A 72,089-nucleotide genomic window follows, 5' to 3' on the forward strand; every position below is an offset into this window, starting at 1 on the left:
ACTGTACAAAAAACATTAAATTCTGGAGAGTCCCTCTCATGTTGTACAGCTTCATGTTGTTGTTCCGTACCCCAGATTCTCACATTATGACGGTTCACCTATCCATTCAAATGAAGCGTTGCCTCGTTATCAAACTCTAAGCGTGGAAGAAAACTGTCATCCTCCATCTTGCCAAGAACGAAATTACAGAACTCGACACGTTGTTGTTTGTCACCTTCACGAAGAGCGGGCAGTAGCTGAATTTTGTATGGATTCAGGTGTAAACGTCGACGTATCACACGCCAGACGTAAATCGGGGGCATGTTGAGCTGTCAAGCTGCACGGCGAACGGATTTTTGCGGGCTCCTCCTGGAACTATGGCGGATGCGTTCGACGTCTGTGTGAGACACCCGGGGACGGCTCGGCGATTTGGCTTTACACAAACAACCTGTTTCTCGGAATTGTTCATGCCATCGTCTAATGCTCTGTGCTGTAGGGGATCCACATAATACCTGGTACGAAAGTCACGCTGAACAGGCTCTGAGCACTATGGGACTCAACTTCTGAGGTCATTAGTCCCCTAGAACTTAGAACTAGTTAAACCTAACTAACCTAAGGACATCACAAACATCCATGCCCGAGGCAGGATTCGAACCTGCGGTTCGAACCTTGCGGTTCCAGACTGCAGCGCCTTTAACCGCACGGCCACTTCGGCCGGCACACGCTGAACAGTTATTACTGACCCACACTGCGCAAAACGTAGAACACAAAACGCTCTCTGTTCTCCCGACACCATTTCTACTAGTACTGAAGTGGGCGCTCACTGCTGCTACCTAGCGGGAACCACGGAAAACTCGAGAGTTTGCTCTTTCTAACAGTACGTTGTTCACGCACATATCTCAAATAACGTAATAGTTATGGTTTTTTTTTATATAGGACGATTCTTTTTGATACATCCTGTATACAGAATTTCGGAGCCTATATAAATATTTTTTTTCCTTTTGTTATTTCGATTTATTCATTATGTTTAGTAACGATTGTCAACACATTTCAATATTACAAGGACATAAACGTTTCATTGCATCTTTGCTATAAGAGAGCTTGTTAACTATCGAAACTGCCCCCCCCCCCCCCGAGTCCTTTTGTATTCCCCTCCTCTGCCTTCCCCACTCCCTGTCGCGTCTGCTCAGCACCCCCCCCCCCCACCCCTCTTATGGGTCCTCATCCTCCTTCGGCTCCTTTCACCCCTCCCCCCCTTCGCTTTTCCTCTCCTTCCACCCCCTTTTTTCTTTTTCCCATCATCTGTGCAGTTTCCCCCCACCTGATCTCGGCTGTGGTGTGTCACATTTGCCAACTTTTTAGTGCAGTGTTCCAGTGGATGTTTAGTGTTGTTTGTCTTTCTAGTGTTGCGAACAGAAACCAGCCTGTCGCCGTGTTTTTTAATTGTCTGTCTATTATTTTACCTGTCTGCTTCTTATGTATTTTATTAGCATAATCATCCCTTTGTTCTATGATCTAAGTTCCACGATTTTTTCGCCATGTTACTATTTCAGTCTCCGATTTTATCGCCTGTTTTTATTATTTATTATCTTCATCTTTTTTAAAACAAAGTCTGTAGGCTGAAGAGCGGCATACTAAGCTGCTGCCAGCCCGCCCCCTTCGCGGGGGAATCGAAATTCAATAAAGGAAAAAAAAATCGAGACTGGAGAATTGAGCTTTAGGGGCGGTGACGAAGAAGAGTCGCATACTGTTGACATGACAGCATGTCTGGTTGGTTGGTTTTTCGTGCGTTAAGACACGACTAAGGATTTAAATTAATATGTGTACCTTATGACCGTGAAGTGCAGAAATACAGTGATTAACACTGAGTGAACGTCGAACTGTGCGCTGCGCTTCTATTCGTGGATGAACTGAGACAGTTTTAGTGTGTGCAATGAACGCAAATCGGTGGGTTGCTGTTGAAACAATACGTGTGCCCGTTAACAGATTTGAAAATTTCGAAGCCTGTGCTTCAATGTGAATAAACATTGAACTGTGTCGTATCTCTCATAGAAATTAAATTATTTCGCTTGTGTCATGGAGTGCGATATTGTATAGACGGGTACAAGCTGGAACTGCAGTGCCAGGACGTCAAGCTCACTAAGACACTTATCATTACCTGCAACACATATATAAGGCATGTGGAGACATTACTGGCATCACGTATCATCGGCACCATACACTCTAAGAATCCTGCGACGATGTGAGGCGCAACCAAAACAAAGATTTTTTGAAAAAGATTGCTAAACAGAATCAGGCTCAATTATACAAAAGTAGTGTGTTGATTTCTCTTTAAAATAAAACGCTGTTCGAGTTGTAATTTGTCGATCTAAAACATCGTCACTGCAACAGTACAAACATAAAGTTTCCTCCACATCCTTCCCTACAAGTTTTCTGTTACTTCGAAAATAATAGCTCCACGTGCTCCTACGCGTTCAGTGCATTTGCCATGTTTCGCAGCGTCTAATTTCTCACCTAATAAAAAAAAAAAAACAACTCCCTGTAGTGAGCAAATTTGCAAACCGCCATTATATGGCGTGTGCGCCAACTTACCTTAAATGTACTCTCTTCTGATTGATCGAAAACGGCAACCCGCGCTATATTCAAATTTGACAGCTGGTGTACATTACATGTAATTTGGGACTGGTTTATTTATAAGGGGCAACCAAATGAAAACGGGTCACATGTTGACAAGGTTGTTTCGACCGCGCTGCAGAAGTTTCGCTGGGAACCGCTTACAAGTCCCCCGTAGAGTCCAGATCTCTCACCGTGGGAATTACGTATTTTCTGGGACTTGTAGAAAGATGTTTGTGGTCGTCGGTTTGGTTCAGACGAGGAAGTACACGCCTGGGTACAATCATGGTTCATAGGCAACCGTAAATATTTTTCCATGAAGGCAATGGCCGTCTTGTGTCACAATGGGGATAATTGTATTAACAGTTATGGCGATTACTTTTGAATTAATAAACAGTTTACTTACTTTTTTCAATCTGCCTTGTTTTCATTTGACTGCCCCTCATACAATATTACGCTAGTTGCATGGGTCGGGCGCATCAGTGTTTTTTGAGTAATTCAGTACTTATCTGGGTGCAAGCAGGTCTTCCGGCCCAGACTGTATACCAGTTGGGTTCCTTTCAGAGTATGTTGATGCAATAGCTCCATATTTAAAAACAGTATACAACCGCTCGCTAGACGAAAGGTCCGTACACAAAGACTGGTAAGGTGCACAGGTCATACCAACAATGAAGAGGGGTAGTAGCAGTTATCCACAAAATTACAAGCCCATATCATTAACGTCGGTATCCAGCAGGATTTTGGAACGTATATTGTTTTCGAACATTACGTATTACCTCGAAGAGATCGGTCTATTGACACACCGTCAACACGGATTAGAAAAGATCGTTCTTGTGAATCACCGCTAGCTCTTTACTAACACGAAGTGCTGAGCTCTATTGACAAGGGATTTCAGATAGATTCCGTATTTCTATATTTCCAGAAGGCTTTTGACACTGTACCACACAAGTGGCTTGTACTGAAATTGCATGCTTGTGGAATATCATCTCAGTTATGTGGCTGGATTCGTGATTTCCCGTCAGTCACAGTTCGTACTAACTGACGAGAAGTCAGCGAGTAAAATACGAGTAGAAGTGATTGTTGGCGTTCCCTAAGGTAATGTTATACGCCCTCTGCTGTTCCTTATCTATAAAAACGATTTAAGAGACAACCTGAGCAGCCAGATGATGCTGTCGTTTATCACCTAGTACTGTTATCACAACACTAAAACAAATTGAAAAACGATTTAGAAAAGATATCTGTACGGTGCGAAAATTGGCAATTGACCCTAAATAATGAAAAGCGTGAGGTCATTCACGTGAGTGATGAAAGGAATCCGTTAAGCTTCCGTTACACGATAAATCAATCAAATCTAAAGGCTGTAAATTAAACTAAATGCCTAGGCACTGCAATTACGCACAAGTTAAACTGGAAAGAACACGCAGAAAATTTTGTGGGAACGCAAACCAAAGACTGCGTTTTATTGGCAGAACACTTAAAAGAAGCAACAGATCTACTAAAGAGACTGTATACACTACGCTTATTTGTCCTCTGCTGGAGTACTGCTGGGCGGTGTGGTATCCTTACCAGATAGGATTAACGGCGTACACCGAGAAATTTCAAGCAAGGGCAGGAAGTTTTGTACTATAGCGAAATAGGGGAGACAGTGTCACGGACATGGTACAGGATTTGGGGTGGATATCATTAAAACAAAAGCGTTTTCTGTTGCGGCGGAATCTTCTCATGAAATTTCAATCACCAACTTTCTCCTCCGAATGCGAAAATATTTTGCTGACTCCGACCCACATATGGAGAAAGGGCCATCACAATAAAATAAGGGAAATGAGAGCTCCCACGGAAATATATAGGTTTTCGTTTTTTCTGCGCGCTATTCGAGAGGGGAATAATAGAGAATTATTGCGAAGGTGGTTCGATGAAGCCTCTGCCACGCACTTAAGTGTGATTTGCGGAGTGTCCATGTGCATGTAGACGTAGATGCATACTCACCAGTCGACATATTGGCACTGTATTCTTGTTACAAGTACATTTAGTGCCAGAGGCTGATGTTTGTTTATTTTTTATTTATTTATTTATTTATTTATTTATTTTTGATCCTGGTTTGAGTAACGGTAAAGGACGGATATATGGGGACAGCTTTATCAGTTCTGAGTTGTACTTTTTGAGTTTCCACTTTACAGTCCCGTCACGAACAGTCGACTTGAGCAGTTTTAGAAGTGTTGAAATGTCCCTGAGTAATTTGTTACTCAGGTGACATCCAGTAACTAGTCCACGTTCGAAGTCACTCTGTCCTGACCGATTAATCCCGCAGTTACTGTCTCTGCACTGACAATACTCCCGCCTCCTTTTACATTGGCGAGTCCGTCTCTTGTGATCTCTAGTGGTCAATGCCGGAGTACAAAGAGTTGTCCGGATGCTTTTGATTAGATAGTGTAGGAGGAACAACCTCATCTTCAACGCCTCGGAGGCCGGATTATTTACACCATCAGCACCCTCTCTCGAGCGAGCGGTACTGGAGAGGACGATGGTGGAAGCTGAGAGCTGACCCGACAGCCTTCACAAGACCAAACGAGCCAATTTTGAAGGTTTATTCCAGTTCTCAGACAGCCAACTCCAAACAGCTAGGAGTTACGTGCGCCAGTCACGCACCTGTACCTTTCATAATTTGGGTTTTGAAACGGAATGAAAATGAGTCTTTACATAAACCGCCTTTGTCTACGCGTCAACCGTACGTCCCTGCCTGGTTTCTCACTTGGGTCTTTCAGATCTGTTGTCAGTCAGTGCTGACAACCCCTCAGCAAATATAGTGTCTCCCTCACTGGCGAGATATGCTCGTCCGACGCGCACCTCCGCATTCCGGCGTTATAACCCGGCGAGGCCGGGATTTCCGTGTCGACTACAGGCCAGCGGAACCGCGAGCGGTCGGCGAAGGACCGCGCAGATAGCAATCAGCTGCCGGTCTTGCTAGACTCCCTATTTGCATTCGTTTGCATAAACGCTAGTGGAGCGAGCGGACAGCGAAAACTCCGCCGCCTTAGCTGGAACAGGTGTATCGCCACTTCCGTTGCGGACTTCCCAATTCTGATCTCACTCGAGCGGCTCTCAGTCATTACGTTTGGTCCACCTGCTCCGGTTTGTATGGCTGTTACACTAAACTGACACGTGTGTGTAGACTGACGGCTAACGACAAAAGAACAACCACGCGTCCCTCAAATTTTGCATGTAACAATAAGATGGCATTCCAGAATATTTTATGTGTTAAAATGATTGTTTCGGATTGACTGTTTTAGTAGATTATCTGTATTGTTAATTGTATCCATCCACAAATTTATCTTGAATAAATAAATGGCACACATCGCTCACACTTTGCTCGTCTGACCAGTGGGAACCAATTATTAACACAAGGTAGTTTTGTATATGGACACAATTAATAATACATATAATCTGCCAAAAAATCCAATCCGAAACGATCATTTTAACACATAAAAATTACTGTTCAGATAGATAGAGAGTAGATAGATATTCAGCGATCACAGGCCCTGCAGACTACGCGCTGCTTCAACAAACTGCCTCCATTCCTTCCTGTTTTGGGCCCGTCCCCCAGGTGTCTTCAATTCCCAGAGCTGCTAGGTCCTTGCCAGGTCGTCCATCCAACGCTGCGTTGGTCGTCCAATGGGGCGTTCTATGTTTGGTTTCTCCAGTAGTGCCATCTTCGACTGTCTTCCATCTGGCATACGGGCTACATGGCCCACCCATTGTATTCTTTTGCTCTTTATCTTCTGTAGGATAGTTGGTTGTCGCATCAGAAGGTAGATTTCCTCGTTTTTCCTCCTCCTCAACCGAGCGAGGTGGCGCAGTGGTAGCACACTGGACTCGCATTCGGGAGGACGACGATTCAATCCCGCGTCCGGCCATCCTGATTTAGGTTTTCCGTGATTTCCCTAAATCGCTCCAGGCAAATGCTGGGATGGTTCCTTTCAAAGAGCACGGCCGACTTCCTTCCCCATCCTTCCCTAATCCGATGATATCGATGACCTCGCTGTTTGGCCTCTTCCCCCAAAAACAACCCAACCCGACCCTCCTCCTCCTCAATTCTCTGTTATCTAAAACTGGTACCCATATCTTCCTCATTACTCTTCTTTCAAATATTTATAGTTTTTCCCTTTCTCGCTTAGTCATCGTCCATGTTTCTGAACCGTACATTACCGCTGGGCATATCACTGTGTTGTAGATTTTCATCTTAGTGTTCACTGAGATCGATTTAGAGCCGAGCGTCTCTCTGAGGGAATGCATGCATTTCATTCCCACTGCTATTCTTTCCTTGATGTCCATTTTTATGTTGCTGTCCGTGGTAAACCAAGATCCCAAGTATTTGAACTGGTGTACTCTCTTGAACCTCTTGCCATCTATGTCAAGAAATTCTTCCTGCTCTTGTCTTCTTCCTAATTGCATGAGCCCTACCTTCTGTGCATAACTGTCCATTTTCTGGTACATTTCTTTCAACTCGTGCTTTGATTCACTTAGTAGTATTATGTCATCTGCATATGCGAGACAACTGAAGTTACCGTCCATCTCTACTCCAGCCCACTCCTGTTGCCTACATTCTTTTATTACTTTCTCTAAGATGACATTGAACGGAACACATGAGAGCATCCCCTTGTCTGAGGCCTGTCTCAATCTCGAATGTTTCTGATGTGGCTCCTCGGAAACCTACTGCTGCCTTTGACCCTTCCATACAAGCTTGCACCGTTCTCACTAGTTTCTCAGGGATTCTGAAGTCATGCATTGCATTGTATAGGTTATTCCTGTGGATGCTGTCATATGCACGTTGAAAATCGACGAACAGGCTGTAGATATCTTTATCATATTCCCAGTGTTTTTCAAACAACTGTCTTAAGGTGCAAATGTGATCTATTGTCGATTGGTTTGGTCGAAAGCCAGCTGTTCAGATGCTTATGTAAAACAATCACAGTAATGACGAGGGTATGCTTAACCTCAATGCCTCCAATTTTTTAAATTCTGTTCTCAATATCGATTGACGTATTACATACCACGCGTTTAACTCCGTCAACCTTCCCCCTTCGCTGATACAAGTTCTAATCCTCTGCCGCTAGAAGGCTCCGAATTGCAGCGTGTAACATGGCGGCGGGTAAGGTAGCTACATCGGCACGTGAGAAACACCGTGCTGTAATTGAAATCCTGACCACAAAAAACGTGCCTCCAACTGAAATCCATAGGAGCATGAAAGCTGTGTGCAGTGATGATTGTATCGACATCAGTAATGTGCGACGTTGAGTTGTTCGTGATCGTAAAGAAGGAAACGATGAAGCTAACCTTAACGTGTGTGACACAGCTCGGAGTGGAAGACCGCGTACGGTACCCGACGAGACTCGTTGGTCTCAAGTTGCTGAACTATCAGAGAAAATCGTCGCACAACACAGACACAGCTCTCAGGTAAGTGTGGCATATCACGAGGGCAGGTTCAGGCCATCACTGCAGAACTGTGGTACAGAAAACTGTGTGCACGATGGGTGCCTACAATGCTCACTCATGATATGAAACAGAGGAGACTGGACATCTGTCAACAATTTCTTTTGGGTTTTGAGCGGACGTGTAATGGGTTTCCTAGCAACATTGTGACAGGACATGACATCTGGGTTCACCATTTTGACCCCGAACATAAGAGACCATCAATGGAGTTCTGCCAAGAAGTTCAAGACCTTGGCAACAGCAGACCATACCAACAGTGTTCTGGGATGTTCAACGAGTCGTGCCTTTGGAATTCATGCCTAATGGCACCATCACACACTCTGCAAGGTGCTGCGAGACCCTCGGCAAACTGAAAGAACGAATTCCAGAAGGTGCACCCTCTCTCCTTCACCATGACAATGCACAGACCACACACGAGCGCTGCGACATTGGCAACAACGCGACATCTTGGATTCACTGTGACCGGTCATCCTCCATGCAGTCTCGACTCGGCCCCAACCGATTTTCATCTGCTTCCAAAACTTAAAGAACACATTCGAGGACTTCACTTTGATAGTGACGATGCGGTGCAAGCAGAGGTGAGGTTGTAGCTCCGCCAACAAACTCAAACACTACAGTGACGGCCGAGATCAGTCGCCAGCGACACAAAAACAAGCTTAGCAAATTTGTGCCGAATATTCACGCACTCTTCAGTTTTTTTCCTGTTACTCGTACTAAGCAAAAATAATTTCCTAGCTTTCTTAAACACCTAAAGTCATTATTACTACACTGAAGAGCCAAAGAAAATGGTACACGTACCTAATATCGTGTAGGGCCCCCGCGAGTACGCACTGCCGCAACAAGACGTGGCATAGACTAGACTAATGGCTGAAGTAGCGCTGGAGGGACTGACACCAAGAATCCTGCGTAGCTGTCCATAAATCCGTAAGAGTACGAGGGGGTGAGATCTCTTCTGAACAGCACGTTGCAAGGCAACCCAGATATGCTCAATAATGTTCACGTCTGGGGAGTTTAGTGGCCATCGGAGGCGTTTAAGGTCATAAGAGTGTTCCGGGAGCCACTCTGTAGCAATTCTGGACGTGTGGAGGGTCGCATTGTCTTGCTGGAACTGTCCGTCGGAATGCACAATCGACACGAATGGATGCAGGTGATTATACAGGATGCTTACGTACGTGTCACCTGTCAAAGTCGTGTCTACACGTATCAGGGGTCCCACATCAATCCAACTGCACACGCCCCACGCCACTACAGAGCCTCAACCAGCTCGAATGGCCCCTGTTGACTTGTAGGGTCCACGGATTCATGAGGTAGTCTCCATACCCGCGCACATCCATCCGCTCGATACAATTTGAAACGAGACTTGTCAGACCAGGCAACATGTTTCGAGTCATCAACAGTCCAATGTCGGTGTTGACGGACCCAGGCGAGGCGTAAAGCTTTGTGTCGTGCAGTCATCAAGGGTACACGAGTGAGCCTTCGGCTCTGAAAGCCCATATCGATTGCTCGTATTTCGTTAAATAGTTCGCACGCTGACACTTACTGATGGCCCAGCATTGAAATCTGCAGCAATTTGCGGAAGGGTTGCACGTCTGTCACGTTGAACGTTTCTGTTCAGTCGTCGTTGGTCTCTTTCATGGAGTATCTTTTTCCAGTCGCAGCGATGTCGGAGATTTGATGTTTTGCCGGATTCCTGATATTCACGGTACACACGTGAAATGGTCGTAAGGGAAATTCTTCACTTCATCGCTACCTCGAAGATGCTGTGTCCCATCCCTCGTTCGCCGACTGTAACACCACTTAAATCTTGATAGCCTGCCTTTGTAGCAGCAGCAACCGATCTGACAACTGCGCGAAACACTTGTTGTCCTGTACAGGGGTTGCCTACCATAGCGCCGTATTCTGTCTGTTTACATATCTTTGTATTTGAATACGCATGCCTATACCAGATTCTTTGGCGCTTCAGAGTTAACAGCCATACGGTCGCTGATGCGTTTCTCTGTGTTACCTGATTCGGAAAGTTCGGATCTGTTACTAGGAGATCTAAGACCTTGTTCTCACAAGTTATTGCTCTCTCTGCTCGAAGCAGTTTTCGGACGACGCGTTCAAAACAATCTAACTTGAATTCCTGTCTCTGGCTCATTTCTGAGAACGTCATATGCATTGGTTTCTCGCTCCTGTACCCTCTACACATTGACGACGGATTGGGCATACATCAATGCCTTTAAATATCCCCATACCCACAAATCACAGGGAATCATGTGTGGTGAACGCGAAGGCCCTGGTACCGGACCTCCTCGACCACTCCAGCGCCCATGAAACGTTGTAGTGAAGTATTGTCACACGATCCGTAGAAAATGGGGTGGTGGCCTGTCGGGCATAAACCACAGTCGTCGTCGTTCTGCAAGAGTGCCGCTGTAATACATTGCGAAAATATCGGTGATACACAGTGTCTTTTAATGTGTTTGGCAAGAATATGGCCTTATAAGTTTTTCACCGATAATTGCTGGCCATGCACTCGTACGGAAGCTAACCTGAAGCCTCACCTCCACGATTGTTCGGGTGCCGACAGGTGCGATTGTGATAGCTTACTATGCTATCTCTAGTGAATCCTGCCTCATCTGCAAATAAAATGCAGGCTATGAACCGCAGATCATCAATGTCCCATGCCTCAACAGGTACTGTTTTCCAGGCGTAGCATTACAGCAAGCTTTCTTCTACTTTGGACCAATACTACGTCCTGTAGAAATATATGACACTTTCTTTTATTTTTCCTTTTTTTTAATGCCTATACGTCCTTTTTATCCTTACAACTCCAGCTTTAAAGGTAGCCACGGCACCCGAAGTCAGAGGGTTGATAACAATTGACATTTGGAAAGATCTTTCATCCTAGGCCATAGGTTAATGAGTCATTTATATTCAAGAAAAATAGTTGTTATTAGTTATGTTCCTGGAGTGCAGTAGCAGGACAAAATTAAGTAAAAGTTATTTACTAAAGTATTCCAGTACTAATTATTATTGAATGTTCCAGATTCCTACAACCACGCCACTCGTGCTAGCCTCTATCATCCCACTGCAAATCCCAGGGGTACCGATCGAAAAGCATCCTGCATTTGTTTCAGGTCATGACATGCTGCCATCGACCTTCACATCACCCGAAACTGAAAACTGTGGTCTTACACTGTTTGTTTCAGTAGTGTACAACCGAGCGAGGAAACTGATTAGCACACTGAACTCGGATTCGGGAGGATGTCGGTTCAAACCCGCGTCCGCCATCCTGATTTGCGATTTTCCTATGTCGCTTCACGCAGATCCCGGGATTGTTCCTTTGAAAGGGCACAGCCGATTTCCTTCCCTAATCTGACCTTGTGCTCTGTCTCTAATAACCTCGCTGTCGACGGAACGTTAGGCACTAATCTGCTCCTTCTCAGAAGTGTGTGGTTTACATTCTTTTTGTACTCTGTGGCCGGTTCATAACGCTCCTAGCAGAGGGTTAAAGCATCGTCTGAAGTTGTAGTTTCTTTTTCTGTAGAAGCGGTCCAATGTTTGTATTATTTGAGGCAACAATGAAGAACAGCTTCACATCCTGTTATACGGATAAATCACGTAGACGTTGTGTTTGCCGCCCAGATTTTACTGCGGTATTACTTTAGAAAACAGAGAGGTGCAAAATGCAAGATTGAGAAAGTGGAAGGTCGAGCCTGGAAGATGAGCCGAACTGTGGCCGCCCGCCTATCAACGAAGAACGGGGAACCACTACCCGGCTGGAGGGCCCGATACTTTGAGACAGTCGGGTTTCTGTTGAGTCAGCAGCGGAGAGGGAGTGCATTAGTCTCGGGTCACTGACAGCAGACTTTCACCAGCCTCTGGATACGTCAAACATGGATGGAGGGTAGACGTGACTTATGATCTCGAGACGAAGCAGTAGCCTGAACAGTGGAAAAAGTTAGCATCGCCATTGCCAAAAAATGCGAAGGTACGGAGGTCTGTTATAGAGTAAGGCCAGGTTGAGAGAGTTTTGAAAAGAAGGAAGCGCAGGATCTAAAGTTCCGTCGACGACACGGTCATTAGAGACGGAGCACGTTTTTGGAGACGGATGGGAAGGAAATCTACAGTGTCCTAAGCATCATTCCCGTGTCTGCATTAAGGTATTTGGGGAAACCACAGGAAACCGAAAACTGGATGGGAACTGAAATCCAGTGACGTCGAGTAAGTTTCCTGATCGAGTTATCGTAACAGGGGAGCCTTCAGTTTGCCAACTGTACATTCGGGAGGATGACGGTTCAATCCCGCATCCGGCCATTCTGATTTAGGTTTTCCGTGATTTCCCTAAATCGCTCCAGGCAAATGCCGGGATGATTCCTTTGAAAGGGCACAGCGACTACCTTCCCCGTCCTTTCCTAATCCGACGAGACCGATGACCTAGCTGTCTGGTCGCCTTCCCCAAACCACCCAACCCACCACCCAATTGTACAGTGGGAGAGTCATGTCATTAAACTAGTACCAGAGTCGGAAACTCGCGTTAGATTGTTTTAAGTGTGTTGTCCGAAAATTACTTCGAACGGACAGAGTAACAGCTTGTGAGAGGAAGGTCTTCGACATCTTATTAAAAGATCTGAACTTTTTGAATCAGTTAACACAGACAAAGGCATCAGTGATCGTATGGCTGTTATCGTATCGGTGATTACAAGTGTTGCTGTTAAGAAAGGTAGGAAAATATTTGTGCTTAGCACGAGTAACAGGAAAGAAATGAAAGAGTGCCTGAAGATTCGGTACAAATGTCGTAAGTTAATTTTTGCCTCACTTTCGGCGTCGTGTATTCAATGCCTTCCACATTACGTCCTTTGGTGTTGCTTCTACTAGTCTTGGAGGTTGAGGTTAAAGCTGTGTCGTTTTTCGAGATACTGGCGTGTCTTTTCCATAGAAAAGTTACGAAGTTAAATACAAAATGCCCAAAAGAAAGTCAGTGTTTAATGCTCCCCTTGTGGGGAAATACAAATCATTCAAAACAGGAAGATACGAACACGAGACAGAGTATCTGATTTCCCTTCCGGAACAGACATATCATTTGCTAATAAAGTTAAGTCGTATGAGTATTGTAGGGTTTAAAACTGGATCATATTTATCTAAAAGAGTATTTAGAATTATAGAGTTTAATATCGCCACGTTATTTTCAGGCGTATTGTATCGAGAAGTAGTTCTAAACGCAAGTCGTATCAGATAGGTGTATGCAAATTTTCCAGACTTACAAACTTTTTTGTTCTAAATCAAACCAAAGAGAAGGATTTAGTGTGTACAGTTAAAAGCACTCCGGATTTTCATGCAGTTTGTCACCATCATAGCTTTAAGTCAATGGGCTGCACAAGTAAATTACACACAGTTCCGTACAAAGATTCTGCCATTGCTAAGCAAGTTTTGTGTGCTCGCACCAAAGCTGAAGCTACTGTTACATATGTTTCATCACCACTTTCAAACGACGTTACTGCAGGTGGTGCCGAGTGATATTTCTTGTTTTCGTGTCGCAACAGATGGAAGCAACGATGGTCCTATGAAAGTGTTCCCTATTCTAATACAATACTTTGATACCAAACCAGGTGAGATCAATACTGATTGAAATGAAATGCATACCTAATGAGGAGTCCGACACAATAGTCACATGCATAAAGCACGCATTAGAACTATTGGTATAGAAAAGAAAGTTGTATCTTCTGCTGGTGATAACGCTATCACTAGTTTTGGTGGAATTGGAAGAGCTGCAGGTGTATTCAAAAATAGTTGTTAAATTCCAACATAGTTTTGAGTCTGTGTTGAAGAGTTGTAATGATAAAAACATCCAGTCTGATAATATCGTACAGAGGAATTGAAAGAATGTTTGTGGTTTTGCGGAGGCTATTTTTTGGAAATTTGTGGTATGTTCTATGGGACCAAACTACTGAGGTCATAGGTTACTAAGCTTACACACAACTTAATCTGACTTAAACTAACTTATGCTAAGGACAACACACACACCCATGCCCGAGGGAGGAATCGAACCTCCGACGGAGGGAACCGCGCGAACTATGACAAGGCGCCTCAGAGGTTAGATACCGGCAGTTGTTGTACCATACAACTAGGCAGTTATCTCTATTTTCTTTTACTGAGAGGTTGATTCACATGCTCTTAAAAATAAAGTAAAAGGGAAGGAGGTCACTCACAGGAGTGCGACAGCTTTGGCAAGGAGCTGACAGTTGTGTATAGTTCTGCTATTGAATATCTACAGAAGTGGTTGGCTCAACATCAATAATTCGAATGATACAAGTGGACGCAGCTCTTAAAGAATTCCTGTTTGGGTAGATGGTGAAAGAGTACCAGATACATCAACGAACAGACAAATGTAAGCGTTAATGATACATCAAAGTAGGATCAGTTTTGTAATTTTATAAACTTTTTCAAAAACTATCAAAGGAAACAAAATCAGCCTGCAGCTGAAGTGTGGTGTGCACATTTCAACCAGTCATCTAGTGTTGTTTGCTATTCTGCTAGAAATTGCAGAATTCTTTTTTTCTCTCTACCTAGTCATAATGCTAACACGGAACGTGTCGTTTCTCTTGTAGACGCACGTTGTACCAAAGACAGGAACAGATTTAAAATAGAAAACATAAATGGTGTTGTATGTGCCCAGTGCAATTTCAAACATTTGAACTGCCTGAGCTTAAGGCACAGCCAAAGCTAAATAAGTGGATCAAAGTCACCTTCTCAGTCGTAGAGAAATGGAAAATGACGGAAAATTAGAGCGAAGTGCTAGATTTGGTCTTTCGAAATTGTCTCAATGCGGATAGTCCTATTACGATTCCTCCTTTCAATCATCACACGGACCCCGAAATTTCAGATGTTAAGATAAGTGTCCGTGGTATGGAAAACAACCCAAAGTAGTTTAACAATGGAAAAGGCACCTCAACCCGATGTGATCCGTGTGATGTTGTTAGGAGATTATGCGAAGTAACTTGCTCCCATTCGAAAACTGAGTGTCGTCGGTCACTACAGCATCGAAAGATATCTAGCGAGTGGAAAAAAGTGCATGTGATTCCCATTTCCAAGAAGTTTTGTTGCTGAGACGCACATAATTATAGGCCTATACCGTGACGCCAGTCTGCTGTACAACTATGGAACATATTTTACGTCCACGCATTATTTTTATAAAAAAGAACATGGATTTCGTAAACAGAGACCTCCAGAAACTAAGTTTGCTCTGTCCGCCCGTGCAATACAATGCGCCGCAGACAAGGGCGAGCGGTTTTGACACTGCCTTCCTTGACGTTCGGAAGGCTTTCAGTACAGTTCCGCACTGTTGCTTACTAATTAAAATACGATCTTACCGAGAATCTAACAAGATTTGTGACTGGATTCAGGCTTTCCTAGCATACATAACTCAACAGGTCGTTGTTAAAGGGACGAAATCGACAGATATGAGGATCACTCCAGAAGTAATTGATTTTTTTTAAACATCCAATTTATTTTTCCTGCCTTTGGTATTTTTACAGCATTTTGACGCATTTTTGAGAGACAAAATATCATTCTTAGGGTCCGTATTTGAGTCGATAAGAACGAAACCGTTGTACGCTGAAGCGCCAAAGAAACTGGTATAGGCAATGCGTATTCAAATACAGAGATATGTAAAGAGACGTAATTTGGCGCTGCGGTCGACAACGCCTATACATAAGACAACAACTGTCTGGTGCAGTTGTTAGATCGGTTACTGCTGCTACAATGGCAGATTATAAAGGTTTAAGTGAGTTTGAACGTGTGTTATAGTCGGCGCACGAGCGATGGGACACAGCATCTCCAAGGTAGCGATGAACTGTGGAATTTCCCGTAGGACCATTTCACGAGTCTACCGCGAATATCAGAAAACCGGTAAAACAATAAATCTCCGACATCGCTGAGGCAAAAAAAAAAAAAGGATCCTGCAAGAACGAGGCCAACGACGACTGAAGAGAGTCGTTCAACAACACAGAAGTGCAACCCATCTGCAAATTGCTGCAGATTTCAGAGTTGGGGCATCAGCAAGTGTCAGTGTGCGATCCATTCAACGAAACATCATCGATATGGACTTTCGGAAGCGAAGGCTCACTCGTGTACCATTGATGACTGCACGACACAAAGATTTACACCTCGACTGGGCCCGTCAACACCGACATTGGACTGTTGATGACTGGAAACTTGTTGCCTTGTCGGACGACTCTCGTTTCAAATTGTATCGAGCGAATGGACGCGTACGGGTACGGAGACAACCTCATAAATCCGTGGACTCCATATGTCAGCAGGGGACTGTTCAAGCTGGTACAGGCTCTGTAGTTGGGTTGTGTTGTTTGGGGAAGGAGACCAGACAGCGAGGTCATCGGTCTCATCGGATTAGGGAAGGACGGGGAAGGTAGTCGGCTGTGCCCTTTCAAAGGAACCATCCCGGAATTTGCCTGAAGCGATTTAGGGAAATCACGGAAAACCTATATCAGGATGGCCGGACGCGGGATTGAACCGTCGTCCTCCCGAATGCGAGTCCAGTGTGCTAGCCACTGCACCACCTCGTTCGGTAGGCTCTGTAGTGGTGTGGGACGTGTGCAGTTGGATTGATATGGGACCCCTCATACGTCTAGACATAACTCTGGCAAGTAACACATACGTAAGCATCCTGTCTGATCACCTGCACGCATTCATGTCTATTGTGCATTCCGACGGACTTGGGCAATTTCAGCAGAACAGTGCGACACCCCACACTTCCAGAATTGCTACAGAGTGGTTCCAGCAACACTCTTCTGACTTTAAACACTTCCGCTGGTCTCCAAACTCCCCAGACATGAACATTACTGACAATATCCAGGATGTCTTGCAACGTGCTGTTTTTAAGAGGTCTCTACCCTCTCATACTCTGACGGATTTATGGACAGTCCTGTAGATTCATGGTGCCAATTCCCTCCAGCTCTACTTCAGACATTAATCAAGTCCATGCCACGTCGTGTTGCGGGACTTCTGCGTGCTCGCGGCGGCCCTACACGATATTAGGCAGGTGTACCAGTTTCTTTGGCTCTTCAGTGTAGGATTACTTCGTTGTCTGGCTGTCTGTCTGTCGTTTTTCTCTGGAACGGTTAGAGGTTTAAAGTTTAAATTTGTGTCACATACAAAAGTCTACGGTCTCTTGGTGGAAAAATTTAAGCTTCTAATACAATGCAATTAAAAGAGACGACTATTTTTCACTCTCGCAAACTCGCAAGAAGCAAAGTTTGACAATACAAGTAACGGAAAAAAATCAGAAATTTGTGAAATTGCTATTATATCACATAAAATGTCTTTCTGTAATTACGAGCTTGCATTGCATTCGTAATCTGTCAAAAATCTGAAGAATAGCAATGGGACTTGATCTGGTTGTCATTAAGCAGGTAGAGCGATTCACGAGGAAGCTTTGTTTATATAGTTTGCAAATGTTTCATGCCATCTGACTGAGGTACGATGAAGTGAAGTCTTCTGACGTTATCTAGCGATAACAAGCGCAAGGCCGCCCAACTTCCGCGCCACGTCGGCTCGCTCTCCTTACAAACATTCCCTGACAGGCTATGCTTACGACACGTACAGCATCTGTAATGTTTCGAGGCAAAGCAATACTCGTAAATGATGCACGATTGCAATTCCATAGTTTGGAATGTGGTTCCAGTATCCCATAAAATGTCCGTTGAAGCGTTCCACAGAACAATTCGACATTTGCATAACAACATTAGGCATATAGCCGGCTGTATCGTTTTCACCCCTAGCGACTTCCGTCAAATCTTATCAGTAATCACAAAAGGGACGAGATCTGACGAAGTCAAAGCATTTACAATTGCCAGTTAGCAAAGCAAATTAATATAACTACAAAATTAATAAAAGAAATAAAAAGTTACAATGACAAATGAGAAATCACGCAAAAAATTTAAACTTAGAACTCATAATTAGTACATTCTCGCAAAGCTTGAAATTCGCAGACAGATATCGTGTCAGTATCGGTACCGAGAAAAGGGAAAAAAATCGTCGAGATTGTCGATTCTCGGGATGAATGAACTCTGTATATACAAGGGTAATTATTACCGCGATTTAGTTATATTTTTGTTTATTTTGGTACTACTCTCATTTTAAGTTGACGACGCATGCTTTGTTTATTTGTTGTTATATCTTTGCAATTTTCAACCTGCTAGGTTAGTTTCGTTATCGCTGTCGTGCTGTTCATCATGGCTGCTCCGCTGTCTATTTGCACCAAAGAAGAGCAACGTTCAGTTATACGTTTTTTGTGGTCTGAAGGCGTACCAGGGGCCGAAATTCATCGAAGACTTTCGGTACAGTACGGGAACAGTGTTTTGCCACAACGGAGTGTCTACGAATGGATTGAAAAATTCCGAAATGGTCGCACAAGTCTTACGCACGATGAAGGAGCCGGACGACCGTTTACCGCCACAAATGAAGAAACCATTGAGCGTTCACGTGAAATGATTCTCTTAGACAGACGATTAACTATTGACGAAGTGGCACATCGTCTGCAAATTAGTCACGGTTCTGCCTACGAAATCATCCACAACAGACTTGGGTTTCATAAAGTTTGCTCAAGATGGGTCCCAAAACAACTCACCCAGTTGCATAAACAAACGCGCTTGGACGTCTGAAAAAAATATTTTGGATCGCTGTGGTAACGAAGGGAACAACTTCACAGACAGAACCATTACTGGTGACGAAACATGGAACCACCATTACGAGCCGGATAGTAAAAGGCAGAGAATGGAATGAAAACATCCAAGTTTACCGTGCAAGAAAAAGTTCAAGACCCAACCGTCGGCAGCAAACTGATGCTTACGGTTTTTTTGGGACGCACAGGGTCCAGTACTGGAACATTATGAGGAAAGGGGCACAACAATAAACACTGTACGTTACAGTGAGATGCTCACTGCCAGGCTGAAACCTGCAGTTCGAAGCAAACGCCGAGGATTGTCGTCAAAAGGTGTGTTGTTGCATGACAGTGCCCGTCCGCATACTGCTGCCCACACTGCTGAAACGCTACAGAAACTCAAATTTGAAGTACTGGATCATTCTCCATATAGTCCCGATCTTGCCCCTTCTGACTATCACTTGTTTGGTCCACTCAAACTGGCATTAAGGAGCCGTCGACTTGCCTCGGACGAAGCAGTGAAAGAAGCGGTGCGTTCCTGGCCCGCAGCTCAACCGCGAACCTCCTTTTATGAGGACATCAGGAAGCTTGTACAACGATGAACCAAGTGCGCTAAAATGCAAGGAGACTTTTTCGAAAAATAACGTTCTTGTAAGTTTCCTACTTGATTACAATAAAATTTTATAACTCCTTCGCGAATAACAATTGATTTACCCTCGTACATAATTAAGTTTGTACGGAATTGTTTGTGCCCGACTCTTATTCCCACTTGCCCGGTTTTTTTCCATTTAATATTCGTCTCTTTCAACTGCCTTGCGCAACTGGAACTAAGGCCTGTGTACTTACACAGTACAATTCAGTACCGGCACGTTTGAGCCACTGTTTATCAGCCTTCACAAGGGAGTCATCATTTTCAAATTTCATTCCGCTGAGATTTTCCTTCAGTTTACCGCAAAGATGGTAACCACACGGTGCTAGACGAGGGGTGTAGGATGGGTGTTTCAATGTTGTCCACTCAAGTTTCGTGGTCTCAGGGGTTTCCACACTGACATGTGGTCGGGGGTTACCATGCAAATGCAAAAAAACTTCGTGTTCTTCTCGATGTTGTCAAACGCGACACATTCGAGCATGAATGTTTCCAAGAGTTGTCACACAAACAGATCAGAACTGATAGTGGTTCCGTGTGGCGTGATGTTGACAAGCAACACTGCTTCTTAGTAAAAAAATACAGTAGCCATCACTTTTCTGCTGAGGGCACAGTTTTGAATTTGTTCTTCTTTGGCGAGTTCGCATGATGCCATTCCATCAAGTGCCCTTTCGTCTCCGGTTGTATGTATGAAACCATGTTTAATGTCCCGTCTCAATTCTTGCAAGGAAGTCATCTCCGGAATTGTTGTACTGTTCCAGAAGTTCGCTACACACTGTCTTCCGTGTTTCTTTGTGGGCATTCTTCAACTTTCTCGCAAACCCACCTGGCGCAATCTTTTTTCAACTTCAACTGTCTCAATATTCTGCGCACACTCGCTTCTCCTAAACCACAGTTCGCTCACTTTTATGTTTCTCAGCCAAAATCAGATCGTGAATAGACTGCGCCTTGTCAGGAATCTGTGCAGCGCTCGGTCGGCCGCTGCGCAGGAGTGCCCGAATGTTGGCGTGCCCACTTTCACCAGATAATTTGCTTGCCCAACGGCTAACTGTAGCGTGATCAACAGTGTCATCCCCATACACATTCTTCAGTCTGTTGTGAATGTCCGTCATTGTCTCGCAACACAGGAACTCTTACAGCATGTTGCATCAGACTCTCATCAAGTGCAGCAACCGTCTTGAGGGAGTGCTTAAACAGCGCGGTTGAATTAAATTTGAATGTATGCGGGAAAAAAGTTTCTGTGACCTCCGTGAATTGCAAACGTGTAAAATGAAAGTTAGATTTCTGAAAAAAAAGTTGAGGGTTACTTTTGGAGTGACCCTTGTACAAAGGTAATTACAGGAGTTCACCAGGGACGTGTTTTGAAGGCCATTACTGTTTATAATATACAGTCGACTCTCGGTAATGTGACCGCGTTAATTTGAAATTCTCAATAATTTGAATTTTTGCCCGGTTCCTTGAAAAATACTTGATAAATTTAAAAAAGTCAATGTGTTTTCGTTCCCCCCCTCCCGGTAATTTGAAGTTGTAGTGGTGAGGAAATCTTGCTAAAAAATTATAATTTGAAGTCAGAACTCCCGCACTCTCTATAATTTGAATTCCCCTAATTCTGCGATTCCCAAAACAGGCTCAGAACACCTGTCATTTGTTTCTCCGATCTATATCCCTCTGAGTCTGCAGTCTGCATTCATACTGTGTTGTAGTCAGTCCATCTTTCTCGAAACTGTAAAACGCCACTGAGTGCTAGAAAGAAGAACTAATGCAACGCCGGCCTCTGTGGTCGAGCGGTTCTAGGCGCTTCAGTCCGGAACCGCGCAACTGCTACGGTCGCGGGTTCGAATTCTCCATCGGGCATGGATGTGTGTCATGCCCTTAGGTTAATTACGTTTAAGTAGTTCTAAGTCTAGGGGACTGATGACCTCAGACCTCAGATGTTAATTCCCACAGTGTTCAGAGCCATTTGAACCATTTGAACTAATGCAAAAAAGCTTGTTATTGAAGCCTTCGACAGTGTATTTTCAAAAAAGGACGTTCAAAAACAGTTCGCTATTTTACCATCTACATTGTCGATGATTTAAAAAAGTAAAAAACGTGTCATCTTTAGTATCTCAGTCACAGGAAGAAAAGGTGAATTTCCCTGTCTTGTGGAGTGCTTCCTCAAGTGGATAGATCATTCCAGAGGAAAAACGTCCCCGTAGTTGGTTTCATTTTGAAGGAATAAGCCAAGTCTTTTGGTCAGTCTCTCGGGTATAAAAGATTTGCGGAAAGTGAGGGGAAGCTCTGAAATTTACAAAAAAAAAAAAAAAAAAAAAGGTCACGCCATCACGTTAAAAAAGTCCATGAAAAGTACCAGCGTGGACAGTTCCCTTTGTATTGAATAGATTGATGACCTAAAGCTACGATCCACACGACATATTCAACACAGACGAAACACAGAAAATTTTACAAAAAAATTAACGTTTCCCACCCAAACATTCAAAGACGGAAAATGCCATGGAGAAAAATAAGAGACATAGAATAATTGACCTTCTAGCCTGTAACATGGACGGATCCCAAAAGTTCAAATCACTCATGGCAGGGAAATATGCGAAATCACGCTGATTCAGGGGAATAAAATGGCTTCCCACAACTTATCACTCACTAGATGGCAACAGAACTAGTGGCTGACCTAGGTTAATCGTGATAGGAATAGGGATAAACGTAAAATTTTACTATTTTTGGACAACTGCAGTGTACAAATCAACCCACCACCATTAAATCAAGCAAAATTTATCTCCCCCCCCCCTTCCTAACACAACATGAAGATTGCAACCGTTGGACCACGGCGTAGTACAAAATTTTAAAACTGTCTCCCGCAGAGAAATTGTTTCACTTGGGTTTAAAAGCATAGAAATGGTGAGAAAGCGAACATAATAGGTTTGACAGCTATAATCATGGTCGACAAGGCATGTAAAACAGTCAGCTCTACCACTCTGTTTCAGAAAGTACGGGTTTGTAATGCAAGGAGAAAACGATAAACAGCCACCAGAATCGGGAGAACTAACAAATTCAATCCCGCCAGACTCTGGATGGGAACTTCTACACAGCTTTGAGGATTAGTTCACGCTGACGACATCGGTGTCCATGGTGTTCTAATCGATACTCAACTGTTGGCCTGTCACGATAAGGACGAGCAAGATTACGAAGAACAACCGCCAACTCCAGTAACATTAAGCAAGGCGAGGTCATCTATACACACCCTACGCTCGTACACCGCGCACAACGGAAACGAGTGATGATAATTTCTTGTCGTCTCTCATCACCAAAGAAAATTCGGCGGTCAATGCTAGATGGAAGCTGCTCTCTCAAAAGAGAAACACCGACTATTTTTGAAAATGACGTGTAACATTTTCATTGGTATGTTTTTCAGGCGCTTTATGTATGTACCATTGTAATTATGTCTTATTTTGTACATTATCAAAATAAAGATGGATGTACATAGGAATGTACTACAATTTAGTTTCATTTAAATTCTTGTTTATTTGAATTTTTTTCCTCGGTCCGTATCCGTTACTTAAACGCCTGTTATCATGCTCTCTCGGTAATCTTGAACTTTTTCTTTGGTTCCTCGAGTTTCAAATTATCGAGAGTGGACGGCATGTACATAAATAATGTAGTGGATAACTTCTGGAGTTCCAAGTGAGACGATGTATCCGTTAATAGTAAAATAGTAACGCGTTAAAGGCTGTAGCGAAAAGCAAGAAGACATGCGGCGGATCGAGGATTCGAGCAGGGATTGGCCGCTGGTTTTCAACGTAAATAAACGTAACGTAATGTACAGAGCTACGTTATTGTTCGATTACGCTCTTGGCAATACATCACTGGAAATAGCAACAGCCGTAAAATACTGCTGCGTAACGTTCGGGGCGACCTAACGTCGAATGACCACCTAAAACTAAGTGTAGACTGAGAGTCAGTGTAACAGTCTTAACAAAACTAACTCTTACATGGAAGAAGTGTGTTACAAAATATTTCTTCGACTGATTCACGAGCACGCCACATTAGCCAGGGTCCCGTACGAGGTTGGATTAGCAGAAGATACAGAGACGATCTAACGAAGAGCGACACGTTTCATCACGGACACGTTTATTAAGCGCGAGACCGTTGCCAAGACGCTGAATAAACTCCAGTAACAGCCGCTACAAAAGAGATTCTGTGAATCACGAAGATGTTTTCTGTTAGAAGTCCGCTGTTGGAGTTGCAAGAAGAGTCTGACAACGTATTACTTTTTGCCTTACACGTCTCGCGATATTAATACCGAGAGAAAATCAGAGAAAATACAGGGTGTTCAAAAAGTCTCTCCGCAGTGCTGTATCATTGTTAGGCGCGCGTGCCGTATGCCGCAGTGAATATACCGAAATGAAACTCAGTGAAATACAAGTTATTAATTTATTGAATATTCACTTTTATTTATACAAATTTTCACATTAAATGTTGCAAGTATCCCCCCCCCCCCCCTGTTGATGAATACACAATTCAATTCCTCTAATCATGTTTCCAAACGCAAGCTGTAACATTTCTTCCGTAACAGAAGCAGTGAAAGTGGACATTGCAGTTTTCAAATCATTGATGGATTTTGGACGGTTTTTACGGACAGTTACTTTCACTGCAGCCCAGAAGAAAAAGTCAGGTGGTGTTAGGTCAGGTGATCGTGGAGGCCAAAGTCCCTGTGAAATTATGCGATCACCAAATACATCAGCAAGCAGTGACATTGAAACGCGAGCTGTATGCGCGGTTGCACCATCTTGTTGAAAATAACCGTTCAGTATTTCACTTAACACAAGTTCTCATATTAATGGGTCCAGAATATCACTGCAGTATCGTTGTGCGTTTATTGTTTCGTTGAAAAATATGGGACCCACAATCCGACGTCTAGAAACTGCAATCCAAACTCGTATTTTCACAGAATGAAGTGGTCCCTCATGAATACACAATGGATTTTCAGTACTCCAGGTACGAGAATTTTGCGAGTTCATGTACTCGGATAAATGAAACCCCGCCTCATCAGTGAAAAACGTTTCGTTAAGAAAATCCCTTACATTTTGTTGAACGAATTTTTGAACCATTGACAATAACGCAGTCTCTTGCCATGATCAGTATTTTTCAGTTGTTCAAATGGTTCAAATGGCTCTGAGCACTATGGGACTTAACATCTTAGGTCATCAGTCCCCTAGAACTTAGAACTAGTTAAACCTAACCAACCTAAGGACATCACACACATCCATGCCCGAGGCAGGATTCGAACCTGCGACCGTAGCAGTCGCGCGGTTCCGGACTGCGCGCCTAGAACCGCGAGACCACCGCGGCCGGCTTTTCAGTTGTTGCACGACTGTCACTTTGTATGGGAAATGTTCTAATTTTTTCCTTACAGCTGTGTGGGCCGTTCCGACACTAACCTCGATTTCCTGGGCGAGTTTTCTTTCTGACTTGTTCGGACTCGTGGACATTTTATCTGAAATATCGAGTAGTTTATCCTCAGATAAAACGCTGGGACGACTACTTCTTGGTGCATCTGTCACTGAACCCGTACTTCGAAATTTTTTAATCAAATCTCGCACAATATCGCGATGTGGGAGTGTTGACTCCGGGAAAACTGAATTAAATGTTTGACGAACTGAAACTGTGTATTTACCGCCAGTTCGACTGAAAACACACGTTCTTCAATGGTTAGCATTTTAACAGTGACAAAATCGAAACAAACGAACAAAGGAACTAATCTTAAACGTTCACGTCAACATTTAACGACACACACTAACGATACTACTGACGCTGGCTGAGATAAACGAAACGGTGGAACGTTGGGAGAGTCCAATTGAAGGGAAGTAACCCAGCCAGGCGAACAATCATGCGGCACGCGCGGCTAACAATCATACGGCACTGCGGAGAGACTTTATGAACACCCCGTAGATCCCGTACTGAGGCTTATGGACAACCGTTGTTCCGACGTGCTGTTCACGAATGGAACTGGGAAGAGGGGAAATGGTAGTGGAACCAAAGCACCCTCCACCGTACACCGTAAAATGGCCTTCAGAGATGTACACTATCCGACAACGAACCTTTAGAGACCACAAGCGTCTGAAGCGTTCATCAAACATCCGTGAAGGTCGCCAGTGCTTGGCAGCAGAGTCCATAATTACACGGCACGGAGCAGCACACATTACTCACCTGAAACAAAACCGATCTCATAAACGCACGCCCTGTTTCAAACGACCACCGAGGGAGAACACTTTCCATATAGGAGTGCACTTCAAATGGTAAGTTACACATTATTATGGCAGGCCAAGTAACTCTTACTGAATGCTGCACTACACTTAAAAGTGACACAGGTAGGTGACACTCTTTTTCATCATCGTCACAAAATACCCTGTGTAATGTAAACCACTGTCGAGGCGCTTCACCAATCGTTCGGTTCGTCGACGATACAAATCCGCTTCTGGGTCGCGCAGCCATTCTAGAACCGCCTTGTGAACGTCCTCATGGCTGGAAAACTGGCGACTGCTGTGTATCAGTTCCTCGACTGCCTGCACATTGGCGTCTGTGGTCCATGTCGAGGGCATTCCTTCCCATTTAGCATCACCCACGCCCGTACGGCCTTGGTCAGGTTGTTGGCATCAGTTTACTGCGGCTGGACGCGGCGCTACATTTACCGCCAGAATTTCACGGTGTATGTGTGTTCAGTTTAGAGCCTTTGCTCACAAGAATCGTATTGTCGTGCATACGTTAGACTGCGTTTGCAGTTGCTGCGACATTTCATTCCCACACTGATTACTGATTACTGTGCCGCAGCAGAACTGTGTCTGGAGGAAGTGGAGAACATGTAATGTCGTTAACAATGCGTCACACTTGTTTGCGCTAAGGTCCTGCCGTAGGACGACATATATAGCTCAGTTTCTGAAATCTCCTCGTACGTCAACAGACAACTCGACGAGGCATGGACTCAACATGTCGTGAGAAGTCCTCTGCAGAAATACAACAAATTGCCGTTAAACAACAAATAAATAAATACGAGTGGTAGCAGAAAAATACAAATAGTTGTTTCACACTGTCATGGATCTTAAACTCTGCCACCATAGCTACAATTAATTAAACAAAGATTTGTCACATGTAAATTAGTAACGCTGAAAGTCTCAGTAGCTGGTGCAAAATTCGTCACATGGTTGATGCATATATTTGGATCTGCTTGTACTTCCGGAACAATAAATAAGGGACACGGTTGAGATTTTTTTTATTTATTATAATTCAACCTCTCGATCCTGCCCGGACAGTTTGAGTCGACGGGCCGACAGAAGGTGAAATGCACTAACGGAAGAGTATCGTATTGACTTAGCAGGTCAATTCAAGGGGCCTCTTAGTAATATATGATACGATGAAAAAGTTGGGAAAACACAACTGACTGCGAGTTGTAACACAGCGGAGGTAAGGATTCATAAATTTGTCACTGAGAAAATGTTTCCTCGCTGAATAACAGTGTTATAATAAACTGGTTGCAAATTAAACGTTAAAAGATTGACACAGTATTGTAGTGTGGTAGAATGTTGTGTGGGATAGAGATAGGTATATCACTCCAGGCGAATAGCAAAGGGCCTTAGGTTCGGATGCCGCAACAGTGCCGCTATCAATTATTCGTCTGCGGCTGTAATAAAGAAGTCTTACAGAATCGGAAGAAAAGAATAATTTTCAGGAATTACTTACATTAGCCAGGAGACTTGAGAGCAGCTATCGTTGCATCCAGACCAGTGTTACTAGAGACTCCGATTTTCAGGGGCGTAATCACCTAACACCAAATGTCCCGTCTTTTTGGGCACTGTTTATAATTCAAAATGTAATGCGCATTTGCCCAGTGGAGTTATACGTATAAATGTAATTAAGCTTGGGCTTAGATTTGCGGAGCTTTCGTTTATCGTCCAGGTTCTCTAGGCGGATATGCTCGAATTGTTCCACAGTCTTGTGTGCAGTTGAGCGCCACTCTGATCGGTGCAATGCAAGCTCCTGCCAACGTTTGCTCGGAATGCCACAGACTGTGAGGTGGCGTTTGATGGTGTCTTTATATTGCAGGTGTTGGCCACCTTGCCGCTGCTCTCCACACGAGAGCTCTGACCACCGCTTTGGGAAGTCTACTGTCGTCCATGCGTATGATATGGCCAATCCATCTCAGTTGGTGTTTCATTAAGGGAGCTTAAATGCCCGGCAGTTTCACGCAACGCAAAATCTCCGTGTTTGGAACACGGTCTTCCCATTTCATGCGGAGAATTGATCTCAGACAGTGAAGATGAAAGGTGTCTAGCCTCCCAATGTCAGATTTATAACAGCACCAGTTTTCCGAGGCGTAAAGTTGGTAATATTATTGCTTTGTAGACCGCTATTTTAGTGTGTAGTTGAGATCATGTGATTTCCATACTCGGTGACTCAGTTTGCCGAAAATTGAGGCTACATTGGCTATACGAGCTGCAATTTCTGTTGTCAGGCTGTTGTCGCTTCTAATTTGGCTATCTAGATATTTAAAGTGTGACGCGTTTTCCAAATGTTTATTGTCCAGCTTAATACTGCAGTCGTCTGTATTCGAACCCCTACGTGGTTGTTGAAGGACTTGCGTCTTGGTGATGCTTATGACTAAACCAAATCTTCTGCAGGAGTCATTTAGCAGGTTCATGTAAGTTTGGTGAGATACAGGAGAATTAGCCATAATACATACGTCATCTGCGTAAAGAATTTCTAAGATAGATATTTTATTTATGCGTGCCAGTTTTTTGATCTTGAGTGCATCCACGTCGTTTTATATTTATCGGGCATCTGAAAATATGTATTTGTCAAACAGAGTTCTAGTTCAGCAAATAAAGTTAAAAAGATCAAGACCAAGAAAATCCATATCTAATGTCCGAATCCTAGGTTTTTGTCCTGCAGATTTTTAAACCGCCAATCTCTAAGTTCCGATTTTCTCCAAACTGTGTCAGCCATGACTTATCGAGAGACAGCAGACACGTTTGGCTTTTAGGTCATCCATCTCTTTAAAAAAACGAAGGACGGCAGCATCTTGTGTCAAAAGGCACGTACTATGCTAAACATTTGATCGCACTCCAAGTCAACGGGTGTTAAATATTTTCTATGCATGACTGAGAAACCTAACAGATCTTTTACTAAAGTTTCTGAAGAACGAATTAAATACAGGGTTATTACAAATGATTGAAGCGATTTCACAGCTCTACAATAACTTTATTATTTGAGATATTTTCACAATGCTTTGCACACACATACAAAAACTCAAAAAGTTTTTTTAGGCATTCACAAATGTTCGATATGTGCCCCTTTAGTGATTCGGCAGACATCAAGTCGATAATCAAGTTCCTCCCACACTCGGCGCAGCATGTCCCCATCAATGAGTTCGAAAGCATCGTTGATGCGAGCTCGCAGTTCTGGCACGTTTCTTGGTAGAGGAGGTTTAAACACTGAATCTTTCACATAACCCCACAGAAAGAAATCGCATGGGGTTAAGTCGGGAGAGCGTGGAGGCCATGACATGAATTGCTGATCATGATCTCCACCACGACCGATCCATCGGTTTTCCAATCTCCTGTTTAAGAAATGCCGAACATCATGATGGAAGTGCAGTGGAGCACCATCCTGTTGAAAGATGAAGTCGGCGCTGTCGGTCTCCAGTTGTGGCATGAGCCAATTTTCCAGCATGTCCAGATACACGTGTCCTGTAACGTTTTTTTCGCAGAAGAAAAAGGGACCATAAACTTTAAACCGTGAGATTGCACAAAACACGTTAACTTTTGGTGAATTGCGAATTTGCTGCACGAATGCGTGAGGATTCTCTACCGCCGAGATTCGCACATTGTGTCTGTTCACTTCACCATTAAGAAAAAATGTTGCTTCATCACTGAAAACAAGTTTCGCACTGAACGCATCCTCTTCCATGAGCTGTTGCAACCGCGCCGAAAATTCAAAGCGTTTGACTTTGTAGCAATTGTAAACGGCAAGGCTTCTGCTTTAGCCTTTTCCGTAAGATTTTCCAAACCGTCGGCTGTGGTACGTTTAGCTCCCTGCTTACTTTATTCGTCGACTTCCGCGGGCTACGCGTGAAACTTGCCCGCACGCGTTCAACCGTTTCTTCGCTCATTGCAGGCCGACCCGTTGATTTCCCCTTACAGAGGCATCCAGAAGCTTTAAACTGCGCATACCATCGCCGAATGGAGTTAGCAGTTGGTGGATCTTTGTTGAACTTCGTCCTGAAGTGTCGTTGCACTGTTATGAGTGACTGATGTGAGTGCATTTCAAGCACGACATACGCTTTCTCGGCTCCTGTCGCCATTTTGTCTCACCGCGCTCTCGAGCACTCTGGCGGCAGAAACCTGAAGTGCGGCTTCAGCCGAACAAAACTTTATGAGTTTTTCTACGTATCTGTAGTGTGTCGTGACCATATGTCAATGAATGGAGCTACAGTGAATTTATGAAATCGCTTCAATCATTTGTAATAGCCCTGTACAATCTACGGTGAACAACAACAACTGTAGTACGATTTCTGCAGTAATATGCAGCAATACACAGCTTTTCCGACTGTGAAACACACAGTTCACTAGCTATCTTCTACGACAAACTTTTTAACGTTTGTGATCACATCTTTTCATTTCAAATACACAGATACATTTTTTTTTACTCAGTATAATAGTATAATTCCGGGACAAATGTTGCCCACTGCAGTGGTTTCCATGACGAGACGCCCGCTTTTTAAAACGAAATTCCGTAAGGACCAAAAGCTAAATTATTTTTAAAAATTCAACCTCCCTTTCGTTCTTTCGTTTTCCTCCAGTATCAATACTTACCCAAAAGTCTCCATTGAGATCATAAGCGATTGAGACAACGCGTTGGGAAGTATAACTTACGAAACGAATGTAAGCACAACGCTATTTGAAATTCACACACAGTCAGCCATGACAATTATCACTACCAGCCATAATGCGTTGCGGCGCGTCCTCTGGTGCGTCGGATAAGTTATCGCCCGCTTGTTTCCTCAAAGTTTCGCTCATCATTTCTTCTCTCTTCGCCTTCATGACTTGTCGATTTCCTTAGAAAAATTATGATCCGCGCAAATAATGAAAAATGTTCACTTACAGATTAAATATGTATGCAGTCCTTGTAGGTAATAAATTTTATTAGCAACTATTTACTGATCTGGAAAACTTACGGAAAAATAAAGTTCTCAGTAATTGGAGGAATGTTTTCAGATAGAGAATTCCGAGCCATTTCTTGGTTTCGGCGAAAACACCAGACTGAAAATATATTTCGATAAAACGCAATAATTTGATGAAAGATTGCTGGGTAGAATCTGTTATTAAGAATACTTTTTCCATTTGTAATTCACCGTCGAAGTACGGGCTACAGTCGAGCGATCAACAAATCTCTCTGTGATACAGTCAGTTTGCGCACAGAGACAGTTTGTAATTCATATTCATCCTGACAGCTTATGCGGCGCTTCTTAAAAGTGAGAGCCCTGTTAAGCGGTATTCCCGAATATGGTTCAAATGGCTCTGAGCACTATGGGACTTAACATCTAAGGTCATTAGTCTCCTAGAACTTAGAGCTACTTAAACCTAACTAACCTAAGGACATCACACACATCCATGCCCGAGGCAGGATTCGAACCTGCGACCGTAGTAGTCGCGCGGTTCCGGACTGAAGCGCTTAGAACCGCTCAGCCATTTCCCGAATATTTCGGAGTGTCGCAGGTCTGCGTTTGACAGGCTGCCCCACTACAGACTGTTTACGAGGGTTCGAGCATATGGAACAGGTTTCCATGTATTTTTACTTATTTATTCTCATATAAGAAATACACATATTATACACAGTTATATAATCTTGGCCAAACCTTGGCCACTTCCAAGGCGTTTTCTGTTCCTTGATGAATTCATCTTCTGTGCACGATGCTGAACATAGTTGGCATTGAAGCACGTGATGAATAGTCGGGTCTTCTCCACAGTCACAGTGAATAACGGCTTTATCATTGTAGTCTCACTTTACCAAATTAATCTTTGATCTGCCAACTCCAGATCTCAGTCTATTCAGAGACATCAAAGCGGTCAATTTCTCATCATACTCGTAGTTGCAATCTACCTCAGCAGTGGTTGTAAGTGCCGTCGATATTCTAAGGAAACTCCTCCGTGACATCAGTCGATGCTGGTGCGGTTCATGCCTCTACAGAGTATGGGTTCTCTCCTGCTCCACTGTCTTTCTTGCTTCATTCGCAGCTATTTCTCTTCGAAGAGGAAGTGGTGCTACTTCTACGAGGCGGTAGAGCCATTCTACTGGAGTGGATTTCAAGCAACCTGTTATAACTCAGCAGGTACCGTTTAGATCTACGTCCACCTGTTTGGCATGTGTTGAATTATACCAAACAGGACTTGCTTACTCTGCTGCAGAAGAGTATACAGCCACTGCAGAGATTCCCCGAGTTTCAGATTGACTACCCAACTGTGATCCGGGCAGTCTTCGTAGACGATTGTCCCTGGCGGAAAATTTTGAGTTGCAGTTCATGCAGCCCAGGTACGTGAGTGACTGGAAGACATCTCGAGTAACAGAAACCAGTACGTTGCCCTCGACGGCAAGTCTTCATCAGAGACAAAGGTATCGTTAGCAGCGCCCCAGGAAAGTGAGACAGAATTGCCCTTGTTCTCTATGGTTCAAATGACTCTAAGCACTATGGGACTTAACACCTGAGGTCATCAGTCCCCTAGACTTAGAACTACTTAAACCTAACTAACCTAAGGACATCAACACATCCATGCTCGAGGCACGATTCGAACCTGCGACCGTAGCAGCTGCGCGGTTCCGGACTGAAGCGCCTAGAACCGCTCGGCCACAGCGGCCGGCCTAGTTCTCTATATACGTACGTAATGTGACGGTTAGGGTGAACAGTAATCTGTAACTGTTTGTTCATAACGCTGCAGTATACGGGACGGTATCGTCGTTGAGTGTGTGTAGGAGGAGTGAGGCTCCAGCTCTCGGCTGATACACAAACAAATTAGGTGTTTATTTTTTCCTGTCTTTTCCCCGTAGTACAATTATTAAATTTCGTGCGTGTTTTTCTGTTGAAGAGGTTTAAAAAATGGTTCAAATGGCTCTGAGCACTATGGGACTTAACATCAATGGTCATCAGTCCCCTAGAACTTAGAACTACTTAAACCTAACTAACCTAAGGACAGCACACAACACCCAGTCATCACGAGGCAGAGAAAATCCCTGACCCCGCCGGGAATCGAACCCGGGAACCCGGGCGTGGGAGGAAAGATTTAATCTCGCGTTTCTGTAAGTGCAAATTCATTCAGTCTGCAGCGCAGTACTTGCTTATTTGTTTTGTTTTGAAAATAAGCTTCCGTCCCTTTAGTAAGACAATCAGTGAGGCTCCGGGTCTCTGTTGACACACATCTACAGAACCGCAGGTTAAGTGTTTATCTGTTCCTGTGTTCTCATTATAGTATATTTCTAAAATTTTGTGCGTGTTTCAGTTTAAGACGTTTGAGCTTCCACTTTGTAAGGGTAAATTCGGGCAGTCTCTAGCGCAGTCTCCATTTCTTCTGATCAAGCAGGTATATAATTCACTGAGGCATCAGCGTCCACTGGTGAGACATCAGGAGGTTAGCGTGTTGCATATTTAGGATTCTGTACGCCTTTATAGTTTGGTTCTTCAGTTAGTCTTGTTAGAATGGCTGGGATGTGTGCATGTTGTGTGCGGATCCAGGAGGAGTTGACCGCAGTTCGCGAACAGCTGAATGCGCTTTTGGCTGCGGTCAGTCACCCCCAGGCTGCTGCCTCGGGCTGCAGCGGTGGCGGGTTAACTGGTGCGTCTTTTGGGATACCTCATGTGTCACTTGTTTCGCCCGCAGGTTCTGCTGCAGAGGCACGCGCTGGATCCGCCATCACAGCAGGGTGAGTGGCGAGTCGCTCTAAGTGGTCATTGTGGAGACTGGTCGCTCGGCCTCGCCCATTCACACTATGAGTGGACTGGTGGCCGCTTCTTCAGCAGGGTCCGAGCAGGCACACGTTAGACTACTTATCGGGAGCTCCAATGTTAGGCACGCTATGGAGGCCCTTACGTTGACACCGTTCAACATTAGAAAAAAAAATTGTTGAAATGGCTCTGAGCACTATGGGACTGAACTACTGTGGTCATCAGTCCCCTAGAACTTAGAACTACTTAAACCTAACTAACCTAAGGCCATCACACACATCCATGCCCGAGGCAGGATTCGAACCTGCGACCGTAGCGGTCGCGCGGTTCCAGACTGTAGCGCCTAGAACCGCTCGGCCACTCCGGCCGGCCAACATTAGAAAGTTAGCCAATGTGCACCAGGTATGTCTGCTGGGGGCTCTCATCCAAGGTGTGGAGGCGACCTCGCCTGCGGCTATCAAGTGTGCAGGTAGAGGTAAATGACTTGGGTCACATGACGTAAACAATGTAGGTCAGACTCATGGTCATTGACCTAAGTTACAAATGTAAACAGAGTGCGCTTGAGGACACATAACTGTATGGTAGTACTGTATCACAATCGGTTTACACTTCTCAGAACGTCGTGATCAAACGATATTAAGTGTGGGTTACATGTCGCCTGCCCACAGAACAGTTTACCACTTGCAAATCTAATCCACTTCTAATGTCATCTGTTTATGACTCTCTGAGAACTCGAGACGTGTTTTGATACCGTGTTTTGCGACCTGAAATTGCAAATACACAATAAAAAATTACAGTGACCTCTGGTGGATCATCGTTGAAGCTCTTCGGGGCTCGGCCAAGCGGTTCTAGGCGCTACAGTCCGGAACCGCGCGACCGCTACGGTCGCGGGTTCGAATCCTGCCTCGGGCATGGATGTATGTGATGTCCTTAGGTTAGTTAGGTTTAAGTAGTTCTAAGTTCTAGGGGACTGATGACGTCAGCAGTTGAGTCCCATAGTGCTCAGAGCCATTTGCATCTTCGGGGCTCCATGTGTTTGGACTATCTTAGTTGCCTTCATCTGTAAATATTCTTCCGAATTTAAGACATAATTGGATAAAGCAGCCTTGATACTACCCACTGCATCTGGCGTTCAAATTGTTCGAATCAAGTGTAGAAGAATGCACGCGGTTATTTGCTGGCTTACTCGCCGGGTGAAGAAAAGAGCGATGAAGTCTAGTCGTTCTTCAGCCGCGCTCAGGGACGTTGGTTGTGCCATGCATTCCTAACGGTAGCGCCACAGAATGTGTGGATCGCCGCCAAATACCGGGCGTTCCGGGCGCAGTGCCCTCAGCTTTGAGAGTGGAGCGGTCGTCTTGTTGTTGTTTTTGTTGATGTTGTTGTTGTTGGCCCGCGGCGCGGCGGAGCCCCGGCGGCAGGTGACGGACGGGCGGCAGTGAGTCACGGCGCGCCGGCCGGGATACCCCAGGCGGAAGCTGTGTGCCGCGCATGCGCCCGGGCGAGCTCGCGCTCCACGCCGCCCAAGGCTGAGCCGGGCGCGTCTGCGCTGACGTCGACGCCGCTCGTCACATCCTGTGCAGTGGCCAACTGCTCGCTGTTTTAGCAGCCCGCCCACTGCATCAGCGGTCTCCTGCCCTCCCGGTTGTTTTGCTGCTTTTCGACCACGACTGTACCATTTTTTTTTGTCTTTGTTCCTTGTCGCACGTATTTTCCCATGCCGTCACGATCACGAAATTTTATCCGCAAGCATTCATCATTTCGTATTACTTTTCTCTGACGTCCTGTATATGACAAGTGGAATGAATAACTATTACGTCCCAGTAAAGTTTTCTTAAGCCTGAGTGGTTGCAAACCACTGCATCTCGGCTTCCGCGTCGCCCACATTACTCCTTAGTCTTTTGCAGATACTTAACGTGCCTTTTCCTTCTGAAACCAAATAGACTCCACAATGTATTGCGGAATTGGCCACTAGGTGTCACGAGAGGCGGACACACGAATATGAAACGGGATGGTGAGTACTGTGTGGTACCTCACGCTATGCCCTGTGGCAATCCGATGGAAGGGTTTGGGTTTGGTGAATGCCTGCAGAACGTTACCTGGAATCATATGTGGTGCCAACAGTGAACTACAGAGGAGCTGGTGCTACGGCATGCTGTGTTTTTTTCTGGTTCACTTATTGTGCTTAACAAAACGTTAAATGCAAAAGGACATAAACACGTTTTGCAGCACTGTGTACTGCATATAGTTGAGGAACAGTTCGCAGCCGATGACCGTTCTTATCAGGGTGGCAAGGCACTCTGTCATAAAGCAACATCTGCGAGGCAGTGATCTGTGTATCGTAACATTCCTAAAATGGACTGGCCTGCACAGAATCCCGACCTGAACTCAATGGAACACCGTTCGGATGAGTCACAGCGTCCACTTCGTTCCAGACACCTGCGTACATCTCTGATTCAGGTTCTTGAGAAAGAATTGGCTGACATTCCTCCACATACATTCAGACACCTCACCGAAAGTGTCCCCAGAGGAGATAAAGTCGTCATAATAGCGAAGAGTGGACACATCCCATATTAATGTCCACTAATAGGTGTCCACATACTTTTGATCAGTGCACATAATGAAAACTAGAAGATTTCACCATCAGGCAGAAGGGACCACGCGCTGCCCAACCACCATTGTCTTATCCTCTGTCTACGGCGTCAGCAGGGAAAAAGGAGCAAGGGACAAGGGACTCTCACACCGCAATCCAGGCTGTCGCCTTTTCCAAGTCGGGGCATCTATTTCTCTTTCAAACAGCTCCTTAATTGAAACTTCCTGGCAAATTAAAACTGTGTGCCGGACCGAGACTCGAACTCGGGACCTTTGCCTTTCGCGGGCAAGTGATCTACCACCTGAGCTACGCAATCACGACTCACGCCCCGTCCTCGCAGCTTTACTTCTGCCAGTACCTCCTCTCCTGCCTTCCAAACTTTACAGAGGCTCTCGCAGGAGATATTGTTTCCTTTACGTTTCTCTAAGATCTGTCGTAATGTGAAAGTATGGTCTATGTATGATCTTCACAATAAATATCTATTATTCCAAACTCCAACAGCGCACGGAAGAACTCATGTATCTTTCCGTGTGAGCTCTGATTTCCCGTATTTTATTATGAGGATCATTTCGCCCTATCTACTTTGGCGTCAACAAAATATTTTCGCATTCGGAGAAGAAGGTTGGTGATATAAATTTCGTAAGATGCAGCTTCAACGAAAAACGGCTTTGTTTTAATGATGTCCACTCCAAATCCTATGTGTCAGTGACTCTCTCTCTCCCCTGTTTCTCGATAGTACAAAACGTCCTGCCCTTCTTTAAGCTTTCTCGATGTACTCCGTTAACCCTATCTGGCAAGGATCCCAACCTGCGCAGCAATACTCCAAAAGAGGACGGACAAGCGTGGTGTAGGCAGTTTCTTTAGTAGATCTGTTGCACCTTGTAAGTGTTCTGCCAATAAAATGCTTCGGTAGGCGGAGCTTGCTATCTGCGCCACCGCTGCCCTTACACATTCGGTCAGGACGTTGTGAACAAACTATACGCTTCCAGCGAAGAACGCTGTACTGTGGGCTATCCGGTACAGCATCAGGAAGCATGGCCTGCCAGTTTCGCCAATACTAGTGGTCACACGAAACAATGTGTCGTGGATGATTTAAATTTCGTAAGATACCGCCGCAACGAAAAACGGCTTTGTTTCAATGATGTCCAACCCAAATCTGGCAGTTCAGTGACACTCTTTCCGCTATTTCTTGATAATACAAAACGTCCTGTCCTTCTTTCAACTTTCTCGATATACTACGTTAATTCTCTCTGTATTCCAAAAGAGGACGGACAAGCGTGGCGTAGGCAGTCTCTTTAGTAGATCTGTTGTATCTCCTCAGTGTTCTACCGATAAATAGCTTCAGTGGGCGGAGCTTCTTTCTGCGCCCCCCGTACGCCTTGCACACCAGGTCAGGACGTCGTGAACAAAGTACATTGCTGGCCATTAAAATTATTACACCAAGAAGAAATGCAGATGATAAACGGGTATTCATTCGACAAATATATTATACTAGAACTGACAAGTGATTACATTTTCACGCAATTTGGGTGCATAGATCCTGAGAAATCAGTGCCCAGAACTACAACCTCTGGCCGTAATAACGGCCTTGATACGCCTGGGCATTGAGTCAAACAGAGCTTGGATGGAGCGTACAGATACAGCTGCCCATGCAGCTTCAACACGATACCACAGTTCAGCAAGAGCCGTGACTGGCGTATTGTGACGAGCCAGTTGCTCGGCCACCATTGACCAGACGTTTTCAATTGGTGAGAGATCTGGAGAGTTTTCTGGCCAAGGCAGCAGTCGAACATTTTCTGTACCCAGAAATGCCCGTACAGGTCCTGCAACATGCGGTCGTGCATTACCCTACTGAAATGTAGGGTTTCGCAGGGATCGAATGAAGGGTAGAGCCACGGGTCGTAACAAATCCGAAATGTAACGTCCACGGTTTAAAGTGCCGTCAATGCGAACAAGAGGTGACCGAGACGTGTAACCAATGGCACCCCATACCATCACGTCGGGTGATACGCCAGTATGGCGATGACGAATACACGCTTCCAATATGCGTTCACCGCGATGTCGCCAAACACGGATGCGACCATCATGATGCTGTAAACAGAACCTGGATTCATCCGAAAAAATGACGTTTAGCCATTCGTGCACCCAGGTTCGTCGTTGAGTACACCATCGCAATCGCTCCTGTCTGTGATGCAGCGTCAGGGGTAACCGCAGCCACGGTCTCCGAGCTGACAGTTCATGCTGCTGCAAACGTCGTCGAACTGTTCGTGCAGATGGTTGTTGTCTTGCAGACGTCCCCATCTGTTGACTCAGGGATCGACACGTGGCTGCACGATCCGTTACAGCCATGCGGATAAGATGCCCGTCATCTCGACTGCTAGTGGTACGAGGAAGTTGGGATCCAGCACGGCGTTCCGTATTACCCTCCTGAACCCACCTATTCCATATTCTGGTAACAGTCATTGGATCTGGACCAACGCGAGCAGCAATGTCGCGATACGATAAACCGCAATCGCGATAGGCTACAATCCGACCTTTATCAAAGTCGGAAACGTGATGGTACGCATTTCTCCTCCTTACACGAGGCATCACAACAACGTTTCACCAGGTAACGCCGGTCAGCTGCTGTTTGTGTATGAGAAATCGGTTGGAAACTTTCCTCATGGCAGCACGTTGTAGGTGTCGCCACCGTCGCCAACTTTGTGTGAAAGCTCTGAAAAACTAATCATTTGCATATCACAGCATCTTCTTCCTGTCGGTTAAATTTCGCGTCTGTAGCACGTCATCTTCGTGGTGTAGCAATTTTAATCGCCAGTAGTGTATACGCGCCCAGCTGAGAACGCTGTACTGTGGGTTATCCGGCGCTGCGTCAGTTTCTCCAACACCGGCGATCACATGAAACTGTGTATTGTGGACTATCGCCCTCAGCAACTCTGGCCTCCGCGACGGGGTTCGCTTAACCACCAATAAAGGTCGTCACTCGCCGGCAAACTGTGTACCCTGCGAAGCATTTCCGCCATCGCCGTTTTACGAGCCTGTGCGGTCCGGGGCGGCCGACTTGACGGACCGGAGTTCCATTCCTCTGGGGATACGCGCCCGAGGAGCTCCTGAAATGTCACGGCCGTGTCCCACGGTTCGACGTCATAGTCCGCTGAAAATGATACTTCCGCCGCGACGGAACGCTCCGCTGCGCCGCTAGTTTCGACAGCGGCGAGCTGAGCTGTCAGGTGTAGGCGGCGCCAAACCTTTCGGGTTGCAGCAGGATGTGAAACCCTGTCCGTCCAACGCTGGCAGGGAATGAACCCCGCCCTGTGAATGGCAGGCACGTCTCTGCATCTCGACGAGAAGCTAAAAATGACTCTGAGCACTATGGGACTTGACAACTGAGGTCATCAGTGCCCTAGAACTTAGAACTACTTAAACCTAACTAACCTACGGACATCACACACATCCATGCCCGAGGCAGGATTCGAACCTGTGACCGTAGCGGTCGTGCGTTTCCGGACTGAAGCGCCTAGAATCGCTCGGTCACAGCGGCCGGCCGACGAGAAGCTCTCTTGGCTCTACTGTGCTCACATGGGCACAGAGCAGCACTCTGCGGCTTGCCCATAGTAAATAAAGGAATAATACAGAATTTCAAAAAAAAAGTTTGAAAAATATTCCGTAAAATGTTATGTGAAATTATTTGTTTAAAAATAAGAAATAAAATGGATTCGAGAAACATTTGGCGCGCCCCATTTGCTGCACATGATTTCGAGCGTCATTCAAAGGCGCCTCAAATGTTTCTTTAATCTTTTGTATTTCTTACTTTTAGACCATCCATTTCACAAAATATTTGACCAATTTTTTTAATTTTTTAATTTTGGAGCTTCGTTCAAAAACCATGATCTTATTGGCACATCATTTTTTCCCCTAATGTCTTCTGTTCTCGAAACATTGCGAATTGAGTACCTGATTAGAAGGGACTCATTTTGACAGTTAAAGATTGCTGTGTCGTCCGAACAAGACACTGTCAGGGCAAAAGCACCACAGGCGCAATGATGCGAGCTGGCGCCAGCGCCATAGAGACTCGCCACTTGCGCGATTTCCACGAGCGCCACGGGCGCTGCTGAGGAGAAAGATATGGACTTCGCCTTGGTCAATAGTCGACCGAGTGCAATCACCATTGACCGGACGACAACGGACAGAAGCCCCCTCGGAAGATAGAAGAGCAGCTCTCGACCACTTGGTTATAGATCATCGTCCAGGTCTGACTTGGACGGGGAACGTCGTTTGATGTACTCTTAGAAGCGAACAGACAGTTGTTGTAAATTGCATTTGCTACGTACGGTGAAGTTTAGTTACGATTATTTGCACTTAGCAACTGAGGGCCTTTTCTGTGTTATATTACAAGCAGTGTTGCAGACTTCAGTACTCAACTAGTCACAAAAATAAGTAAACCTTTTTAACTCATTTGTCTGATTTTGCTACTAATTTGTGGGAGTGTTGTAAAAACCTTGGGGGCATAGGGGCTGAGGTCATCCGTCCCCTAGAACTTAGAACTACTTAAAGCTAAGGAAAACCCACACATCCATGTTCTGAAGACCTATTCCTATTATTCTGCAGCGTGTTCCGTTTGTTAGGACTGAAACCATGAGGCTCACTCCCATTCAGGTTCTGGTCATAGCTGTTATCGAACCTTCTGCTTATGAACAGAAAGTCACTAATGAGCCAAAACATTATGATCGCGATACTAATAGCATGCTGGTCCATCTTTAAGAGCAAATGGTTCAAATGGCTCTGAGCACTATGGGACTTAACTTCTGAGGTCATCAGTCCCCTAGAAATTAGAACTACTTAAACCTAACTAACCTAAGGACACCAAACACATCCATGCCCGAGGCAGGATTCGAACCTTCAACGGTAACGGTCGCGCGGTTTCACACTGAAGCGCCTAGGACGGCTCGGTCACACCGGCCGGCTGTACTGTATCAGAATCTCTTTAGACTTCTCAGAACGTCATGATCAAACGATATTAAGTGTAGGTTAGATGTCGTCTGCCCACAGAACAGTTTGCGACTTGCAAATCTAACCCACTTCGAACCTGCGACCGTAGCAGCAGCGCGGTTCCGGACTGAAGAGCCTAGAACCGCTCGGTCACAGCGGCCGGCTACCTAGTGGCATCATGTCGGATGCGTCTACGAAGCTTTTGGTGAACTCTGTCTGACTGACGGTGGTCTATCGAGATAGTGAAGCAAGTGTTTTTTTGATATAAAAAATATATACATTTTAACGACATTCGAAACCTGTTCGGAAGAGGAGTTCAGTGGCTTACCGTTGTTAAGGTTTGCAGTAAAATGCTAGGAAAAATAGCCAGGTAATATTGAAAATTCACGAGACAAAGCAGGCGGCAAGACATTTAGTCTGCTGAAGGGTAAACATCGCTGATCAGGAATGGGCCTGATGTTCCAAGTGGTACGTTGTGAATGAAATACAGCATCTTACCCCTGCCTTGGCGGATGTAGTAAAACGTATCAACTCATGGCCACGCCCGCCGGCTAGAGGTAGTCGCTATTGCCAACACCAGCGCTGGTTTTCCGGTTTCCAAACGATTCTCCAGCCCTGGAGATAACTCAACTGTCTTCTCTTAATCCAGCTATATGGGTGGTTGTCGAGCCGACCATGTTCTTTACAAGAGCGAGTAATTTTCTCACGATGGCCGGTGTTTCCTAACACTTCTGGCTAACAAACCTGGAAAACCTTGGTCGGGAGAACCTCTTTGCGTAGTTCGGTAATGCGGAGCTGGAAACAGCCAATGTAACTGAGGCTGAATGGCCGAAAGGCATGCATGTTACAATAATTTCGTGGAGAATTTCTGGCGCTCGCGAAACCAAACGTCCGTATCTTGGTCATTAATTAGCATAATGGTGAACTGTCAACGCCTTCAGAAATCTCTGAAGCGGAAATGAGCCTCACAAGTTTGTTTGTGTGGCCATCCTCCGCAGCAAGCATATAAATACTTGTTTTGTAAATAAAACTGCCGTTTCCTGCTGCTAGTTACTTTATTTATCCCTTACGCGTTTCGCCTTCTCCTGTTCTAAGGCGTCATCAGTGCGATCTATAACGATACATTTTTGTTACTTATAGATTATCAAACAGTTCACTTCGCGATTTTTCCTAAAAAAGGTAATTACTTACGATTTGCTGATCTGCGTTTCCTCACATCTCGTCTGGAGGTCGCACTACCAGTTTTATCACTGCCATATAATCACATCTTTGTGTTCTCGTCTTCCACACACTGTTCACCATGTTTCTCACTCTTTTTTGTGGTGGAGTATTGTTCTTTTGTCACTCGATACAACTATTTCGTCGTACACTGCTTTCCACAGCGTAGATATTGCGGCTCCATTACGTGTTTCATCTTCTTTCGTATGTTTACCTATTTGTTGCCAACCTAACGAAGTATATGTTCGACACTAACTTCTATTTTTGATGTTTACACCGTGTGTGTGTGTATGAGTGGGAGAGCGAGGGGGATAGAGCCAACTTTTTTTTTTTGGGGGGGGGGGGTGGCGGGGGTGTACCAGCTGTTAGCGAGTGGCTGAAAACCTTGGTGACAGCTGGTTTCACTTTTCGTTTCAGCATTCTGTGAAGAGAATCATCGATGAGGGAGGGTAAAGATTTGGGTTCTATTATTGGTAGTATTATTATATTAACACGTTTTGCGAATTTTATTGTATTATTTTATCTATTAGTGTAAATAATGAATTGCTTGGAATGTGTACTTGGTCATTCAACAGGATTTTCCCCTCTGCTTTGGTTTTATGTATGTGGTAATTTTCTTGCATGGTCAGGAGGTCCTTTTTATTGTTGATTCTAATTATTTTCATGTCATAATAAAAACACGAAGTGAACTGTTTGATAATCTATCACTACCAAAAATGTATCGTTATAGATCCCACCGATGATGCCTTAGAGCAGGAGAAGGCGAAACGCGTATGGAATAAATAAAGTAACTAGCAGCAGGAAAAGGCTGTTTTATTTACAAACTAAGTATCGAAATGAGTCTGTTCACTAGCGACTATTGTTCGTAAGACATCGCGTGAATGAAACGGTATGTTTGTGTCGCGCTAGTGGTGTATCTTGAGCCCATTTGATTATTTGAGAGATATGAAAGGGAATGCCGCGTACTCTCCCGATCACGTGTTCGCTGCACGAAATATGTTCAGTAATAGCCAGATAGGAAAGTGAGTAGGAGACCTAATATGACGTAGGAAAGTGGTACAGCTGGCAGAGTACCTCGATGTAAAATGTTATAGTGTGTCCACCGTGGGCCCAAAGCACATCTGCCTCGTGATGACTGGGTGTTGTGTGGTGTCCTTAGGTTAGTTAGGTTTAAGTAGTTCTAAGTTCCAGGGGACTGATGACCATAGATGTTAAGTCCCATAGTGCTCAGAGCCATTTGAACCAAAGCACATGAGCTCTGGCCATCACATCTCTTTTACGAGTCTACTTAAGCTGACCACAGAAAGACGGAGAGTCTCTTGTACCACAAGAGGCTGGTTTCAGATAAGCTGTGTGCTGATTCTCAAACTGTAGTAAATGCGGTTTCAGGCAAGGGAAATTCACAAAGTTTCCCTCACTGTCTCACCTCCTGACATAACTACGTGCTTCCGCTTGAAGCAGAGTATCAGGTTTCTCGAAGGTAGATAGTTCTTTAAGGAAACCAGGAATCTCATGTTTAACCAACACTCTAAAACGAGGTCATTACGAAAGGGCACAACGTCAGGTACGTGAATGATGCGGAAGAACAATCGACAGTGTCATTTCCAAAGAAACAATCGCGTCATTTGCATTAAACCCTTTATGGAGCCAAGGAAAACCTAAATGTGGTTTGCCGGACGGAAGTTTGAACCGCTATCATCCCAAACGCGAATCTACACTACTGGCGATTAAAATTGCTACACCACGAAGATGACGTGCTACAGACGCGAAATTTAACCGAGAAGAAGAAGATTCTGTGAAATGCAAATGATTAGCTTTTCAGAGCATTCACACAAGGTTGGCACCGGTGGCGACACCTGCAACGTGCTGACATGAGGAAAGTTTCCAACCGATTTCTCATACACAAACAGCAATTCACCGGCGCTGCCTGGTCAAACGTTGTTGTGATGCCTCGTGTAAGGAGGAGAAATGCGTACCATCACGTTTCCGACATTGATAAAGGTCGGATTGTAGCCTATCGCGATTGCGGTTTATCGTATCGCGACATTGTTGCTCGAGTTGGTCGAGATCCAATGACTGTTAGCAGAACATGGAATCAATGGGTTCAGGGGGGTAACACGGAACGCCGTTCTCGATCCCAACGGCGCCGGCCGCATATGCCGTGCGGTTCTAGGCGCTACAGTCTGGAACAGCGTGACCGTTACCGTCACAGGTTCGAATCCTGCCTCGGGCATGGATGTGTGTGATGTCCTTAGGTTAGTTAGGTTTAAGTAGTTCTTTGATCCCAACGGCCTCGCATCACTAGCAGTCGCGATGACAGTCGTCTTATCCGCATGGCTGTAACGGATCGTGCAGCCACGTCTCGATCCCTGAGTCAACAGATGGGGACGTTTGCAAGACAACCATCTGCACGAACAGTTCGACGACGTTTGCAGCAGCATGGACTATCAGCTCGGAGACCATGGCTCCGGTTACCCTTGACGCTGCATCACAGACAGGAGCGCCTGCGATGGTGTACTCAACGACGAACCTGGGTGCACGAATGGCAAAACGCCATTGTTTGGGATGAATCCAGGTTCTGCTTTACAGCATCATTATGGTCGCATCCGTGTTTGGCGACATCGCGGTGAACGCACATTGGAAGCGTGTACTCGTCATCGCCATACTGGCGTATCACCCGGCGTCATGGTATGGGGTGCCATTGGTTACACGTCTCGGTCACCTCTTGTTTGCATTGACGGCACTTTAAACAGTGGACGTTGCATTCCAGATGTGTTACGACCCGTGGCTCTACTTCATTCGATCCCTGCGAATCCCTACATTTCAGCAGAATAATCCACGTCCTCATGTTGCAGGACCTGTACGGGCTTTTTTGGACACAGAAAATGTTCGACTGCTGCCGTGGCCAGCACATTCTCCAGATCTCTCACCAATTGGAAACGTCTGGTCAATGGTGGCCGAGCAACTGGCTCGTCACAATACGCCAGTCACTACTCTTGATGAACTGTGGTATCGTGTTAAAGCTGCATGGGCAGCTGTACCTGTACACGCCATCCAACATATGTTTGACTCAATGCCCAGGGGTATCAAGGCCGTTATTACGGCCAGATGTGGTTGTTCTGCGTACCGATTTCTCAGGATCTATGCACCTAAATTGCGTGAAAATGTAATCACATGTCAGTTCTAGTATAATATATTTGTCGAATGAATACCCGTTTATCATCTGCATTTCTTCTTGGCGTAGCAATTTTAATGGCCAGCAGTGTAATTTCTTAACCACTGTTTCGCGTCGTTCGGTGACAGCTCTGTATTTGTTTCTATCGCAAAGGCCACTGACTTACGCAGAATTTTTGTTAATCCATCTTCCCTAGAACACATATAATGACTCACAAGGAAACTACATTGTTCGAAGAATGGTTCATTTACATTTGAGCTCCGCAAGCCGCCATTCACTGCTCACATGCGGAAAGAAATGTTGTCAGTAGTCTTGAGTTTAAGCCCCAATTTCTGTAATTTTAGCAGCGTAAGGGCCTTCGCGGTACAGAGCATTTCTTTTTTTTTCTATTTTTTTACTAGTCTCATGCAATGAATTATACTCACGGCATTGTGAGGAGATTCAGTGGACAGTAGTTTTCTCAATATATTTTAGGCAATAAATATTAATATGAAATATATCGTGAAAACAATCATAACTTCAGCGGCAATTACGTGTGAAGCAAAAATAAAATAGAGACTACAGCGTTCTCAATATTAAATGAAAAAAAAACCAGCATGTAACACAAAAGTAAAATGGTATATTATTACAACATCTTCAATTTCACGAAATAATACGCAGGCAGACAATATTTGTAATCTCTCCTTGATTGAAGCATGACTTAAACACAACACTATTGGCATTTCTATCCGTAAGCGAACCGTGAACGGTGGCTTGCGGTGCTTAAATGTAAATGTACCGTTCCTCGAAAAACGCAGTTTCCTTGTGAGTCATGATGTGTGTTTCAGGGAAGACGGATGAATAAGTTTTTGTGGGAACTCCGTCGCCTTTGCGAATCGTACCGATATTGAACTGTCACCTTTACTTCGCTTTTGGTGCTGCAATGTGCGTTTTTCAGTCTAGGAGGTCTATGGAAGAGGTATGGGCCGATCCATCTATCTCAAATATGTTATAAACTCCGGTATTTGAGTCATGTAGATCCAACTTAAATACTATATAATTGAGACCACCCGCTGATGGCTTATTTAATTGGCGCGCTGAGATATCTTGGACCCCTATTTTGGAGAGATAGCGTTGGAAGCGACCGCAAAAAAGACCACCGTACGTAATGGACGTTACAATATTTCTCGAAATCATTCAAGTAGGTATTATCAAACTCGAGTTTGGAATAAAATGGTAGGCACAGAAGAATTTACCACCCCGTCGACCGCGATCCCATAAGAGACGCAAGACAATCTCAGAATTTGGAAGGAACTTTAAAGGATGTAAGGAAATCACGGGGAAATCGAAGTTACGATGGCAAAGGGTATTTGGAGCGGTGTATTCACGAAAGCTAACTAGTCCAGTGTCGTACCGTGGTGCCACCCGCTCTGTTTGGGAAAAAAAAGAAAAGCTGCATACAGCTGTGAGACGCCCCCTGTTGTACTTTGCTGTAGCCATTGATTAATTTCATGACTGCGATTCTTCTTGTTGAAATCTTTGCAGGACATTTTCAGTGGTAATAGTGTGTTAGTTCGCTCTGCCCCTTTCGGTAATTCGTCCATCTTTCCATTGTGTAAAATATAGTATGTACAGCCATACGCATTTTAAGACCTATATTGTTATTGACTGTAGATATTCTGGTATTATTTCCAACGTATATATACTAACTTATCGACGTGGCTTATTCATTATGGTACGCTCACTTTCCAACATTTTAACACTTCACCTCCTTGCAAACAATTTGATCGTCTGCGGTCAGTATCAGATGACTATACAGTGCTCAATTACAGTAACATAACCCTGAGTTCTGAAGACCTATTCCTATTATGGTGCAGCGTGTTCCGTTTGTTAGAACTGAAACCATGAAGCTCTCTCCCATTGAGGTTCTGCTCGTAGTTGTTATCGAATTTTCTGCTTATGAGCAAAAACATTATGATCGCCATATTAATGGCATGCTGGTCCATCTTTAAGAGCAGCATGGCTACCATTCTGGATGGCATGGATTCTAAAAGTCATTGGTAGGTTTTCCTACATATGAGACATGACATTTGTATGCACAGGTCACGCAATTCGCGTAAATTACGAACCGGTGGTATGTGGACGCAGAGCTGGCACCCGATAGCGTCCCATATCTGTTAAATAGTGTTCACTTCAGACCAGTTTACTTGTTAAAACATCAACGTGAGTTCACTATCATGCTAATCTAACCACTGTAACTGTGCCTGGATGACAAGCAGGGCTACGTCGTTCCATACTGCCCCAGTTCCGTCCCAGTGATCGTGCGATGTATTGGCTAGCTAGTGGTGGCTAGCCATTTTTTCAGCAAACCCATGGCATGTTCTTAATGGTTGGGAGATCTGGAGAAAGTGCTGGCCAGTGAAACAGAACAGCGGCATACCTTCTGCATCGATGTACGTCATGACAGCTCGGGCTACTTGCGGTCTTGTATTATCTCGCTGAAAGATAACCTCACAGTCGGTTGCTGTGGCCGAGCGGTTCTAGGCACTTCAGTCCGGAACCGCGCTGCCGCTACGGTCGCAGGTTAGAATCCTGCCTCAGGCATGGATGTGTGTGATGTCCTTAGGTTAGTTAGGTTTAAGTAGTTCTAAGTCTAGGGGACTGATGACCTCAGATGTTAAGTCCCATAGTGCTTGGAGCCATTTGAACAATTTGATAAGCTCACATAGATCTTGAAGATCGGGCACAGCCATTGGCCTTAACAAAGATACTACGTAACGGCTGTTGTCCAAATTACCGGCTATGCGAAACAGAGGTAATCATGTCGAGTACCCAATGGTATCCTACACCATCTCAGACACTGCACGCACATGAGATGAATAATGCTATGTGGCGAAGTTCATTCTCCTCGGAGCTTGCGCGGATACGTTCATGGTTAGGACATGTGCACGACAGGGACTCACATGAAAAGACAATCTGTGTCCAATGATGTCGTTGGGCTCACCACTTTCGGTGCACCTCTCTCTGCTGCATGGCACGGAAATCCTAGGCAGTGGTCGCTGTGCTGGCAGTCCGTGGCGCTCCAGATGTCGCCGCACCGTCTATATGTGGATACCCACATTTCCTTACTCGTGGCATGTGACATGGCTGTACCATCGTGTCAGGCCGAACAACCCGCATGTCTGTCCTCTCCAGCGCTAGTCGCGCGAGTCCGTTTAGGTCATGTGTGGCGTTTAATATATCTGCTTTGAAGTCACTGACTTCAGGTTCGCTTGACAGTCGCAGAAGGCCCATCAGCGTGAGCAGCAATCGCAGAAAGATAAACCCCAGTCTCGATAAGCCACTGTCCTACCGCTCTATCTTCTGCCCTACTTCAGCCACATCAAAAGGTTGCTCAGTCCAGGGGAGAATTTAAATCCTCATTTTTTCATATAGTTTCTGGTCGCCTATGGATCAGAAGACAACTATTTATTTCTCTTGTCGTTCATCCTTCTATAAAACTCTTTCGTTTTATCACAATGAGCACTTTTTCTGTCATATAACCATTTGACTCGGTTTTTATTCGTTGTAGTTTCCAGAAAACCTTTTAATTTCTTCACTTCTAAGCTGAATATATATCTGCCGAGAAGACTTTCCTGTTCAATATGCATTGCTTCGAAGTTCTTCTTTGCCTCGCCTCCCCACCCATTTCCTTTCTCTGTTTTCCTGCTTTGGAAGAATGTGTGGGTCTTCTCTGTAAATATGTACTCCTCCATTCACTATCGTTCTCCATAGAGTGTAACACGTCTTTTCCTCATCTCATCCGTCATTTCAGGGCTGAATGAGTGTGTGTCTTATTTGGTCTCAAAATCTATTGATTGTATCCACTATTTTTCCCCAGATATTTCTTCTTTCCTTTTGTAAATCTTCTAAAACCGTTTTGCATCAGGACAATGGTAGTGTTTGCGACCCATAGCGAACTTTGAGTTTTACGACTGAATTATAGCGCCTTAATTTGAATATACAGTTATGTTTCTGTAAAAGTCCTATCTTTCTTATTTTGTCCTTGAACAAGAAGGATGTTGCGGTCAGTAAAATCGTTCTGCAGACTTTCGCAGATGCTGGTTCTCTACATTTATCACAACATTTTGTGAGCAGGTCGGCTTCTCCCTTCTAGGATTCTCATCTAAGCTCAAGTACTATTTCCAGAGTACGCCCGTACTGATCGAATCGACCACAAGCAATTCTAAAACCACGTTCTAAGACGTCCTTTACTAGGGGATCTCTGACGTTTCTCACACTTTTTATGGACAGATAATTAAAATCATTTATGCATTCTAAGACAAAAAAACCGCGCGACAGAAGGAATTATCCGAATGGGGCGGGCATCCATAGATGTGATTTACATGTAAAAACAAATGTTTACAGTTTCAGAAAAAATGGATTAGTTATTGAACAGAAAGAGCTTCACATATTGAGCTAATCAATAACGCCTTGGTCCACCTCTGGCCCTTATGAAAAAATTTATTTGCCTTGGCGTTGATTGACAGCGCTGTTGGATTTCCTCTTGGAGGGCATCGTGCCAAATTCTGCCCAACTGGCGCGTCAGATCGTCAAAATCCCGAGCTGGTTGGACATCCCTGCCCATAATGCTCCAAACGTTCTCAGCTGGGGAGAGATACGGCGAATTTACTGGCAAAGGAAGGGTTTGGCAAGCAGGAAGACAAGCAATAGAAACGTTCGCCAAGTACGGGCGGACATTACCATGCTGAAATGTAAGCCCACGATGGCTTGCCATGAAGGGCAACAAAACGGTGCGTAGAATATTGTCGACGTATCGTTGTGATCGTCGGGGCTCAATTCGAAGCGGGAGTCGTTACTGAAGACAATTCTACTCCAGCCACTGAGTTTCCAGGCCGAAGAGGTGTCTAGAGACGCTCCGAGCTCGAGATTTTGATGGTCTAACGCGCCAGCTGGACAAAATTTGGCGCGATATTCCTCAAAAAGACATCCAACACCTGTGTCAATCAATTCCAGGCCAAATAACTGCTTGCATAAAGGGCCAGAGGTGGACCACCGCGTTAATGACTAGCCCTGTTGCCGCGCGGAGTGGCCGCGCGGTTTGAGGCGTCATGTCACGGACGGCGCGGCCCCTCCCGCCGGAGGTTAGAGTCCTCCCTTGGGCATGGGTGTGTGTGTTGTTCTTAGCATAAGTTAGTTTACGTAGTGTGTAAGTCTAGGGACTGATGACCTAAGCAGTTTGGTCCCTTAGGAATTCACATACATCTGAACATTTGAACTAGCTCTGCTCGTGAGGCTCTTCCTGTTGAACAAATCATCCAGTTTTTCTGAAGCTGTAGTCATTTGCCTGGCTGCAGATGTGCATCGCATTTACCGATTTCCGGCCCATTCGGATAATTCTCTCATGTCGCGTCGGTTTCTTTTGTCTTAGAGTGTAAACGCAAACGAGAGAAAAGAATCTGAGCAGAAGAGTATCATTCTTCTGTGACGATCACGTAGAAGGCGTATGTTTTATTGCTTTCTTGTCCGCCCTCTTAGCTGAGTGGTCAGCGCGTCTGACTGCCGTGCGAGATATTCTCCGCTCGGGGATTGGGTGTTGTGTTGTCCTCGTTATCATTTCATCATCATCGACACGCAAATCGCCCACTGTGGCGTCATCTGAAAAGACTTGCGCAATTCGGCGGTCGAACTTCCTCAGGTGCGGACTCCTGTCCATCCATCAATGCCACACGATCATTTCAAGTTTCCTTCAATCGCTCTGTCACAGTAGCAAACCCTACCGCAACGGAGTTCCGATATATGCTGATATACGTTTCTCCGTATTACACGATGCTTAGCACTATCTTCTCACAAACAATCAACATTCTAATGCGATTTATGGATCAGAATCTTGCTTTACACATAGAATATTGAAGGCGATAGCATTACACACTAAGTACGGTTGCAATGAAATGCTGATCAAATGGTTCAAATGGCTCTAAGCACTATGGGACTTAACATCTGAGGTCATCAGTCCCCTAGAACTTAGAACTACTTAAACCTAACTAACCTAAGGACATCACACACTTCCATGCCCGAGGCAGGATTCGAACCTGCGACCGTAGCAGCAACGCGGTTCCAGACTGAAGCGCCTAGATCCGCTCGGCCACAGCGGCCGGCAAATGCTGATCATAGGCGTATCAAAGTAAGTAGCCTCTGCCACTGATGCGTGTAATTTTTCTGTCTTGTAGTTTTCACGCAGTCTGAGGTACTTGTGAGTAACTCTGAACTCCCGTTTTCTGTTGTAAGGAGTGTGAACGGAACATCTGAGAAGCCATTTGGAACTGCTGTCTGAACTGTTAGCTGTGTACATACTCCATTCCAGCTCTGTCCTGGCAGTGACTCGATTGCTACAGAGCTTTGGTTATTAACGCTTAAGTAACGGAAAGTTTTGCCTTGCCTCGCGGCTCAAGCAAGGTTGGCGACCCTTTCTTGGATTGATTTGGTAGTGTTTACGTTTACTTTGATGACAGAACTCTACGAGCGACTACCGACGATTATGCACCGCGTACAGATAGAATAATACGCGAACAGAACTCGATTCACGAGGGATAACAGCTCGAGGCGAGTGCGTTACGCAACATCACGCACGCAACAAGTGAATCGGTGAACGGGGGCGCCGGCTGACCCACTGAGGCCGTCCAGGAAGGCCGGGCCGCGGTGCGAGGCGGTGCCAGTCTGCGCCGCCGTGACGTACGCGCGACGACACCGTGACGTAGGCATTCCGCCGCTACGGTATAGTTCGACGCTGGAGGCGTTGCGAAAGGAGCCGGGATGCCGGCAGGGTGTGTCACCTCGCCACCGCCGCCCGCTGTGTGTATGCTCGGCCGCGCTGCGCTGCGTGGCCGAATAACGAGAGAACGCTGTTGCGATTGCAGACAGTCATTCATTACTTTGCTCATTCCTTGCCTTTTCAACACGGAGCCCATCACTTCGTTTCTAATATAGAATGAGATAATGCTGCAATTCTAAAATGTTAAACCTTGCACAATATTTATTTAATCTACACTCATGATCAGAAAAAAACAGAACACTTTGAACGACTGAAGGCAGGACATTCATGTCCACATGACACGTATTGTCACCTCAGTGCAGCGTGCGTCCTTTTGTCTAGTAGGCACAGGGTCCGCAAAGGGCCTAGATGACTTGTTCCACGCGTGACGCCTATAAGGCTCGAATGGCGTCCTGTGGTATGGTCATGCACGCTGCATTCACCTGGTTCCAAAGTTCATCTGTGGCGGTTAGCATTGGATCACAGCGCTGCATCTGTCGTTTCACCACATCCCACATATTTTAGATTGGTGGCAGGTATGGTGATCTGACGGGCCAGGACAGAAGGCTGGCATCCTGTGACACCACGAAGGCACGTGTTCGTGCAGCAACATGTGGTCATGCATTGTCTTGCTGAAAAATTGGTGTCTGCAGTGTTGCGCAGAAAGGCTTTAGCTTTGGGTCGCAAGTTGTCATTCACGTACGTCACACTGGTCACAGTGCCCTCGACACGCACGAACTGTGATTTGTGGTTGCGCCCAGTAGCACCCCACACCATAAGGTCTGCAGTTGGCGCTGTATGTCTTGTGTTAATGCAGTCGCCGTGATGCCGCTCCCCCTGTCTGTGGCGAACCAAAATGCGGCGATGATTTTCAAACAAACAGAACCTGGATTCATCCGAAAACACTATCTCATGCCATTCCTGTCCTCAGTGACGTCGTTCCATACATCACTGCCGTCTAGCATGTTTCTGCACACTCCAAAGATAGGTGGAGAAGTGGACGATGCGCACGTAACCCATGCCGTAATAAACGGCGATGGAGTGTCACCTCTGGGAGTGTACGATGCGTTATACTGTTCCACTGTTGTAACGGAGCCGAGGAGGATGCAGATCTGTCGAGCAATGCATTTGGATGAGGTGTCCACCTTCTCGGAGGGTGGTCTGCATTGTGCGACCATACCTGTCTCGTCGTGTTCTACGGCCTTCCGTGAACCATTCTGCAGACACACGTTTCACTGCCGAAATACTTCGTCCCACACGAGCAGCAGTTTCCCGGATGGGATGCATCACATTCTCTCATGCCAATAATGCGCCCTCCTTCAAACCCACTGATTTGACGGTATGATTCGCGCGTAAGTCTGCGAGGCAGCCTGCACGTCTGCTCAAGTCACATAGATGCATTACCTTCTGTTTATAGCGACAGCCAGAGCTGTAGGCACATTTTACGGGTAGGTGGTGTTGCATCTCGATATAGATGTACATGTCCCGTGAATGTGAACGTCCTGTCTCTAGTCGTTCAAGGTGATGCATTTTTTCTGAACATTAGTGGATTATATGCGAATTTTCAATATCTTATAATTGTCTATTATCTAAGCTACAACTGTGCCCCACGAATTACTGTAAAGTGTGTGTCAGAGGGTAGTTTGTACCGTACCAGATACAGGTTGTTTCATAATTACACGTGTAAACTGAAGCATTTGAAAGGTTGAGAGTGAACGATCCTTGAGGCAAAAAAGGCTCAGTAAACATGGTCTCTGAAATACAAAATAAAAATGGCTCTGAGCACTATGGGACTTAACTGCTCAGGTCATCAGTCCCCTAGAACTTAGAACTACTTAAACCTACCTAAACTAAGGACATCACACACATCCATGCCCGAGGCAGGATTCGAACCTGCGACCGTAGCGGTCGCGTGGTTCCAGACTGTAGCGCCTAGAACCGCTCGGCCACTCCGGCCGGCTCTCTAAAATACATATCTTAAGAGTTCTGAACACTTCTTCGTCTTTGATACTGCGAAATAAATCTTTTCTACTGCAGGCTCTTTCCATATTTTGGGAGGTGGTAGTATGGACCAAAATAAGAAACAAATGTTTCGTAAAAATAGGTATGAGCACTTGTCATGCTGAAGGACAGGGTGCTCCGATGTGGACGAACTCTTCGAATTCGCAGTTTCAGTTTTCTGCAGTCAAGAAACACAATTACAGCACGCTGTTTGTCACGCGCCGACAGAGTCAACGTTACACACCATCATATTACACGCTACAATTCGGAGCCCTCTAGCGACAGATGGTTGCAGGTAACGTCAGCGAAGCGGGAAAGTCGGCGGAGTAATGTGCATGACAAGTAATACATCAGCCGATATTGAGAGGAGGAAAAAAAATTGGGAGGCATTACTGTTCAATACTGAAGGAGGCCGAAGTGGAGAGGATACAAACTGTAGACTGGTTACAGCATGAAAGGCGTTTCTTAAAAAGAGTAACTGATGAGGAGGAACTGAATGGCGGAAAAAAGAAATTTGCGGCACATCTTGACTAAAAGAAGGGCTCGATTGACAACTCATTCTGAGGCACGAATAAATCGTCAGTCTGGCAATGCTGGTAAGTGGGGGGTGGGGGCTAAAACTTGGAGAGGGACTACAGAAAGCGGGTTCAAATGGATGCAGGTTGCAACAGTTATTCGGAGATGAAGAGGCTGGCACAGGATAGAGCAACGGGCTAAAGACCACAACAACAACACATTAGTGTTTCTTCCTGGTTTACTATCTAATGGAGCGTGGGAAGAATAGCTGCTTGTTGGCCTCTGTGTGAACTGTTACTCGTCTAGTTTAATCCTTGAGATGTCTACGGAATAGATACTTACCGGGCTGCAGAATATTTTCCATTTCTGCCCTGCAAAACATTTCCCGAAAGTTCCTAAATAGCTTATCATGAGATGTACGGCGACTTTCTCCAAATGGCAACCAGTTAAGGTTGTTCGATATTTGTGTTACACCCTCCCACCAGTCACATACGCTTCTGACCGTCAGCGCTGTTCTTCTTTATACACGTTCGATGTCTCCAGATATGGGTCCCATACACGTGATCAGTATGCAAGTAAAGGACGTACAGGAGTTTTGTATGCCCTCTCTTTCGTAACAAACTGCAGCTTGAAAGTATCCTACCGATGAAACACAACCTGCTATTCGCTTCACCTACCACTAAGTCCATATGGTTGCTTCACTTCATGCATTATCTTACCAAAAGTATATGGACACCCCTACGTAATGGAGAATTGATATTAGACATCACTAAGGGCGGTCCCATCAGTATAAAAGCAAGCGGAGAGTATTGTGTAGTCATCAGAGAAGTGTTAACAGTATAGTGCGTTACTCAGTGATTGGGAATGTGCACTACTCACTGGATATGACCGTAGTAGCAGATCCATTAGTGACATTTGAACCGTTCTAAAGCTACCCAAGTCGACTGTTCGCTGAGTGATTGTGAATTGGAAACCGTAGGAACAACCACAGCCACATCACTCCTTCTATTCTGTCGAGGAGTTCCTTGACAAATTAAGCTTATTCTTATTGTTCAAATGGCTCTGAGCACTATGGGACTCAACATTTGAGGTCATCAGTTCCCTATTCTTATTGTGATTGGGTTTACTTAAACTTATGGACTGACTTTTTTCGGGTTCGTAAACATTTATTTTTATCTGTTATTACTTTTATATTGTAAATTGATTTACTGACACATTCCATGACCTTGGAGACTTGCTCCTCAATTTGATCCTACTTGACGTGTAAATAAATAAATAAATTTAGGGAAATCACGGAAAAGCTAAATCAGAACGGTCAGATGCATATGTGAACCGTCGACCTCCCAAATGCGAGTCCAGTGTACTAACCACTGCACCACGTCGCTTGGTCTCTCTATAGTCTGTGGTGGCCGAGCGGTTCTAGGCGCTTCAGTCTGGAACCGCGCGACCACTACGTTCGCAGGTTCTAATCCTGCTCGGGCATGGATGTGTGTGATGTCCTTAGATTAGTTAGGTTTAAGTAGTTCTAAGTTCTAGGGGACTGATGACCACAGATGTTAAGTCCCATAGTGCTCAGAGCCATTTGAACCATATCTATAGTCTGCCGGCCGCGGTGGTCTCGCGGTTCTAGGCGCTCAGTCCGGAACCGCGCGACTGCTACGGTCGCAGGTTCGAATCCTGCCTCGGGCATGGATGTGTGTGATGTCCTTAGATTAGTTAGGTTTAAGTAGTTCTAAGTTCTAGGGGACTGATGACCACAGATGTTAAGTCCCATAGTGCTCAGAGCTATTTGAACCATATCTATAGTCTGGGTCGACATATCAATAAGGAAAGCAGATCTCTACCTACCCGACGAGGAGCTGGGGCAAAACCTCATGTTGCAAGTGTCGAACAAGTGGAGAACAAGGTGATCCAACAAATCGGATTTCTCGATGACTATACTGACTGAACCCACTTAACCCAAACCGTGTGAAGATCACTTTTCACCCTGCAACCAAGAATCCAACACAAGGTTGACAGTAGCACGGTATAATATGAGCGGGCGTAACTGCATCGATCAGTAACTTTTTGCAGTCAAGAGCCCCGTGTGAGTGAAAAAGAGCGTACGTCACTCCTCTTGAAAAAAAGAAAGGATCGAATGAACGCAATTACGACCCAATGTCGCTGACGTCCTTGAATAAATGCTTCACAGAGTTCTTGCAGCGTCACGTTTGTATGCAGTCTCGAGCTCACAATATCTTTCTCCGCTGTCGACATTAGGAGATTTCAGTACGCCGTTAGGTACTTTTATTGAGTTGGCCTAGTTACGTCACGGATACGTCACGAAGTCTCTGCGCTTCCATGTGCTACAACAGATTTCGTCGGTGTCTATGACTGAAGAACACCGGCAGCGAGGTTGATTTCATAAGATGGTGCGTGACTCAGACAATGTCTCTGTTGACTTTTAGCAACAAAGACGCCGTTTAGATCACAATGTGTAACAACAGTTTCAACCGGAACAGCGGCGACACCCTAGTGGTGCATCTAAGTGGGCGCTTCATGCTGAAAGGCAGCTGAGAAAGAAGAAGCCGAGTCATCTACCACCTAAGGATAACAGCATCGCTGCCGATGTTTTCCGGCCATACACATCGACATAATCTCTGGTAGCGTACGGAAGTTCCGTGACTTCGTGACATATGCGTGACGTAATTCGGCCAGCCAATACAAGTACCTAACGGTCTATTGCAAGTCGGATTTTTTCCACTCTCAGAGGCCTATCGCGAGTAATTCATGCCGTGTCAACAGCTCCGAGCACCAGCTCGAGGGCAATCTTTGGAAGTGGGGCAGTGTAGCTCTCTCGCGTAGACGCAAACGTCCGTCGCTCGAGGACTGCTCGCTGTAAGTCTCAGACAAGAATAACTGCACTGAAGAGTCAAATAAACAGGTACATCTGCCTAATGTCATGCAGGGACCCCGCGAGCATGCAGAAGTGCCGCATCACGACGTGGCATTGACTCGACTAACGTCTGAAGCAGTGACACCATGAATTCTGCAGGGCTGTCCACAAATCCCCAAGAATGCGAGAGGGTGGAGATCTCTTATGAACAGCACGCTGCAAGGGATCCCAGACATCCTCAATAAAGTTCATGTCTGGGGAGTTTGGTGGCCAGCAGGAGTCTTCCTGGAGCCACTCAGTAGCAATTCTGGACGTGCGGGGTCTTGCATTGTTCTGCTGCAACTGCCCAAGTCCGTCGGAATGCACAAATGACATGAATGGATGCTTAAGTACCTGTCACCTGTCAGAGTCGTATCTAGACGTATCATTGGTCCCATATCACTCCAACTGCACACGCCCCATATCACTACAGATCCACCACCACCTTGAACAGTCCCCTGCTGACATGTAAGGTCCATGGATTCATGACGTTGTCGCCATACCCATACACGTCCATCCGCTCGATACAAATTGAAACGAGACTCGTCCGACCAAGTGACATCTTTGCAGCCACACAACAGTCCAATGTCGGTGTTGACGGGCCCAGAAAGGCGTAAAGCTTTGTGTCGTGCAGTCATCAAGGGTACACGAGTGATCCTTTGGTTCTGAAAGCCCATATCTATGATTTTTCGTTAAATGGTTCGCACGCTGACACTTGTTGATGGCCCAGCATTTAAATCTGCAGCAATTTTCGGAAGAGTTGCACGTCTGTCACGTAGAACGATTCTCTTCAGTCGTCGTTGGTCCCATTCTTGCAGGATCTTTTTCCGGCCGCAGCGATGTCGGAGATTTGATGTTTCACCGGATTCCTGATATTCACGGTACACTCGTGAAATGGTCGTACCGGAAAATCTCCAGTTCATCGCTACCTCGGAGATGCTGTGTCCCATCGCTCGTGCGCCGACTAAAACATCACGTTCACACTCACTTCAGTCTCGATAACCTGCCATTGTAGCAGCAGTAACCGACCTAACAATTGCGCCAGGCACTTCTTGTCTTATATAGGCGATGCCGACCGCAGCGCCGTATTCTGCCTGTTTACATATCTCTGGATTCGCTCCAGAGTATAATGGCACTGGCGGCAGAGCTGGGAGTACTCGGTGAGTGCTGGGTGGCTATACTGCGTCCAGGATTTGTGCCGTATCTAACAGCCGTTACGCTACCACATCATAGTGATATACTGAGATGACAGAAGTCATGGAATAGCGATGTGCACATATTAAGATGGCGGTAGTACCGCTTATATAAGGTATAAAAGGGCGATGCATTGGCGGAGCTGTCATTCGTACTTAGATGAATCATGTGAAATGGGTCCCGACGTAATTATGAGCGCATGACTAGTATTAACGCACTCTGAACGCGGAATGGTAGTTGGAGCTAGACGCATTGGACATACCACTTCAGAAATCGTTAGGGAACTCAATATCCCAAGATCCACAATATCAAGAGCGTGGCTAACGACCTTTACTTAAGGACCGAGAGCAGCTGCATTTGTGCAGATTTGCCAGTGCTAACAGACACGAAACACTTCGTGAAATAAGTGCGAAAATCGCTATGGGACATGCAACGAATGTAACCGTTAGGACAGTGCGGCGAAATCTGGCGTTAATGGACTATGGCAGTAGACGACCAACGCAAGTACCTTTGCTAACAGCACAAAATCGCCTGCAGCGCCTCTCCTGGGCTCATGGCCATATCGGTCGAACCCTAGACGACTGCTAAACAGACAGTGGCCTGATCAGATGAGCGCCGGTTTCAGTTGGTAAGAGCTGATGGAAGGGTTCTAGTGCGGTGCTGGTCTCACGCAGCCATGGGCCCAAGTCGTCAACAAGGCACTGTGCAAGCTGGTGGTGACTCCATAAAGGTACAGGTTGTGTTTACATGGACTGGACTGGGTCTTTTGGTGCAACAGAACCTATCAGTGACTGGAAATGGTTATGTTCCGTTACTTGGGGACCAGTTGCAGCCATTCATGTACCTAACACTCCCAAACAAAGATGTCATATGTCCGGGCCACAACTGTTCGCCATTGGTTTGAAGAATATTCCGGACAATTCTAGGGAATGATTTGGCTACCCAGATTGCCCAACATGGATCCCATCGAACATTTAGTGGATATAATGGAGAAGTCAGTTCGTACACAACATCCTGCACTGGCAACACTTTCGTAATTACGGATGAATATAGACGCAGTATGGCTCAATATTTCTGCAGGGGACTTCCAATGATTTGTTGTTCATGCGATCGAGTTGCGGCACTACGCCGGGGAAAAGGAGCTACGACACAACACCAGAAGGTATCCCATGTCTTTGTCACCTCAGTGTATACAATATTTAGCCGTACGTATGCACACGTTACATGAAAGTACTCACGAAACCGCGTGTTTTCAGCCATAGTTTGTGGCCGTGACACGTTTCTACGCGAAGAACTCGCTAGGTTTACCTGCTACACGAACAGCACTAGCCGTCCGCCTATTTAGAAAGTTCTGGGCTTCAGCAATGCGACGCAGCAAAGTACTTGTAAAAGCATCATAGACATATTACATAGAATTAATAAACGAAAAAAACTGTCGCCGAGGAGACAAATTCCTACGCTATTGTGAATGAGATGCTAGCGCGTTAGCCATTATGCCACATATGCACTGCGACTTTCTACTCTATGAAAGTGTACCAGCATTGTCGGGATAGTTGTGGTTACTGTCGCGATGAATACGCACGGTGAAGTGAATGTCAGCGATGTGTGATGAAGGAAGCTGTCAGGAGGCGGAGTCAGGACGAAGTTGAGCATTTAATTAGCTTGTACGAGGAATGCATATTACTGTACTAGAGGAACCAAGGTAAGCAGCAAAGTTCGTGGCTGAACTGACTACAGTTTTACACCTCCAGAGACGATACTTACCAGAATATCCACAATTTAAGGAATAAACCAAATATGCACCTTACTTGCGTTTTGAATCCTGCAAGACGAAATCTGGTCTATTGTTATTTCATCGTAATTGTAACTTTAGCATAATATGTCAAGGAGAGTAAACATACTAGATACGCTAGAAATCTTAGTGCCACACACGGAGTGTCTTTAACGTTAAGGAATTTACCCATAATAGTGTCTTCCTAAGCAGTTTTGGGTCTAGTTTCTTGCATCTCCTTCGGGTGACATTCTCCTAAAATTTCGATATTGTTGTGGGTCTTCCACCAAAAGCTGTTCATTGAGATTCTTTCATGCTCCGAAATCATCATGGCGCCTAATCTGTTCTCTTATCCAATACGAACATGCCCGTTTACGTTTTTTCTTTACCACTAAAAGTATTAAAAGTGCAGCTGCAGCCCTACGCTCTCCCATCGCAACCTCTTCATTGACTCACAGAACTACGACTGAAAAATCTCGCGCAGAGTGATCTCTTAAGTCTCCCAGACACTCTCATCCTGTCGTGTATAAACGCTTCGGACATCTGCTCTCGCACGAGTCTCAGACACTCGCAGAAAGTACTAGGACGCAACTATCAGCGAAAATGCGCCGCTAGCGTAAACAATTCGGCGAGTAGTATCACAGAGCGAGGTGGCGCAGTGATTAGATACTGGACTCGCATTCGGGAGGACGACGGTTCAAACCCGTGTCCGGCCATCTTGGTTTGGGTTTTCCGTTATTTCCCTAAATCGCTTCAGCCAAATGCTGGGATCGTTCCTTTGAAAGGACACGGCCGACATCCTTCTCCATCCTTCCCTAATCCGATGTGGCCCGATGTTTGGTCCCTTCCCCCAAATCAACCAACCAATCAACCAACGGGTAGTATCTGACAGTACCAAACTGCCTGACAGATAAAAACTCTCAGTTGTTTCCAAGCCCTGACGATGATGACAGAGGACGTAGTCGAAAGCTTGAAACTGGATACAGACCTGACGCGGCAAGAATTGCGTTAAGCATTTACTCAAGAACGTCGTCGCGAAAAACTGCGTTGTCACCGCTTACGTTCTTCCGCTGCAGGATCCCAGACCATTTTCTAAGTTCAGAAAGTACGAAGTCCTTGGAGGAAACAGGCTTGTCTCAAAGAATGAGCACGGTTTCAGGAAAAACCACTTGTGTGAAGCACAGCTTGCTCTATTCGTACACGACATCAAGCAAACAATAGAAGCAGGTGTTTCTTGACACTTTCCCTGGGCAATCCCAAAAGATGATGGAATATAATAGATGGTAGTGATCAGGTACATTCGATCTTCTTATATTTGAAAGGCCCTTGACATTTTACTACATTTTCGCGTACTAACCAAGATAGGATCGTACTGAACATTTTCGAAGATTTTTTTTCACTAATAGAGCACAGAAAGTTATATTGGATGGCGAATGTTGTTGTGGATTGGCAGGAGCCAACCCACGGAGTTTGGAGGAAGCCGAAAGGCACGCGTTTAAGCTCACGCAGGCTGGCGTGAGGTCTGGAACAGGACAAGGAATTTAGACTTCAGAAAAAAGGCGGTACTTGGTGGAATACTTAACTTTAATCCATTAATGTTGAACGTAGCTCTTGTCTGTACATTATTTACAATATCAATAGCAACTGAACATGGCGTCTTGCTAGGTCATAGCAAATGACGTAGCTGAAGGCTATGCTAACTATCGTCTCGGCAAATGAGAGCGTAATTTGTCAGTGAACCATCGCTAGCAAAGTCGGTTGTACAACTGGGGCGAGTGCTAGGAAATCTCTCTAGACCTGCCGTGTGGCGGCGCTCGGTCTGCAATCACTGACAGTGGCGACACGCGGGTCCGACGTATACTAACGCACCGCGGCCGATTTAAAGGCTACCACCTAGCAAGTGTGGTGTCTGGCGGTGACACCACAAATGTTTCACAGAAGCGAAATTAACATCCGGTGTACTCTAAGGAAACATAACAGGACCTCTAATGTTCCCAACGTGTTTATGCAACACCGCAAGATTGTTCGCAATCTTAAGTGGAATGACCACACAAAAGAAATAGTAGGAGAAGCAGATGCCCCAGGCTGAAATTCATAGGAAGAATCTTAGGGAAATGTAATTCATAGATTAAAGAAGTGGCTTACAAGGCACTTGTTCGACGGATTCTTGAATGTTGTTCATCTGTCTGGGATCCTTAACAGGTGGATCTAATAGAAAAGACGAGCGCCGCGTTTCGTCACAGGATCGTTTAGACACCGCGAAAGCGTTCCGCATATCTTGGGAAGGATCATGAGAATAAGATAAGAGAAATTGGGGCGTGTACAGAAGCATAGTCAGTTTTGTTCATTCATCATCATTTTTCAACTCCAGTTTCCCAGGTGTGATGTACAAGCGCTCGCCATCTCGTTCTGTCTTCATAGATCTTCTGTTCCAGGACAGCTTCCCCTTTGTGTCCTTTCTCCTTCACATCTGATCTTACATTCTCTATCTAGTGTTTTCTTGGTCGTCCCCGTGGTCTTCTTTCTACGAGGCTCAGGCTGAAATACCTTTTGGCAGGTCTTTGGCTGTTTGTTCTCATTATGTGCCCCCACCTCAATAGCAGTTACTTTTCTGTTAACCACATTCCTGATTTTGTCCTTTCTAGTTGTTTAATTTCTGTTGCCTGCATTCTGCTGAGGTCTTCGTTTAGTAGGGTACATGTTTCTAAACCGTATGTTAGAACTGATACAAAATAAATGTGGTATATGGTCGCTTTTGCTTTTCGAGGCATTTTATCATTCCAGAGAAGATTTCTGATTTGACTGGATGCTTTCTGTGTCCTGCTTTGTTCATTCAGTACGCGAATTTAATAGATCAGAAAATCGATCGTACTGCGACATATTACCGTCAACCATCCACTCTACAGTAGCTTGCGGAGTATGTTTGTAGATGTAGACGCATTCAACCGACAGTGGTATGGTCACAGGCTCTCTGTCTTTCTGCCATTCTGCTGCAGGAGCAGCGAGGATAGTGTGATACAATTTTTTGCATGCAAACGAAGTGGACAGGGCAATAAATCAGCCTTGTATGTAATTACAGGCTGTATGATCACTTCACACCTCTACGCAACCTCTTCCTGTCTGCCTGTATAGGTGCCAGCTTTAATGACCTCGTTGTCGGCGGGACGTTAAACACTTACTCCTCTGCCTCTTGCCTGTATAGCATCTCCTGGAATTTGCCGAGAAAATTAGGTAGCAGCGGGTCTGGAAACGTTTGCAGGAAGATGGATGCCAACTTGTGTATCGTCGTTTTTTCAGTCCATGATCGACTAGAAGGAATGACAGAAGAACTGGGGTTCAACATTCCATCGATCGTGAAGAAATTAGAGACGGAACACGAGAATGGCTTCGGGAAGAAAGCTAGATGTAATCTTTTCAGAGGAACACTCGGCATTTGCGAAAAACGATTCAGGGAAACCATGGAAACCTGAATTCTTGACGGGGGGCTGAAAAGCCGTTCTGATTCCAGTTGGTTCCTACAACGCCACCTTGCTTGACGATGAGCGGCTGGAGGCCACGACGGCTTTCCTCATCCACAGGTTGTTTAAAATAAGCGTCACATATTTCTACAGTAGGTAGTAAATTTATTGGTCAAAACTACAAGAAAAGTCCCTATGATGACGTGACCGGAAACCACTACTTGTTGAGACATGCGTCAGTCTGTCCTCTTATTACCATGTATTACTCCAGCCCTTCTTCGCAATGGATCACACACTCTTTCGAATACATACAGTTCAATTCGGGATGCGACGCATTCTTTGGTCACACGCTCCATTAACGTCGGCACATTGTGGGTGCGTTGGGCACTGCGATGCCTTTAAATCTCCCCATTGCCCGAAATCCAACACATTCACGTTCGATGAACCGGGATCCGCCCCACCCGACCTCTTAGACCAATCCAACATCCATCAAACGTTTCGGTGAGGTACTGTCGTACGATCCCTACTTTTGTATCCCGCCTGGGAGGCGGCGCGTGGGTAAGGAACAGGAACATGAAAAGGTACTAATCTCTCGGCACTGCAAAGACGATTTAAGCACCTTTACTAGTGGATAAACATATGCTAACATATTACATAACTTCCAATGTGGTGCGAAGTTGAAACGAAGTGTCCTGGCTGGCTGCACGTGATCAAATCGGCTGAAGCAGTCGCGGAGCTCGTAGACCTCGACAGCGCCGGCTAGAGAGTGCTGTCGTCGGTGACTCTCGTAGTGCTAACCTAGCAGAGCGGAACTACGTTGTGGCATCGTAGCTATCGATACCACACCCACAAAATGCGATGGTAACCCGTCGCTGATTTCCTGCGAGGGCAACGTTCTCCAATAGCGCTGGTAATGCATCGGCCAGAAATCGGTGATACAAAGCAGCTGTTAATCTGTTCGGTAAATTGTAGCTATGTCTATGGGAACGTCACGCCCAGTTCCTGCCCATACACTGATACAGAGGCGACTCTGTTGGCTCTCCTCCACACGTGTATGTCTGGCAGTTAACTATGCCATTCCTTGTGAATCCAGCCTCATCTCTAACATTAGAGCCGGCCAGTGTGGCCGAGCGGTTCTAGGCGCTACGTCTGGAACCGCGCGACCGCTACGGTCGCAGGTTCGAATCCTGCCTCGGGCATGGATGTGTGTGATGTTCTTAGGTTAGTTAGATTTAAGTAGTTTTAAGTTCTAGGGGACTGATGACCTCAGAAGTTAAGTCCCATAGTGCTCAGAGCCATTTGAACCATTTTCTAACATTAGACACTACTCTTCACAAGTAAAACGGCCGACATCTCATTAAGATGTGTTTTCAGACGTAACTGTAGCGACTTTTAATTTTAGCCAATAATGCTTCCTGCAGGGGCGCACTGCACTTTTTCTAAATACACTGTACTGCAAGTCCACCCAACACTCGTGAGACTCAGATTGTGGTAATACAGATTATCACAGGTAGGCTACTCTCATACTACTCCGGCAGCGTCTGACCGACACACTGTCAACGCCAGGCCGCAGCGGCGATGCACATCTATATGCCTGTTCTGCGCACAGCACAACAGGATAGCCCTAGTCCACATACCCCTGTTGTATCTCAACATGCTCTAACAGAACGTCGACATGTTGCCTTGGCCTGCCCGATCACCAGATCTCTCTCCAGTCGAGCACATGTGCGACGTCATCGCACTATAACTCCAGCATCACCCACAACCAGCATTAGCTGTCCTTGTATTTACCGACCAAGTGTAAGAATAGAATGCATGCACGTTTCTATGTTTGCATTCAATATTCTGGTGTTCACACCAGTATTTCGCATTTGCAATGGCTTATCCCAGACGTACATTAACCTGTGATCTTGCAAGATTAATTCCTTAAATATGTTACCTAGACAAATGTATTCCTGAAATTTTATTACTAAAATTAATTTTTGTTGCGATATTTTCCATCGCCTCATATGGTGTTAGGAGTTTAAGTGCAGATCTTTCTGTCGGTGCAGTGACTGAGGACAGTTTACTGAACAACGATAAATCACTATTTCCTTCATTTGCAAACTAATAACTAATAATTATAGCTATTATGAGTATTATGTTTTTAGATTGGTTAGTACCCCCAAGTTCATGCCGTACTAGCAAGCCATTAACGTATATTTTTCCTTGGGCAGCAGGTCAGGTACTGAAGTGTGGACGTGTGTACACAAAATGGATAGTCTATACTGACAGGTGTAGTGCACTTCACTGGTTCGAGGCTAAGAGCTAAGAGGCTGGGAAGGAATGAAATAAACAGAGCTACCGGACATCTCTTCAAACCGTGTATTTGCATTTATGGACACACGCACACACACACACACACACACTCAGATACATACATACGGTGTTATTGCTTAGACGAAAAATTGTGATAATTAGTAGCTTCATATGCACCCTCTTATGTAAGTTAGTTGCGACCGTGCGGGAAACATTTAAAAAAATGGTTCAGGTGGCTCTGAGCACTATGGGACTTAACAGCTGAGGTCATCAGTCCCCTAGAACTACTTAAACCTAACTAACCTAAGGACATCACACACATCCATGCCCGAGGCAGGATTCGAACCTGGGATCGTAGCGGTCGCGCGGTTCCAAACTGTAGCACCTAGAACCGCTCGGTCGCACCGGCCGGCTGGGGAAACATCAGGTAGTAAATTAAGTGATGTTTTTGCAGGAAGACAGTTATATACGCGATTTCGGTTTCTTTTCACTTAGAACGAAGAAGGAGAGACAGATTATTGCGAATTCACTTGTAATTAATTTAGAAAGTAAACAATCGTTCTTCCTGCAGATTATTTCCGACCGGCACAGGAAAAAGAGAGAAGGGAGGTGGAAAGTCTAAGCGATACACAAAGTACCCTCCGACACACACTATAAGATGGTATGTGGAGTATAGATGTAGATGTTCATGCAGATCATTCCCTGTCCCTTTCGAAAGTTACTTTTTGAAAATGACACAATGAAATATTCTTAAGTGACTGAACATGTAACTTACCAAATTAATTTTTTTCGTCTCACTGACGTCTACAGATTATACATAATACGTCGATCCACATATTTTTCGTACAAATACTGTTCTTGTAATATTTCGGCTTTTTATCACACAAAAGAGGCCGTTCTCCTTTCCAAACACGTGTATGCCTACGAGAAAAAATTACAGGAACAAAAATAAAGGCATAGAAAACGGAACGAGCGACGTGAACTACAAGCCGTGGTTGCATCGAAGACGTCAATGCCGCAGCTGAAAGGTGTGAAGGCGCCAGTGTTTGCTGAGACCTCTCGCTGCACCTCGCGGTACCGCCAGCCGCCCGCTGCAGTGGGGACGTGGAGCGTATCTGAAATGTCATGGGCCGTTTGGAAGGCTCGCACTGGGTGCACGTGATAGCCGCCACGGTGTTTTCCATTTCATGCCGTGTCCACGACTGTCGGACATGTACGAAATGGATATCACTGCTTATTACGCCGCCAAGCCGCCAAAAGCCGCCTTGCCTCTTCCAGAAGCCACTGCAGTAACTGCTTGTAAAAGTTAGTATTTCGAAAGACGAGTTACTGAAGTGGGGGTCTTTCTTCGGTGGTGTTTTTGTGGTGATGAAACAACGATCCATTGACTGTCGGTACGCGGGATCACTTCAAGCCTTGTGTGTGTAGTTTTGGATGCACACGCGCCCGCTCAAACACACACACACACACACACACACACACACACACACACACACACACTCACACACACAAACTGTTTCCGTACGAGCGTGCAAAAACGTAACAGGACATAGAGAATGCTCCACTGAACAATTTGAGGTGGGGAACCTGGGGTAGGAAAAGCCAGCTTACGGAGATATGGAAGTAAACTTGTCTTCCGCTTTGTCTAGCATTACTATTTTCCACCTTATTTACAACTAACATGCGTACGAATTTACACGTACTGTTGCCGGTTTATTTCCTGCAAGGAAACGAAGAGGTCGAGCCTAATTACTAGGACGTATTTTCTTGTCGTTGAACTGGAAGGGGAAGTCCTATTCCACGGTCTGCGATGTCACCTGACTTGAATCCCCTTGATTATTTATGGGGATATCTAAAGTCACTTGTGTATGAGACCCCAGTGGATACGGAGATGGAATTAGTTGCTAGAGCTGTAGATGTCTGTAATGGGATTCGAAACACATCAGGGATATTTACAGGATGCGTCAGAATTTTGGCCGCGCGGGATTAGCCGAGCGGTCAGGAGCGCTGCAGTCATGGACTGTGCGGCTGGTCCCAGGGGAGGTTCGAGTCCTCCCTCGGGCATGGGTGTGTGTGTTTGTCCTTAGCATAATTTAGGTTAAGTAGTGTGTAAGCTTAGGGACTGATGACCTTAGCTGTTAAGTCCCATAAGATTTCACACACATTTGAACTTTCTTTTTTTTAGAATTTTGTTCGCCGATGTCATGCTTGCATTGAGATTGATGGGCGTCAATTTCAGCACATTTTATAAGGCACAGCACAAATGGTATGTTAATTGCGTCAATGATGGTATTTGAACTTAACTGTAACTAATGTAAATAAAAAAGTACACAGTGCTGTGATTTTATTTCTATTATCTCTTTAAGCTGGCTTTTCCGACCCCAGATTTCCAACCTCAAATTGTTCAGAGGAGCATCCTCTATGTCCTATTAAATTTTTGCACGCTCTTACAGAACGATGTAGGTGAAATGTTGTGGCTACGGGCAGCTTAATATGGACCCACTTAAGTGTGTTATTTTTTCTTCTTTAAATATTACACTCTTCCCGCAAACACATAAAATAATTTAGTACCTGATGTTCTCTGTTCGGTCGTAACTGCCAAGGTTCAAATGGTTCTGAGCACTATGGGACAACATCTGAGGTCATCAGTGCCCTAGAACTTAGAACTACTTAAACCTAATTGCTCTAAGCACATTACACACATCCATGCCCGAGGCAGGATTCGAACCTGCGACCGTAGCGCTCGCGCGGTTCCAGACTGAAGCGCCTAGAACCGTTCGGCCACAACGGCCGGCTATTAGTTTTCAATTGAAGTAAATACTGATACGTTTTCAATAAACTGCCCTCAGTCATCAATAGAAAGATCTGCACTTATACTCCTAACGCCATATATATATATATATATATATATATATATATATATATATATATATATATATATATACAGGGTGAGTCACCTAACGTTACCTCTGGATATATTTCGTAAACCACATCAAATACTGACGAATCGATTCCACAGACCGAACGTGAGGAGTGGGGCTAGTGTAATTGGTTGGTACAAACCATAAAAAAATGCACGGAAGTATGTTTTTTAATACAAACCTACGTTTTTTTTTAAATGGAGCCCCGATAGTTTTGTTAGCACATCTGAACATATAAACAAATACGTAATCAGTGCCGTTTGTTGCATTGTAAAATGTTAATTATATCCGGAGATATTGCAACCTACAGTTGACGCTTGAGTACCACTCCTCCGCTGTTCGATCGTGTGTATCGGAGAGCACCGAATTACGTAGGGATCCAAAGGGAACGGTGATGGACCTTAGGCACAGAAGAGACTGGAACAGCACATTACGTCCACATGCTAACACCTTTTTATTGGTCTTTTTCACTGACGCACATGTACATTACCATGAGGGGTGAGGTACACGTTCGACGGGCGTTTCATAGGACGTGGAGGACGCATAAATTGGCCAGCCCGTTCCTTGATCTTACACCTCTGGACTTCTTTCTGTGGGGTACGTTAAAGGAGAATGTGTACCGTGATGTGCCTACAACCCCAGAGGATATGAAACAACGTATTGTGGCAGCCTGCGGCGACATTACACCAGATGTACTGCGGCGTGTACGACATTCATTACGCCAGAGATAGCAATTGTGTGCAGCAAATGATGGCCACCACAGTGAACATCTATTGGCCTGACATGTCGGGACACACACTATTCCATTCCGTAATTGAAAACGGAAACCACGTGTGCACGTGTACCTCACCCCTCATGGTAATGTACATGTGCGTCAGTGAAAAAGACCAACAAAAAGGTGTTAGCATGTGGACGTAATGTGCTGTTCCAGTCTCTTCTGTGCCTAAGGTCCATTACCGTTCCCTTTGGAGCCCTACGTAATTCGGTGCTCTCCGATACACACGATCGAACAGCGGAGGAGCAGTACTCAAGCGTCAACTTTAGGTTACAATATCTCCGGATGTAATTAACATTTTACAATGCAACAAACGGCACTGATTACGTATTTGTTTATATGTTCAGATGTGCTAACGAAACAAACGGGGTTCCATTAAAAAAACGTAGGTTTGTATTAAAAAACATACTTCCGTGCATTGTTTTATGGTTTGTATTAACCAATTACACTAGCCCCTCTCCTCACGTTCGGTCTGTGGAATCGATTCGCCAGTATTTGATGTGGTTTACGAAATATATCCAGCGGTAACGTTAGGTGACTCACCCTGTTTATATGATAATTAAGGTACAGTAATGAAACTACGGGAATACATTTGTCTAGGTGCCATACTTAAATGATTAACATTGCAGGATCACAGGTTAATGTATGCACGGGATAAGTCACTGCAGATGTGTAATGATTTGTGCATTAATAGCCAGTGTAGCCGCCAGAATGTTGAATGCACGCATGCAAACGAGCATGCATTGTGTCGCACAGGTGCCAGATGGAGTTCCTGGCCTCTTATACTTCGTTGGCGAATAGAGGGGCGGTTAATGCTGTTTGTGGATAAGGCTTCAACTGTCGTCTGATAATGTCCCGACATGTGCTCGGTTGCAGACAGATCTAGTGACCGACCAGGCCAAAGCAAAATGTCGACACTCTGTACATGACGATGAGTTAGCACAATGGTACGTGGGCGTGCTTTGTCCTGTTAAAAAATACCCCTGGAATGCTGATAAGGGAATGACAGTGCATCAGGTGGAATTACCAGAATGACATACAGATCTGCAGTCACGGAGCGTGGAATAGTGATGAGTATGCTCCTGCTGTCATACGAAATGGCACCGCAGACGATAGCTCCAGGTGTAGGTCCAGTTGTGCCTATCACGCAGACAGGTTGGTTGCAGGTTCTCAACTGGCCTCCTCCTAACCAGCATGCAACCATCGCAGGCAGCGAGCCAAAACCATCTTTCATCAGAAAACACAAGAGGCCTTCACCCTGCCCTCCAATGACATCTGGCTTGACACCGCTGAAGTCGCAAAAGGCGGTTGTTTGGGATCAGTAAATGAATGCCACAGGCCTTCTAATTCGGAGCTGCGCTTGAGGTAACCGACTTGTAACAGTTGGTTGTGTCACTGCGGTCTCAACTGCTGCTCAAATTGCTGCTGCAGATGCAGTATGATGCGCCAGAGCCATACTCCGAACAGGATTGTCTTCCCTCTCGGCAGTGCCACGTGACCGTCCGTAGCCTGGTCTTCTTGAGACCGCACATTCCCGTGACCACCGGTGCCATCAGTCATGTACAGTGGTTACATTCCTGCCAAGTCTTACTGCAGTATCGCAGGAGGAACATCCAGCTTCTCCTCGCCCTGTTATACGACGTCGTTCAAACTAAGCGAGGTGTTGATGACGGGGTCTTTCTCGTCTTACAGGCATTCTTGACTAACATCACCAAGTTTAAAAATGGTTCAAATTGCGGTGTCACCGCCAGACACCACACTTGCTAGGTGGTAGCCTTTAAATCGGCCGCGGTCCGTTAGTGTACGTCGGACCCGCGTGTCGCCACTGTCAGTGATTGCAGACCGAGCGCCGCCACACGGCAGGTCTAGAGAGACGTCCTAGCACTCGCCCAGTTGTACAGCCGACGTTGCTAAGAATGGTTCACTGACAAATACGCTCTCATTTGCCGAGACGATAGTTAGCATAGCGTTCAGCTACGTCATTTGCTACGACCTAGCAAGGCGCCATTACCAGTTTATATTGAGATTGTAATTATGTATCATCAAGACCGATGTTCTCCAATTATGGATTAAAGTTAAGTATTCCAAGAGCTCCCTACTTTATTTCTTAGAC

This window comes from Schistocerca piceifrons, chromosome 4 (genome assembly GCF_021461385.2).
Source record: "Schistocerca piceifrons isolate TAMUIC-IGC-003096 chromosome 4, iqSchPice1.1, whole genome shotgun sequence".
In the NCBI taxonomy this organism is placed as follows: domain Eukaryota; kingdom Metazoa; phylum Arthropoda; class Insecta; order Orthoptera; family Acrididae; genus Schistocerca; species Schistocerca piceifrons.